Consider the following 72,089-nt stretch of genomic DNA (forward strand, 5'->3'; position numbering starts at 1 on the left):
AGCCACTGCTTTACTCCTCGACTAGGAAATGAATCACCTCGAGTCATTCTTGGCTTCAAAATACAGTATACATACCAACAACAACAACAAGTTAGATACTGAAAAGGATAAAAGACAGTCTCGTGCACTAACTGGATGCATATAAAATTAATCAAACAATGTTTTTTCAACCTAAAAAAGGGTTATCTGAAGGGTTATCTTACTTATTTGACTACCTCATCTTACTTGGCTGATAATAGATAGATAGATGTGCTCTTTGAAACACTGGACATTGTCTGCAGTGTTTCAAGACTGTTCCTAATTCTGCATTCATTCTGTGTGGGAGATACATTAGGGACAGGGTCGGCTCTAATCGTTATTGTCACGACTCTCTTTTCCATTAGTCAATGCTTACGTCCACACACACGCACCACATACACAGACACCAGGCAGCACAAGACTGATTGAAGCCGGGCGCAGTACTTTAATGAATGTATGCACAGAGAATACAAATAAGGTTCCTGCTAAAGTTGATCTAAACAACAAATAAACAGCATAGATATACAGCAGCACAACCAAGGAAAGATTTCAGCAGTTGTGAAATTGTTCTGATTTTCTCAAGGAAGCGACACTATGGTTGGAGACATGGTCTAGTGCCTTTATGGAAAGTTAAAATCGATCGTACTTTTGAATATCTTAATCAGAGATTTGAAAAATTGTTAAGCCCTGTTTTGAAAATCTACAATATCCGACATTCGATTCTGATACATTCTGGTATCTTGACAAATTAGAGCTTCGCAAACAGAGACAATTTTGTGATTACAGGGTGCTTGAAAATTGGAAATAACATATTTTTGAAAATCAATAAAACGGTGATTTCCAGGGAAATAGTTACATTAAATGTTTTAATTCATATAGAATTATCAGACTTTTGTATTTTGATAAATCCGAGCTTTGAAAATCCAGAGAAAACTGTTTTGTGATTACCGGGGTGTTTTTCTCAGGAGACAAATATGAGAAAATCCTGTCCCTCTAGAACTAATGCTGGCACCTTAAGCCACAGCACTCGTGCAGGCAATGTGGGTCCTAGCTATAATTCCCTGACCTCTCTATACTGCAGCCCAAAAAAAAAAGCAAAACCACATCAAAGTCCTCATGGAGAGGTGAGTTTGGAGTGATAATCTGATGGACAGTGACTCACTGCTACAGATGACCTGCTGCACGGGGCCAATGAGATGCTGTTTCAGGCCAAGAAAAACAGAGCCAATCTTGACACAGAAAGACTATCCTTGCCGACCTGTGAGCCGAACTCATCAACTCTCAGCTACCAGCCTTGGATGAATGAAATCAGACCCCTGCAGCCCTCAGCAGGAGTTTTATCAGCAGTTGGCCGAAGGTCCACACACGCGCACACGCACACATTCCGAGATCCAGCCTGCGCAAAGCTGCACATTATCTTCAACCATTTAGCTACGTCTTCTTTTTCATTGCCATTGTCTTTGACACCACTCTCTGTGGAAAAGAGACATTAATTTCAGCCTCACCTTTGTTCTTCCATTCCCCCGTCTCTTTCACTTTCTCCGGGTCTTCGTTCATTCCCGTGCCCTTCTCTTTTTACATCCCTCTGTCTGTTCTTTTTCACACCCCTTCCATTTTTTCCAGCACGTTGGTCTGGTTTGCATCGCGCTGTGTTATTTTGTGTTCCCATCGAGGGTAAAGTGTGTGTCAAAAGGGATGATTTTACCTCTGATAGCACAGGGGGAATAATTGTGGCAGGCAGAGGCAGAGAAAGAGAACAAGATCTGTAATCTGTTTTCCTTGGATCAGAACTTTATGAATACTCACAGGGCTTAGTGAGCTGGCGAGATGCATAGTGCAGATACTTCCTGCTGTCCCCCGACCGGACCGCCCGCAGGCTAACAAACCCTCTCTGATACACACACACATAGTACGCTGCAGTCCTGACAGACACACACACACACACAAGACACCAGCTCCACTTAAATTCCCCCGACTTCCGCATGCACAGATCAGCTCAGTGTTTGTTTAGCATCAGAGAAGAGAGCTCTGCCTGCTGACTAGCTTATGAAAATACACAACGCAAAGAATATTAAAAACCAAAGGATGTTTTACACTATACACCAAAACTTTCCATATAAACACAATGGATTTTTTTTTTTTTTAATATGCGTTTGCTATTAGATGCATATCATTTCAAACAAAAAGTATTTTCTCTGTATTTTTGAAATAATTATTTTAAATGATTCACTTTTGTAGTGAGTGGAAAATGTTTCTTGTGAAGCCAAGAATTCTCTTCTGTTTGGGTTGAAATATGAATAATAAGAATTTACTTATGTGGTTGTGATAAACGGCACATTCTTGTGACAGATTTGCTATCAATCAAATCCGTAAGCTTTCTAATTTCACATTGCAAATATTGTTGTGTGGAATGGTTATTATTATTATTATTATTATTATTATTATTATTATTATTATTATTATTATTATTATTATTATTATTATTATTATGTATTAATGTTGGTTATGTAAATGTAAAGTTTATATTTTAAAATCTGAATGTCTCATAAATGCTCTGATTTAGCCTGGTTTGAAAAAATCAAAATACATGCCGCACTGATGTTTAGATTTGACTAAGAAATTCAAAAAGTTTTTTTTTCCCCTTCTTACAGCATTTATTTTGATTATGCAATATGGAATATGGCCAAATCCAGCAACTGGGCTGCTGGATAGGTGGGTAGTTTTCTGGGCAGTTAACTCAGCTTTTGTTTAAAAACAGTCATCAGCAATAAATTAAAAGGTTAACATTTATTAAAAGAAAAAATTATCTTTTAATTTATTGAACATATTAATAAATGTTACATTGCAACATTTTTGGGGTTCATTTTAAACAATAAATATAATCACTTTTAATAAATAGCTGAGCTAAACTACCCAGAAGGCTGGAAACATTTAACCCAACCACTGTTGTTGTTGTTTTTAAATATTATATGCCATAGAATAAAGTAAATAAATAATTAAACAAACAAGCAAATAAATATTTTGCCAAGGTCAACTTTCAGCCTGCAGCTATTCTGTTTTACAGTCCAATCAATTTTCTATAGTCAAAACCAAATCATAACCTCCAATTTTCCATTTAATTTCCTTCTATTTAAAAATATGACACATTATGGAATTAAAACGGTTTCGTGTCAACCTTAAGCACACCTAGTCCAGCACTACTGGACTCTGAATCAGCGTATAACAAGCTGTTGTAGTGTGATGAGAATCCAAATTAAATTGCATTTTCAAGAAGTGAAATTATCCTTGTCTCTATTATGATGGTTGACCTTTTCGGGCCGTGTGGCCACTTTAAAAGATTTGAGGTTATGAAATTTGAATTGCATCGATCAAAGCAACATCACTCATCATGAAATCATTTTTTCTCTCCGTCTCCCTTCACACTCCCACTCTCCAACAGCTGATAACACGGGCGATGATTAGCCGTGGCGAGTGGCGGCAGAAGGTCACATGTCCGAGTGTGGCTTCCTGTTTCTCCCTCGCGCTCGCAGATGGCGGTGATTAGGGCGAGCAGGACCGTGTGTGACAGCGGAGATGGATCAGGGACAGAAGAGGAGATAAATAAACCGGGCTGTCTGCGTGCTGATGCTGTCAGCAAACCCACAACAACCGATCTATCAGCACACACAGAGAGAGAGAAACAGAGAGAAGTGAAGACAAATGCAGATAGGGAGAGAGAGGGAAAGTGTGAGAGACTGGTGGGTGGATGAGGAACAACAGAAACACTAAAAACCATTGGAAGGAAAGAAAATCACAAACGAGATCTCAATTGCATCTTCTAGACATTAATAAATGCAGAACAAATTGATACTTGGATACTGAAATCGAAACCTCTGCCGATGGGGTCACAAAAATTCTGTCACATGACAATATGTCTAATGCATTACATCTGTATTACATTTAACTGATCTTAGCATATGGAACATGCTGTTGTATGTTGTTGCGAAGCAATTAATTATTCAAAAGAAGCATCTACACAGAGAGTATGAAATTTCCGACGCAGACTATATTTGAGATTCGATAACTACAACTAGCTTACAAAGGTTATTCGCATGAGAATCTGACTTGGTTGGCCTTTACAGATTGTTAGTGGTTTACTAAAAAGAGCTGGCATATAAAAGCGATAGTTCAGGAGTCAGACTACGCTGGTAGAACTGAAAAATGTGTAGAATAGCTTCACTGTGTTCTAATATGGCGCTCGGTCTGCGTTGGAGGAAGATGCATGTAGGACCCATCAACATGAAAATCATTTAGTATTTTCTTCGTCTAAGCAATGACATTTTCTACTTGAAAAAAATATGTATGTATAATATAAATATGTGAGCAAATCATGCAGTAGAAACGTGAGCGGACTAAAAAAATATTTCTTAAATTCTGCCTTGCAGTACTGCAGTCAGTTAGTGGATCAAACTTGTTCGGTAGTTAGAGGGGAAGAACATGGGAGAACTAGGAGAGCATAGAGAAACCTCCGGCCACGAAGAAGGCTCAAAGAGCATAGAGATTAAATGCTGGGGATATTTATATCACATATTGGAGTTAGTCGGAGCCTGGGGGACGCTGACTGAAGAGCAGAAGTCTGGAGGAAAGCGGGAAAGACGAATGCGGGGGAGGGGTATGAACATACATTGCAAGATAGTAAATTTTAGAGGGAGATAACATTATTAGAAAATGGTCAGGGAAAATAATGGAGCAAGAAAAGCGCGAACACAAAGAAGCAGGCAGCCTTTAGGCTTCAGTCGTAGCTGGCGAAGGTTCATTCTGTCCTCATTTTGTATGCATAATCTGTTCCTGCTCTAAAATGGAGAGCAGTCCTCCTCAGCAACTTTCGTTTGATGATGGAAAGTAATAGAACTCTGCAGACTCAATTGGTCCATTCATCATTCAACAACACAACGCGTGCAGATTTCCCCCACCCAACCAAATTCAGCCTAGCTCAGTCAATGGGAGGTAGATTGGTATTCACTCACGGATGTTATCTTATCAGTAACCTTGAATGTGGAATCAATTTGTTTTGTGCGGGCAGGGCTGGTGAATATTTATGCCAGTTTTGGAGCGAGGCAATTGGCTCCATATTATCTCTGTTACTTGCACCGAATGGGAATGTCAATGATGTACTCCAAATAAAGCATCCTCCTTGTAAACAATGGCCTTATCTCTGCGTTTTCATGGACGATTGTGCAGTTGGGGCCATGTCATTTTGATACAGCTGACACGGTGACAGAACTGTGATACAGGCAGTTCTTTTTCCTGAAACAAATGACAAACCTTCTTAATGTTTAGTGTTTTACCTATATAAATAAGTAAAAAGTGGAGGTAATTAGTGGTCAAATGGATAACAGCAATTAGATTTTAAATTTGATGTGTTTATTCAATAAGAAAACCATTCTTTTTTTCTGCAGCAAAGAGATTAAATAGAGAGCAAATTGAGACTTCCTTTCAAATAAAATGTCTATAATACCTCAGCTGTTTCTCCAGTTTAAACTAAGCTTTTTTCAGACAAATGAGATTCCTTCACTATTATTTTATTTCTACTAATATTATTTCTACTATTATTTATTTCTAAAAACAATAATAGCAAATAGAGACCATTCCAAATCTCTTTTTAGAATCTCCATAATTTCTTTCGAGCAGCAATGACATTAGTGAATGGAGACTATTCTTTTTGCTAATTTTCAGTTAGTCAGAACATCAGTTTAGATAGTTGATGCTAGTTAGTGCTCAGTTGATGCTAGCCTAGTTTACTGACAAGCATAGCCAAGCTGTTCGCAAGCAAAACATTTCTAATTTTGCTGGTTGAGCAAGAAAGTCTTGCTGGTTAAAACTAATCATGTCATGATCCAAAAAGCCTTGATATATATATATATATATATATATATATATATATATATATATATATATATATATATATATATATATTATCAATGTATGTCAATGATAAGTCTCTCAGATTTTTTTTCCTTTAAAGCAATGCTTCTAAGAAACATTGATACTACAAAGAAACAATTCATCTCCAGAGCTTTAAAAGAGCAACCTTTCAGGAATGAAGTGTTCCTCTGGGATGCGGTCATCTTTCACTTTATGTGTGTGCGTGTACTGTTTTGGCTGCCGTTTTGTCACCTGCTCATAAATGTCTGGTAGCAGATTGAAGTCACTGTAGCAGAATACCGTGTGCATTTGTTTTAGTCCAACCTGGGTGAGATCATTACCTGAGGCGCTACGCTACCTCCTTCACCTCTCTCTCTCCTGCAGGTTGTTGTAATGCAGCAGATGGCTTCCCTCCACCGCTGAACGTTTCAACAGAACGGCTCACAGCATCCCTCTCCGTTCCACTCTCCCTCGTGCTCTTCGCCTCTCTCTCTCTCTCCCTCCATTTGCCCCCTGTCCCCGCAGTCAGAAATGGACAGCGGCCAGACCACTGCAGACCAGCGCAGCGTCCTCTCTCGCTCACTTTGGAAGACAGATTTCAACAAAAACACGGGATGGAAATACCATTTGATTGCAGCGTGTGTTTTTTGACCGAGCGATGTTTCGCATGCTAGAGATAATCAGGACGGTCTGTGGGTTGCTTCTTCCATGTTGTGCGTAATTCATACATATTTGTCCTTTTTGTATAGGGTTTGGCTATAAATCCTGTTTCATAAGCTCCAGAAGTTGACAAAGAAAGAGTTTTGTAGAAATACTTAAGCTCACCTCAGTATTGGTCTTGGACCACGGCAAACCTGAAAGCCTCGGAAAAGAAATGTGTTTGCGCTCAGTGCAGGGGACTTTTGGCATAACGGTCTGTATGAATTGTCCTGTGGTGCACATGCAAACCGAGGCACTAAGCTCATGGCCTTGTCCAAACATTTCCCTCACTCTCTTTGGCTCTTTGTATTTATCCCTCGCTCCATCACTATCTCTATCTCTCGTTTCTGATGAATCACACAAGTGTTCTCTATATCACACTTTGTGGTTGAAAAGGTTCCAGGGCTTTGTTGCATTATAAAGATGGATCTGTTGAACTTTTCCTAAGTTGAGAATTTCAAGATTGCTGGCACAAGCTAAACCCCCGCTTGCGTCTGATTTATACTGCTGGGTTTTTCTTACACAATCTCATAAATACTTATCACTGAACAGAGAAGAAATTAAGCGGACTGCTTTTTGGCTGCAGTGGTGTCTGCAGCATTTTAGCCTGATAGAAAACCAAACTCTGTTTGGAGTGTGGATGAGGATACTGTGTTGCCAACGCTTTAGAAAATAACTGCCTCAGAACGTCATTCTGGACTAACAGCAATTTTAGCGCAAGTGCATCTCAAATGCTTTTGAATCTGATGCTTGTGTAATAACTCAACACCTGTTCCTAGAAAGAAAGTCAACAGCCCTGTTCCAAACCTAGACCTCATTTTAGAAATTGTACGCAACTAGTCTAGAGTAGCCAGACCTTCAGACTGGTGGTTTACAATATCGCTAAAATAACAGACTAGTGGGTAAAATCCTGAAACATATTCTTAAGGATGCTATGCTGTGAACTTTAATTTAATTTAATATTTAACTTCAAAAAGTCCAGTGTTTAGTTGATCTTGATAAGTGTTCGTTGGCACAGTTGTAAACACGACAGGTTTCTTCTTTCGTGAGGGGGTTCGATGCATCTACTGGTAATCATAGACATTTTTTGCAGATTGTGATGAAACTTTCTCCCAAAAAATGTATGTAAATCTAGCAAAGGTTTTTATTTGTAATTAAAATACCTTTGTCTCACTACTGTATAGCCTGGTAAATTACAAAATGTAAACACTAAAACTTTTATAATAGGGTTTCTGAGGGAGTGATTTGACCTCTCTCCCTATATTTATTTTGGAAAATTTGTGGAAAAAATTGTTCACCCTGCATTGCATTACAAACACAGAAAAGTAAAAAAAATGTCTCTCATGTTTTAATATTGTGATGTGCAGAGTTGCTATGTAAGTGTTCCAAATCAGAGGTTCCATTACATTTAGTATGCTATGTGGAAGACAGACAGCTAAGCAGCTTACTAGGTTTTGAAACAGAGTTTGTATGTGTATTAAACCTAGAACAAGCTTGGTAAAATCAATCAAAAATCCTCAAGAGAGTGGCAAATGAAGAGTAGAAGTGCAGAAGAATGAGCAATGAAAAGACTCTACATACAACGCAATGACAGTGGAGAGACAGTGGGAAAGGAAAATAAATTGAAGATTTTAATTGCATTGAACCCCCTCTGCTCTCTCCATCTCTCTCTCCATTAGATGTGTGGTTCCGGTAAAAGCCTGTGGGTGAGTATGACACTGTTAAGCAAACCTCATTACCTTTGTCATCTCTTTCTCATTAATCATGCAGGGCTGTATGAAGCTCACCGCAGCATGTGCACACAGCCAAAGTCAATCACTCACTCTTATACACCTCACATATTAATAGGCATGAACTGTCGATAATGTATTGAACGCAATTCAGCATCAAGCGATAAGTTAAAAATCCCCTTCATGTATTTAGAAGCACGATGAGCACGATGATAGGTCACGTTTGAAATGTCTGCCTTCAAAATGGTTTTCTGTGAAAAAAAAAGTGGTCAAGAGAGCTCAAGAAAACACATGCAAATAGAAATAAAACACTAGCAATTTCAGAAAAAAGAAATTAGTTAAACAACACGTGCTGCAAGTACTCAGTGTAACCAAACACTGCATGCAGAAATGCATTTCAATAAGCACAGACCACAACAGAAATGTGTCAAGGCGACCCCTACAAGTTACATCACCCTTTAAAAGTTAATTCTGTATTCGGTCAGATTATTTTGCTAATGTAGCAAAATAATCTATTAGCAAATAAGGAATTATACATGTTAAATTAAACAAATAAACCTTACATTTCAGGTAAATGTATTTCTTAACTTATTGATAAATGTTTTAGCTGAGATTTGAATGATTAATCTGCAATTTATCACTCAAATGTGTCCTCAAATGCCATCTTGATCTAGAGTCTAGATCTTCAGTTAAAAGGGAGGTCAAGACAACCGTCTTCACACACACAAGCTGTTTATTTAGGGATTATTGGACCAGAGGTCTCCTACAACTTAAGCCTGATTATGGAAATCCAAAATGCAAAAGTTCCCACCAACCATTTGTCACAGAGCTGAGAGGATCAGTTTTGATCACTTATTTAACCTCAACAACAATGTCCAATATGGGTTATATTGCCTGGGTTGGGTTCCCTCAATCTTGAGTAATAAACATCAGTCAATCATTAAATAAATATAATGCTCATTTTATGCTCAAGTGAGAACATATCTGCCAGAGCCACAGTACGTTTTTTATACCTGAAAAATAAGACAAAGTTACTTGAATGTTTTTCCCCCATCTCACTTTTTTTTACTAACAAAAACTCAAGACATTTCCAATGCTTGTCTGGGATAGGACAAGATGAAAGAGAGGGAATGAGTTCATTTGCTGCTGCTGCTCCGAATTTCGATTGTTAATCTTTTCCTTGTTCAACTTTTTTTCTCCCTTCTCCTTTTTTTTTTTTTTTTTTTTTTTAAATCCATGTGCTGGAAGTCGCTGAAAAGACCTGATAAAGTGGCTATTGAAAAAGACTGATATCTAGCTGATAAAAGACGCCAGTACTACAATACACAGATCTCACAGAGGACAGACACTAGAAGAGATTCATATAAAATGTAAGGTCTGGCTCATGCCCTGATGGTCCAGGGCTTAAGGACTAAAACAAGGATTCATGGTTGGTTTTGTAGCATGACTCTCTCAGACTGCAGTTGTAAGCTGTTTCTGGATTCTCAGACACACTCTGTCCTTCACCACCCTCTTAGGGTCTAAGTCCTGGTCCACGCCGTTTCTGTTAAACCTCATCAAGAGCTATCAAAACACTCTAGTTCCTGTTCTCTCTCTCTGTTTCTGCTCTCATCCTGCTGGAATGCTGTTTCTTTTCCTCATTACATATCAACCAGATTCAGGCTGGTGAGTCTTTCCTGAGCAAAGTTTAAACTTTTTTCTTTTTCTCCATCCTTCTCTTTTTTTTGCAGGCTGACGGGCGTCTAAATACATGCATAATGAATGCATCTCTCATTAGAATGATTGTCAGAGGAAAAACATTGCTTGGCTCACGGCAGGGTTTTCTGGGATTCTAAAATTACGTTTTCTCTTCGTTTTTTCCCTCCCTCCTTTATTTATCAAAGGCTTTCCACAATCAGCCCTCATCGCGACTGGGACGGCTGTGGGAAACAGATGTTTACTGATTAAGCAGGCGTACCGTGCCAAAGCGGCTGTATTACAGCCCATTCAAAGTGCAGAAAGGACAGGAAAAAAGTTTAAAGAAAAAAAAAAGGAAGGGGAGAAAAAAAAAAAGGCTGACGAAATGCAGGCGCTCACTGGGCAGCCCCCTCTTCTGCTGCCGCTTCAACCATAATACGGTTTGATTGTTGAAATTGTTCTTCAGTGGAGAATTTTCTCATTTTTTTCTTTTTCTTATTTTTGATACGCTTTTAATGTGTTGGTTATCCCTGCCAAGCTGCTTTTACTCACAATCAGCATTTACACAAACACTTACTTCAAGCTCAGGCTAAAAGACGAGAAGAGGAATGATGGGTGAAAAGGAGAAGAGAAACTCAAAATAATCTGAATGCTACTGGCAAAGCCAACAAACCTGTTTATATCACCACATTCAAGCGTTTCAACTGTGGCCAGAATGCAATAAAAATATGTGACCAGCATTGGAGCCAACTGTCCGCTCTTACCCTCGGCTGCCACTTTATGTAGATCTGTTTCTCTCCATGTGAGAATACCTAATCAGACGGCCCATCCAAATACCTTTCCAGCAATCCGTTTCGGAGAATTAGCGGAATTAGCCACATAAATCACTTTAGACATTAATTACAATGCACTTGGCAATCATTTATTTCTCTCATAGCTCTATTTTACAATTTACAAACTAGATAAAAAAGACCATAAATAAATGACATGTTTCATGTACCTAATTTCATAAAATAAAAAATGGAAGAGAAGGAAAACGATGACACAATTATGCACAACATTAAACTTAAAATGTCTAGATCTGTTGGGAAAAATGCGACTTGTTAGTGTTCCTCCAGAATAAACTACATTAGGAGACTTGGCACGGTACATTCTATTGAATTTCTCTCCTCTCACATTCATTGCATATTCCAAACAGGTCCTAAACAGGTGAGGAGGGATTATCGAAAGATGAAATGGGAAGAAAGTCTCTCAGATTGGACGGATGGATATGGTTGACATGAAACAGAGCACACTTGAAATGTTAAAAGTTTTTTTTTTTCCCTTTTTATAAACATTCCTGTAATAAGTTTATTTTAGGTACAAAGAACGTGCTTCTTCTTGCAGTCCACATTCAGACTATTCGAATTAGCATTGAAATCTTTTCAGTTAAGAGTCAAACGACCCAAATAAATGTTGTGTTTTTTTAGTTACAACCTCCAGCATTGGTAAGAAGCGAAGAACAGCAGTGGCTTAGCGAATATAGCAAACAACTCCAGTATGTCGGTCTCCAGAGAGTAGCCACAAAGTTCTGCAGTCTTAGCACACATCATGTGCTTTTGTCCTTTGTGTACGCGCCTCAAAACAAACCGTCATCCTTCAAAGAAAACAGCAACACGCTGCACTGAGAATGGAGAGTTTTTCCTGTCAAAAGTGAGACCAAATGAAAATGTTCATTATATCTCTCATCCAATCTCCTAGGAGACAACCGAAGGGCCTTCAACCGCTCCTCGGGTTGTTTGTCATGTTTTCAGTCTGCTGTCGTGGAAGCGTTCAGCATTTGCTGGGAATCATGGGAATTGAAGTCCTTTGTCCCGGTGTCAAGTAAAAGTAGTTACTGAAACTGCAATGGATGCGAGTCTGCTCAGCAGATATCGCTGCGGAGCAGATGTGTGAAGGTGACTCTGTGGAGAGAGAGAGAGAGAGAGAGAGAAAATGATTATGATTCAGGCATTCAAAGCGCGTTCTGTAAACAGACCAGGACACACAAACGCAGCATTAATTGAAGTAATCCTCAGAGTATGGAAACTGAAATTGCTCTGTTTGCTCTGTTGCTGGGGAGCATGGGAAAAACACATTTCCCATTTTTGGCTCAGTTTTCATTTTGAGCTCATCTCATCAAATGGCACCAATATATATCCCTTGTATTCATCTGTACTGGTTCTAATCCCAACTAATGAGCGGATAAATAACTGCAGGGGACGGAGAGGAAGTAGAGCAGATCCCATAAACATTGGGTTGGACTTGTTACTTTGTGCTTACCTTAGCTCAGCTCTGATGGAACTTCCAGCAAGGGAGACATGTGTTGATTTCACGGCCCGCCGAAGGTCTCCGGAGAAAGAGAGGCGAGGAGAGAGAGGGCAAGGATGAAGCGGGGGAAAACCGTGGAAAGCGAGGTGGAGAGAGAAAGATGTAAACTGAGGACCGATTTTTCTATTCCAACACTGGCCAAGTGAAGCGGTGTGAAGAATTGTGGAGTGTAGAGAGATATTCCATTCTGAGGGTGGGAGACCTGGAGACCTTCCAAAGCTGGTCTTCCATTGTGGACGTTGGGAAGATGAATGCCTCTCCGAAATCTCCGGAACAAAAGCGTTAAAGAGTGCATAAAATCTTTATCTCTGACGCCTCCATTTCGAGCGTAAAAATTCCGCCAGGTGCCGCTCACTCAAGTAACCGTGAAATGGCAGGAGCAGACGAAAAAAATCCAGTACTATTTATACATTTACTTACAGGCACATACATACAAAAATCAAATAAACAAACAAAGAAACTCCTTTGTTGTTTCATTGAAATGAAAAGCTTCCTACAATCATATCCAGAGCATCAGTACAGCGCGGGACGATCCTCTTGACTGGACGGCGGGGATGGCATTATCGAGAAAAAAAAGTGCTGTATCGTTCCTCTGAAAACTGTTTTTTTTGTGTTTGTGTGTGAACTTTTCCCCAAAACTTAATTTAAAGTGCATGGATGAGGTAAATGGATTTTCTTAGAACCAAAATAAAAAAGGAAGTCCAAAGTATGTTTCGAGTTTGTGTGTTCTGATCCCATGGGTTCAGACAGGAACCATCCTGTCTTGCATTTGTTGCATCTGGGACAGCATTCCCTGCGCGCTGTTGAGGATCTTATCCTGATGTGCGGCAGAGGAGATCCCTATCCTCGCCATGTCTCTGTCCCAAAGAAACACAAAAGACAGACGTGATGAGAACATGTTTGATTTGGTCTAATTTGGTTTATTTTTTTTTATCCCTCTCTCCTCATTTGCTTTTAACATGAAATTTAAGAACTGGATCTTGGCTGAACATTTGAATGCCAAAGTAGAAGTTCTCAATGCTTTGTTGGCGTCTACAGGGGTTTTGCACGGAAATGTGACTACTGAAGTCATACGTCAGGACCGCCTATCCCAGAGCGCTGATTTAAGAACTCTTGTGTTAGTCAAAAGCTCTCTCAAAGCCAACATACACACATCACACGTTTCCTAACACCCTCAGAATGCCCAGTTTTTGTTCACGTGACTCACTCTTGTGTCATGTGGACCACAGCCTCTGGAGTGGTGTAGCCAGCAGCGGTGAAGTTGTCTCTGTAACGTTCCATGCTGATGGCCTGAAGCCAGTCGGCAACTGATCCCAGGGTAGATGTGAATTCCGGGCTGCTGGGCTCCAGGAGGGTGGTGTTGGGTCTACAAACAGAGTAAAGCCTTAGTTAGGAGCCCCAAGAGTTTGGGCTGGCTCTGTGTTGCCCACTTTGAACAACGTATAAAAGAACTATAAAAGATTTTATTGCCGTGAGCATCACTTCTTTGGAACACGTTTATATAACACTGCAAGCCATGCATGTAACATGCACTTATGTGCCACAGCTAAAAAAGCATTTACACCAATTTATCACCGGTAAAAAATTACACTGGAACCAAAAACATGACTTATACGAGAAGAGACATGCCCATTCGAGCTGAGCTAAGATTTTAAGGCAATTTTTAAGCTAAGTGGATAAATGTATATATACACCTACATGAAAAAATGTAATAAAAATATTTTAAAAAATAAATATTTGGAAATTGCATAAAAATTGCAGTAATACACACACATTTATTTATTTATTTATTTTATCTTATTAATGTATAAAATAATATAAAATAATATACTGAAAGGTATTAGAAAGCAGCAAAAATTGCACCAAAATTGTGATTGGTTTCCTGGCAAGATTGGCAAGATGCCACTTGGCTTATGTGAGATGTATTTTATTACCTGGCTATCTCTCCTCCTGTCCTTTTCAGACTGTTGGGGTTGCGGATGAGTTTGTCCAGCATGTTGACAATTTGACTGAACTTTGGCCTTTCGGCACGCTCTTTCTGCCAGCAGTCCAGCATCAGCTGGTGCAAAGAAACTGGACAGTCCATGGGAGGAGGCAGTCTATAGCCTTCCTCAATTGCCTTTATAACCTGAAACAAAGGAACATCCAAAACTGTTAAACAACAGCTGAAAATGTATACAGTGAAGCTCTGAATCCAATTTGTCCAACACTTACATCCTGGTTACTCATGTCCCAGTATGGCCGTTCTCCATATGACATCACTTCCCACATAACAATGCCGTAACTCCATACATCAGAGGCAGAGGTGAACTTCCTGTATGTAATAGCTTCTGGAGCGGTCCAGCGAATTGGTATCTTGCCTCCCTGTGATTGATAGGTTCCTGTTATTTCCTTTCAAAAGAGATAGCAAACACATGCATGGGGGTTAATCACACACACGCATGCACACACACACACACACACATACATACCACTCATTTTGGGGTTAGTAATTTCTATTACACTTAAATTAATAGCACTTCATATAAGCACATGCAGGTTAAACGCTGAAGATATTGGGTTAAAGCTTGAGTTAGGGCTGCAAACGCAAGGCTGCAAATAAATAATATGCATCAAACTTACCCTAGTAGTGTAAGCAGCATCTGGATCTTCCTCCAAAACTCGAGACATGCCAAAGTCAGACACTTTGCATACAAGGTTACTGTTCACCAGGATGTTGCGAGCTGCCAGGTCACGGTGAACGTAGCTCATGTCAGATAGATACTTCATCCCTGAAGCGATTCCACGAAGGATGCCCACCAGCTGAATTACAGTAAACCGACCGTCGTTCTTCTACAAAGGAGAAACATTTACAGTTAAATAATATTTAAGCCAATACAGTACACCAAAGCACTAAATGACTGCAGGGCCAAAAAGAGGTGCTTGAAACAAAACTCACCCTAAGAAAAGCATCAAGGGATCCATTCTCCATGTACTCAGTGATGATCATAACTGGCTTACCTAAACAGACAGAAAAAAAAATATGCATGTAAGAGAAAAGTGACAAAATGTTACAGAATAATCTTATAAATGCTGTTCTACATATAAAAATTGTGAAAAAAGAATGCATCATTGTTTCCACAAAAAAATTAAGCAGCACAACTGTTGCTCAAATACTGAGGACCAAATCAACATTTGATTGATTTCTGAAGGATCATGTGACACTAAAGACTGGAGCAATGGCTGCTGATATAAATAATATTCAGCTTTATGACTTTCAAAGAACAACAAAAATCCAACAAGTTTAAAAAGTTTGAATGCTAGTCTATATATATGTTGGAACTTTAACATATGAATGAATTTAATTTGCTTAAACTTAATTTTCACTTGAGTTCCAACTTCCATTGAACAGAACGAAGCAAGCCGATCCTTTGTAGCTGCATAATAGCACCTGATTGGCTGTAGTTTGTCCTATTTAGAACCAATCAGAGTCTGTAGATCTAGTTCCTGAACCAATTATCTGCTTCAATCATCTGTCTTCAAGAGTAAAAACAGTCAAATAGTGACTAAAAACATTAAGTGCATTGAAAAATGCAGAGATTTCATGTTTTTTTTTCTGCATGCACTCAAGGCACTCTGCACACATCAGCACATTTGAATGACACTTCCCAATCAAGCCTTAAAGTGTCAGTCTGCTAGCCCCTCCTCTTTTCTCACACTCCCCCCTCTCTTCCTCTTCGCTCCTATTTGCGAGTGGGATTTCTGTGTGGGTTTGTTTACTGAATGCAGCCGTTGCTGGAGGCTATCAGGGCTGGATTCCCACATTACCTGCCAGTCAGTACCGAGACAAGGAAATGCTATGGCAACGCAGGCCCCTCTCACAGAGCCGAAAGGGGCTTCACAAAAGAGGACAATGGCACACGCACACACACACCTACACAGAGCCGTTTACAAACGCATACACACATACGCGCTTCACCTCAGAGGAATCATTTCAGTGTTCAAGCGGTGCCTTCATTATGCAAATACAATCTTGCATTTAATGCCAGCGCATAAAAGACTGCGCCCACCAAGCCCGTCTGTGAATGCTTTCTGCGGAGACGGCTGGCATCCTGCTTCTCTCCCGCTCTCTAAGGCTTAGGGGCATTTTGTCTTTATTTATTTAGGACAATTTCTACATCATTAGTAATTTATTTAACAGGTTTAATTGGCCCGGTTGGAGGCGTAGGCTACGAGAGGGCTGCCATTGTCTGTTTGTAATAACAGTTATCCTGAAGACACTACTTCTGCCATGCTGAGGATTATGGGAGAAGAGCTGCTAATAACAAACAGCACTCCAACGCTTCAAACTAAGCCAACTATGAGACACCAGTACTGTTAAAGGAAAAGTTCTGATCACAATGGTTTCATACATTTTCTAATACCTTAAAATAAAACAAAATAGTCCCAATTCAGTTTGGTCTGGTTAACGGACATGTATAGCAAAAAGTCTATCAAAACGAACTAATGTTTCATGTTTGATGGCGTACTTCAATTTCCATTAATATTTTTCATGTATTTTTCCACGAGTGCTCTTTCTTTTGCTTCTTATGTCTCTGTCTTTGCTCTCTCTTTCACTCCTGTTCACTTTCTCTCTCTGTAACCCATCTGTTGGCATTGTCTTCACTAATACATCAGAGAGCATGGGGATTTGCCTGGGCTGTCTGGAGAAAAGATGTGACTCGTGGGATTGTGGGATTGTTACATGTCTGCAGAAGCCCCTGTATATGAACGCAGCTCTCTTCCATGCAGTCTACCAAAACAAACTCCAAAAAAATGCACACATCTTCATCTTTGTGTTTCTCCAGAGCTCCTGAGCTGCCAGACAGCACAAGAGCCATCAGCGTCAGAAGACACTAAGGGTGTTCTTCAGTCCAGCTGTCAAATGCAAAGCCATCTAATGCAAATTCCAGCTCCACGTTCACACACACCACACACACACAGACACACACCAGGTCCTCCTCATATTTGTTATGCACGGTGAGGTCTGGCCACAACTACACCCTGGAGGTTTCTTAAACACACATATGAGAGAGTCAACTTTCAATCAATAACAAGTTATTAAAAGGTTTGATGTCAGGTCTGCCAGCCGGCCAAGATTCCGTTCTGGTAATGGGAAGGGTGCGTTACAAAAGACAGGGTTGATTTTCATCAAATTAAGGAATGGAGAGTACGTCATTTCTTCAGCCTGGTTCCAAAATGCATTTAAGATGCAAACAGGAGGCAGACATCAATAGTAAAAAAATAAATAAAATAGAAGCAAAGCGGTCCAATTTTTAATAAACGGCTTTTGATGGTTAAAAGTCAAAGCAAAAGTCAAAAACCTAAAGAAATGAAAACCATCAGCTCTACAGCAGAGCTTCAATGGGTGGCCAAATAAGCTGGCAACATAGCAAACAATACTTTTCTTAATAAGTATTTCTGTCTTGTTTTCCAGTAAAATATGTAAACGTATTAGGTGCTTGGCACACAACGAAAGAGTTGTTAAAAGTTATGTAAGAAGCAAAACCGCATACGACTTTATTACTCATTATTTATTTTCAAGGTAATAAAAGTATTACTATAAATAATAAAGTCTTGCTTCTTGTTATAAAATATAAATCCTACCTGTTTAATGAGGTTCATGCTTTAAATAAGAAATAATAAACAATAAAAAAGAATGTAATTTAATTAAATGAAATGTAAAAAAAAATTATCATGCATCACTTTGTGAAAAGACTTTTCATGAAAGATGGCTATAGACATTGAAGCACACTGCTTGAATTGTGAGATCAACGAGGTCACGATTGGCAAATGATATGCAAAACCAGAACAAATCTGTTTGAAAGGATGTGGTCACAGTAGACGAGTAGCTTTTTCATATTAAAAACACTCAAAAGACTCACATTTAGTGACGACTCCCTCTAGTCGGATGATATTGGGGTGGTCGAACTGGCCCATGATGCTGGCCTCACTCAGAAAGTCTCTCCTTTGCTTGTCGGTGTATCCTGCTTTGAGGGTTTTTATGGCTACACAGATCTCGCGCTTTCCAGGCATTTTGAGACGACCACTGCACACCTCCCCGAATTCTCCTTTAAACGGAAAAAGAATCATAAATGTCTGTGGTACATAATGACCCATGAGATATCTCTGGAACGGTGGGCTAACATTTCACTGCAACAGTTGTGGTCTAGCTACACTCAGTCTGAGACAGACGGAAAGGAAAACAGCAGGTCTCTTGCTCACCAATGCCGATGACCTTTTCAATCTTGATGCAGGAGGCGTCGATTTCTTTAGCGAATTCACGGACTGCTTGGTTGGGGTCCTCATAGGTGAAGGGGTCCACATAGATCCGAACCCCTGTGGAGAGACGGAGAGAGGTGCCTACATGTTAGGAGGTTGAAAGAAAAGGAGGGGAGGATAGTTGGCAGACAGACAAAATGATGAATATACAACATCTGTTTTCCATTCTCCTCCCTTTCTTGTTGGCTTCTGTCTGTCTTCTACCACATTGAGAACAAACAAACTTCTCTTCTTAGTTACAACTTTAACTTAGATGATGCATACATATTTGAGAACGTGTCATTGTTTATATATGTTTACATGGCAGCAGAATTACCTGGATGTAAATGCCTCTCCTCATCAGAATCCTGTTTAGCCTTGCTGTATTTGCTTCTCCTGTTAACAGAGAGATGAGAGAGATTTTAAATCACACGAAAGATAAATCATAAATAAGATATCTATTTTTTATGTCTTTTTTAAAAAAAGACTGAAATTCTTTTACAATGTCAAAAAATATGATCGTTTTTGGATAACAAAGTGCAATTTAAAAGTCAGATGGGTAAAATAACTGTTTTGCATAAATGTTTGCATAAATGATTTGACTTTTAACTATTATTAAAAAAAATCCTAAAACAGACTTTTCACTTTCAAGGTTAGTGATGAATGTTATTTCAAATCTGACATTTACTTTTTACAAAACATACAAAAAAAGAGTAACTGGCACGTGTGAGAAATGGTGGGCCGGTACATTACGAAACATGCTGTTCTAAGTTATTAAACCAGGTCAAAGTATTGAATAACCCTTTAACCCTCTTTAAAAGTGGGGCTGTAAAAATCTGTAATGCTTAAAAAGCTGCACACAGAGAGAGTACACCATATCAAAGTAGAAAGAAGGTTTGCTCATGAACCATGTACACAGGCCTTTCATCTGAAATCATTTAGAGATTGACAGATAAAGAACAAACAGGAATGAGGTAAAGAGAATGACAGACGAGTAAACACACACTTATCAAGTGGCCAAAACGGCAACAAAATCCCATTTGAAACCACTCCACCCCTTCTCCTAAAAACATTTTGCCTCATCGGTCCACAATGACATAAAGGAGCTAGTATGCACCACCTTCAAAGTTACCATTTCACCCAGTCACCTGCTGACCCCTTAGGGCCAACCAGTGACCCCTCTGCATGGACGCAGGAAGCAGAAGAGAAGTAATGAAACAGATAATAACCCCACCCAGGATGCTGCCCTAGCTCAAGACTCCCTGCTAGGCATGGGGTCACCTGTCTGAATTTAGAGAGTGGGGGCTCGGCCGGGAATGCACAACTGCTGTTATTGTTTTTCTAGTGCGTTCTGGCGTTGACAAAGGCCCCCAAGGTTTGGGGCTAGTGAAGGAAGAAAAGGCTAGAGGGAGGGAGAGGGGCATATCCACAGGTAGAACAGGAGGAAAGGGCCAGGCTTTAACGCCTGAACGCTCTGCAGTAGCTGGAAATAGCTTTGCCTGCAGGGGGCCATGCCTTCGTAGGAGGAGGCCCTGCCATCAGCCCAAACGGTCGGTACACGTTTATTTTAGGAACAAGAAGATTATCAGGTGTGCTATCCAAATACCGAAGCGAGGAACCCAAGGCTTTGTGCAAGGCTGCAACCCCCTTCCTCATCTTCACAATCGAGCGGTTGGTGTCCCCTCAAGGTAGAGAAGAGCGGGCCAAAGGTGAGAGCTACTTGGGATGTGTAGTCTTGTCTCCCGTTGAAGGGCTCCACTGAGGAAGTGCTTAATGGCTGCTTGGCCAAAACAAAAGCCCCATTCATTAGCTAGGATTGTTATTTTCACCCTGAATGAGGGTGATGCTTATCTCAGCTGATAATGATACAATATCAACCACTGTAAGAATGGACACTCTCACCCTGGTCTTGGGAAACTACGATGGGACACAATAGGAGGAGGCCTTATGAAAGGGAAATGTAGCTGATGATAACCATAGTGGAGTAAGAGCATAGCTAGCTCAGAGTTTGGCAAGAAAAAGTTGTTTGATTAAGGCAAAGCAACCATGACGTTTTGCCCGTGGGAGTATGACAGTCGCTCTGATTGAGTACAGTACACAGACGTACACGTATGCGCACATACGCCGCCCTGCCGTGCGTCTCGGCTACCTTGGGAATGGTACGTGTTCCCTACGGATTTCGACACACACGGCACAGAGACCCGTAGCAGCACAGCGGAGACTAATCAGGCAGAGCTGCCAACGGCCTGTCACAATACCACTACCTACACCACAGGGAAAAAGAGAGCGAGAGAGCGGGGAAGAGAAGGAGGAAGTGCCGTGAGAACCAGACTGATGGACAGGTAGAGAGGGGGGAAGACAGCAGGAGCACAACAGATAGAAAGACTGATATAGGATGACAGACAGGGTGAGGGAGAGGTGACAGAGATGCCCACAGGGACAAGGGGAAAGACGGAGGAATGCTTCCAGATTCAGACAGTATCTGTGAGACGACTGACATCCAGTTGGGTATGGTGGCTTACCTGCGGCTGATGATGAAGACTCCGATGAAGATGAGCAACAGAATCACACTGCCAATCACAGACACCAACAGCACTGTAGAGTTAGCACCATCGCCGATGATAGGAGAGGGAACTGAAAGGAAAAACAACATTAAAGTTAATCCTAAATGCGTAATTCTTATTTAAAGTGTCAGATTAAATTTGTCAGGCATTCTGAATTTGTATAGAAGAGCCTTGTTTCATCAGTGAGGAACAAATCCTGTTTTTTTAAGTTGCTGAAATGACCAAGAATCAAAGCTCTGAAACATTCCACTCATTACAGAGTTTACTTTAAAGTGCTTTTAAAAATACCAGCGACTTTGTAGTGAGCAAACAAAGAAACTATCGTAAAGAAAAGGAAAACATACATAAAGGCTATAATTATGTTACTTTAGAGAAATAGTTTCCGGATGAATGGCTGATCCACCCTAAAACTCAACACGAGCCTCTAATTGTGGGAACAAAGAGTTGCCATTGTCGGTTCAGTAGCACACAGATGGAAACCTACCTGAATTGGTCATGAACTCGAAGGGGGCGCTGAAGTCTCCATAGCCGGCTGCGGTGCGGGCACGCACATGAAACACGTACGAGGTGAGTGGGCTCAGGCCTTTGATTTCGGCACTTCGGGACGAGGTCTTCATTATGCGATAGCTACGCTCATTTTGATCCTGATTGGATGAGAGGAACAGGAAATGTTGAACCAACTTGTGGAATTGGTCATTAGGATTGTTTTATTTGGAATCAAACACTGATAAAACAAAATGGAAGAGAGATTTGTTTAATGTCTGACACAGAAACTACAGCCAGGCTTTTGTAGGAAAAACCGCAACCTCGTTGTACAAAAACAAGGTTGCCATCTTTGTTTTCGCTTTCTCCCTTGGGTGTAACCTGATTTTGCTTGTTCAAAATTTCCTTGTTTCATCACTAGATCCAAACCACTTAAACGATGTCAAGTTTGAACCAAAATAAGCAAAAGAACTAAGTTTAATTGTTTTTTTTTTTCAATGTCCCCTAATGTTTGGCTTGTAATTGTTGGATCACGAAACAAGAACTTTTGTGTCTTGGTCTTGTGTGTGTGTCAGTGTGTGTTTGCAATGGAAAACCTCAGAGTGTAAGGGAAAAGAATCTGACCACTGCTGCAATCTGTAATCAGTCAGCCAGAGGAAGACACAGCGGGAGCAGAGAGTGGAGAATGCTGTTATCCTCTCTGTATCCCAACGGCCTGTATGCTTCACCCTAGATCTGTCCATCCACCCCATGCTGTTCTGACCCGCCGGTTCACCACACTCCTGCTGTGAATGTGAGTGAGTCTGGTCTGGCCATGAACTAAAATGCAGCTCTTTCCTTTTGATGTACCTGACATCATATGGCTCATGTTAAGGACTTAAGTGAAGGCTTCACCTTGATTGCAACATCTTAATCTGCAGTTTCAAAGAAGCATCTCTCTCATTTGTAGCTACCATTCATAAATGATGTCACTTGGCCTAATCCTGAATTATATTTAAAAAAATATATCTCTTATCTCATGCTGTCAGGATGAAGAACCTTACAAAACACACACAAAATTTTATGTTTCCAACGAGCAATGTCCTTTTGGTTAAGTAGGTTGACCAAGCTGGTTACGAATCCTCATGGGGCTGCACACCCATATTCAAAACATATGTTGGTGACCATCTCTGCTGGTCATTTTGACATGGATAATTTCACCAGGGCAAAATTTTGGAAACTGCTTTCCCATGAATCTTCTCACCTTCTCGTAGTACTTGACCTCGTACTCAAGAATGACTCCGTTGGGTCTCTCAGGCTGCTGCCATGCCAAAGACACAGCGTGTCTGGTGATGTCCTTGGCCTGGATGGTGGTAACTGGAGAGGGAGCTGGAGGAGGAGAAAAACACAAAGAGAAAAAGATTAGTATTTGCTAGGAGAACCCCGACCCCCCGTCTGTTTCAAAGAAATATAAACATGTTACTGCTATAAAGCAATGAGAAGGTATGATATGGGAGATATTTGTGCTGTTGTACCGAGAAAACCTGAAAAACAAATAAACGCTGGAAGCTACACAGGTTAGCATCTGAAAAAATGCAGTGATTACAGCTTCGTAACTCCCCAGAAAAACATCAAATCACTGAAGTGAAGTGCCCATTATATCATCATCCCAGTTCCACTGTGAGGATCACTCAAGTGCTTCTGATTCTTTTCCTTCTCTCATAATTCCACTTTGCTACTACAGAAGGTCCATTGATGTAGTCATCTAGGGAGCACATGCTGCTTATCTGTAATTTTTAGGGTTTTATCAATGACACTCTACAGTTGCCAAAGGGGAAGCCAGACCATGAAACAATCCTGGCTCAATTCCTCAGCGCAGACAAAAATTATAATTATAAACAGATCAGTGTTTCATATTTATATTAGCTTAATTTTTACATTCCCTGACAAAAATGAAGGCAACTTGCTGCTATGCAGTTTTAAATGTTTTCTAAGTGGCTGCAAAAACACCAATAGCTTGTTATTAGGGCTGCTGGTAGGACATTCTGGTGGTGGCTAGAAATAGCAAAAATATTATTACTATGGTTATGATATGATATGGTTATTAGCAAGCACCAATAGGTGATTCAGTGCTATAGGGCTGAACCCCAATATATGGGGTTATAAAAGCTAAGAACAGACGGTCAGGAGTGAAGGTCTGTTTGAAGAGTGTACAGACAGGTGTGATGTCTATTACTATCAGAGTTCAGCAAAAGACAAAGATGGTGAGAAAGACTCTTGGAAGACCCCACTCCTAGGGGCCCTACACACAAAATCCCCAAAGCCAGACAAAAAGGCACTTCCTGTCTCACGCTTTCTCAAGAACCCGAAATTAAACACCTTGTAAAAGTTAATAGTCCACTCAGCGCAAACAAATGTGAGCAGCCAACAAATGCACATATGCGCAATTTGACCCGACATGCGGTTTAATGTCATAAAAATCCATTCTGACAGAAACAGACAAGAAGTAATTAGAAATTTCTCTGTGGTGACATAAGACAGAGCACTTTCACAGACGGGAAGCTGATTACCAACTTGATGACTATGTTCTGTATCGGACTGTGGTGACAAATTCAAAACATCAGCCTGTGACCAGATCACATGACAACATCAGCTTGGTATTTAATGAAGTCATAATAAGAATAAGAATATCATGTCGAACAATAATTTGTAAACATAAACCACACACTTACCCGCTTGGTTCGTGGTAACCGTCACAGACACCGCCTGTTCTGGTCCGGGACTCTGCTTGGAGACCCCATTGACTGCCCAGATCTCAAAGGTGTAGTTGGTGTGGGCCTGCAGGTCGTTTATGGATACCCGGGTGGTGCGTAGGCCCAGCTGCTGAGGTGAAAAATGGATGCCGTTGCCACAGGGCTGACAGCGCTGGCCGTCAGAGCTGCACCTCTTGCATATGACGTTGTAAGCAAGGTCCTGTCTGCCGCCAGAGGATGCTGGAACAGTCCACTCCAGATTCACAGAGGTCTCGTTCACATTGGAAATAAGGTGCTGAGGAGCAGATGGGGGCTCTACGAAAAGGCAATTTTGGAAAAAGAAACACAGTTTAGAGACACTATGACAAAATATGCACATGATTTATGTTTCATTTCCGCCACAGTGATGTCTGGAAGTTTTGGAACAAACAAAACAGGATTATGACTGTGGCAGAGATTGATCTCAAAATACACCCTTGGCAAGGGAATCTTCAATGGCAAACAAATACACACACACACAAACATACACACCCTTTTATTGCCACTGCAGGCAGATGATGTTACAGCCTGTGACGGATACAAGTCTGTTTGTGTGCTTGTGTGTATTTGTGTACATTTGCGCTGTTTTTCTCCGTGGTGTTTTCGTAAACCAGGCGCTGCTGAATTTAAAGATAATTACATTTATGACAAACCAGCACCACAGGCGACGCAGTGCTAGCTGCGCAAAAAGGAAATACACTCAACCCGAGAGAGTGAGAGAAAGAGAGAGAGAATGATTACATCTCCATAATTGAGCAACTTGCTGATAGGGATCTCATAAATGCTAATTTGGTCGCCCTCATTGCCATTTTTGGTATAGCAATGACGTTCTCATCATAAATATGGTTCCCTAAATCAGGAATCCTAGGTTGACTTTCTCACAAAGCTTGCCCGGAGAAACATTTTATTGCTTAGAGTTTGCTCTTTTATTGCTCAGGAGTCTTAATTGTGTTGTTGGTTATGCTGTATTCATGTATGAACTTGAATATAATGTTTGTCCTAAAATTCCTGAGGATAAATTAACATGGAAAGAAGTGACAGAATTGTTAACATTCACTGTAGCATTTTTATACTATTCAAAATGAATCTGGATCTTATAGGGCAGATAATTTGTGAAAACTGGATGGGAAAGGTTGAAAATCAGACCGAAATCTCAAATCTTGACAGCCTAAGAAACTGTTGAGATCTCTTTTCAAACCCCAGATTATGTGAGGCTATTGTGACTCTTATTATATTGAAATCTGAGGAGCAAGAGATCCACTTTACATTTTTCAATGTGGAAGCAAGTTATTTCCTGTGACTGTGCGAGACTTCATATTCATTAGCTGCATTAAGTAAATAACTAAAGGAATAACTAAGCTCCGTAAACATTAACACTAATTATGTGTGTTTCTGATTATGATCATTAAAATAATAGCACACCAGTTTGCAATAACAAGAAGAATGACAAGACTGATTTTTGCACAGAAAACCTTGCACATTCGAATTTTACAAATGCTTTTACGTAAGTTTCCACAGGGGTCTCATTTGAATAATAATAAAAAAACTAATTAAATTTTACATCTGAAGTCTCCTCATCTCCTATTGGCCAATTAAGCAGGTAGTCTTGTTTCCAGATCACACAAATGACAAAGCCAAAGTTGTTATATTTAGCTGGTATGTTGCTAAAAATGACTCATTTTTCATTCCTATGGGTGGTCTCAAGTATGACACATCCAACATCAAACACAATGAAGTGAGTGAAGAGGACAAACATTCAAACAGGATATGTCCCCTTATCTCGCCTTGAGGTCTTTCATATGGCAAAAGCCATTTTCAAATATCTCCATATCCTCCAAATCATTTAAACACTTCAAACACATATCTGACCTAGGTCTGGATTAGATTGAATTCCTCCTGGCTGAGCTTTAAGTGTAAATGGTCTTTAAACTCTGTTTAACCTGTATTAAGTATGTGACTGCGGTACCCACCCGGCAGAGTGGGGTGAACCAAGCACACTCCCACGGTGGCTCGGTGCCACGCGCTCCGTGATTGACAGGAGCTGATTAAGTCTACTGGCTTCACTGCATTTTAATACGATAAGGTGAGAGAGAGAGGCTCAGCTCGGCAAGCGTAATGGGGTCGTTTCTCTCGCGAATCTTCGCTGTCTGTCTCCCCACTTTCTCGCATTTTGCCTTTTTCCTTCCCTTGCTACCTAGCGCCTTTTTATCTCGTTTTTTTGTGTGTGCGCCTTCAGCGAATTGGCTGTTGAGTATGTGACGGGTGCTTCTGGGTGAACGACAGACGGCGATATGAAAGAGAGCTCCAATTAAAGAGGAGATAGAAAGCGAGAAAGACAATCCGATACGTAAAATGCACGTCCAGACGGCGGATAGGTGCATAAGAGCCCTTTCCCCCCACCTGCCGCCCCTGATCGTTCAGATCTGGAAAACCTATTAAATCTGACACCGTGAACACATCTGGTCTGGGTGCCTCTCTGCCCTTTTCCCAGAGATCTTTAATAAATTTATCACGTAATTCTTTTTTGATCACACCGGCTTGAGTGCGTGTGTGTTTGAGTGATTCGTATTTGAGAAAGAGCGTGTCATGAACGACTTGACGCTTGTGTTCGCTTTTTACGATTAACCCTGTCGTCTTGGTTCAGAGCTATGGCGCGTCGACTGCTGCCGCTTCAATGCAGGTCTCTATTTAACAAGCAGAACACTGTTATCAAGTCTATGACTCACCTCAGGGTCTGACACACATATCTATCTTTACTCATCATGACAGGGCTCCTCCCAACTCACTGCTACACACACATTTTCAGTCAATCACGAAAGTTTTTGATTAGGCAACGTAGGAATAAAAGACCCAAAATAACATCAGCTGCAATTAAACGTCCGATAATTTGTCACTGTCAAGCACATTTTTTTGTTTTTAACTTTGGTGAGTATCCTTTAGGAAAACAGCTCCACTGTTGTGTGAAGTGAACAGCTGCAGTCTGATACAAGTCCAGGCAGTACTGGAGTGATATGTTCCTCCTCAGTTCAAAATCCCTGACCTGGTCTAATGATTACTCACGTCCAGGGTGGCTTGTTTACGTCTGTGTTTTTAGTCTCACATAGCCGACTTTTGACTACAAGCATAATCTGGTCCATATTACAGCTTTTTCTGGCCAAGAAAGGCACACTTAGGAAGAGACCATCTAACGTGTGTTTGAGGTTTTAAAAAAATGTATTATTAAGTGACATTTTATTTTCAATAAATGCTGTTCTATCATGTTTTCCACGAATCTATTTTAAAAACAGAAATGTTGATGATAAGATGAGATTTATGAGCACCAAATCTGCATATTATACTGATCTCCGAAGGTCACGTGATACTGAAGACTGGAGTAAATACATTCTGAAATATGTTAAAATAGAAAACTCAAAACCTAAAAATATGTTTTCTAAATACTACTATTTGTGCAGCATTTTTTGCATCAACCCCAAACTTCATAATGGCAGTGTAATTTAGACTACAAAAAAACATTTGGTCTCAAAGTTGTACACATGCTCCAAAACCCAGAGGTGCACAAAGTGTACATTCATCCATGGAGTCAGTGTGAACCCAGATAAAGTGTGTGAAGGTTAAATACACTTACGTGTGCATGGCATAGAAGCAGGGTCTGTCTCAGACCTGAAGAAGCCTTTGTCACAGGCACAGGAAGTGGATCCCTCCCTAATGGAGTAACTGTGCAGGGGACACTTAGAGCAGCTGTCGTCTGTAGCCAGCGCTCTGTAGTAACCGATCTTACAGGCTGCGAAGAGAAAGAAAGTGAGAGAAAATTGAGAAGTTAATGATCATGAACTATTTAACATATACTGCTACAATAGCTCGTCGTTTTGTGATAGAACTCTTAGTCTTTCACCTCCAGCTATCATAACGACACTCAGTGTGTGAATGTTTATGTCAGGCCTGTGAAACACTCTGTAAGGGAGTGGTGTGGAATGTCTGAATGACAGACAGCAGTGCGCGGCTTTATGACACGCTAATGAAGAGAGGAAGTGATACTAGAGGAATGCACTGTCATTAATCCCAACACCCAAGCCAAGCCCTTTCTCAGCATTTGTTCTCTAGCTGTTTTCTCTTTCATTCTCTTTTCAAGTTTGTCTGCTTTCTTTTATTTCTCGCCATTTTTGTCCTCCCTCTAGCTTTATTCTTTGCTTCCTTTGTTTGTTTGTCTTTCTACTTCCTTCTTTTTTTCTGTTGCTCCTTCTAATATGCCACACACATACAAACACACGGCATAATTTCCTATTTACGGTGACAGAGACAAAGGAATGCTTTGAGGTCTTTTATTGACTTTTTCTCTACAAAGCCATCGATACCCGCACAAGTACAGATAGCATTTGAACATGAATAAAGCCGCTACTTATGACATTTATCTAAGAGTTTATTGATCTGTAGATAGTTTACAGATGTGTTTCCCTAAAAGGTCCTATCAATATAAACGCTCCATGAGGAATATCACAAATCATAATAAAGCTCTTAGCGATAATCATACATGCTCTTAGCAAGGCATTATGGGAAAGAAACACAAGGCTTTTATATGACAAATAGGACAAACAAGTTTTCGTGTGTCGGGAGGACAGCCCTTAAAGGGCGGTCACACTGGGCTTTGTGTGTCATTCACTTACATTCACGTGAATGCGAACAAATGTGAAGAATATTTGTCTTTCACTACCTACAAAAGTTTGGGTTTGGTGAACTCTGACCTGCGAGTTCGCAAAGCAAAAGGATGTTATACCAACAGAAAATTCAAATGTCACAGATTAGCCTCTTGAAAGAAAATCAAACATGGGGGAAACTCTCATTTTAGTGGTTTTGCATCCATAATAATATGAACAAAAGGAAACTTCAATTAACAAGACTCTCATTGGTTTGTAGTATTGTAAAAAAAATAATAATAATAATTTGACAATCATTTGAAATACTGTACAGTAAATTTAGGCATCAAAATGTGCAACATGAAAGAAAAATGTGATAATGATCTCCTAAGCTACAACATTTAAGGGTATTATTAAATTATCATTATTTTTATTAGGATTAGAAAAGATTTTATTAGGATTAGAAAAAGTAGCATTACCAAAAAAATAAATAAGTACTATAAAATAGATTTAAATAAAATCCAAATGTTTTCTCCTATGTAAAATCTAGTGTTATTGCCCGTTCACACTGCTTATAACCACAGTGAAAAAATATAGTCCAATCCAAAATATAGATGCAAAATAAACATGTAATGCATGTTTGTGATATCTGTGCTTCACACATAATTTTCCCTTCAAATGATGACAGAAAAGTTCTTTCCATAAAGAATACTCAGGTAAATTAACCAGATAACACAATTAGTAACTTTTTTAATGGCGTAAAAATAATTTAACTATTTACTTTTAAAAGTAAACTTCTGCAACATTGGTCAAGAGAGGCACTACTTCAAACAAGTCCCTCATCACTCTCTCATTCTCTCGTATTTTCTGTCTTTGCTGGCCAATTCTTTTAATCTCACATAAGTGTTAGGAACCCTGGGGCCAGTTAGTACTCGCCCTCGGGAATCACCACCTTCCACTTTCCTCCATTTCTCTGTTTCATCTCTCCCTCCATCACATTCTGCCCAGGGGCCAATCACTCGCAATCAGCCACAATAGCACACTTGATCAGAGGAGAGAGTTAACGTACATCTTCTAAAATGAGATTAACACAGTTTTGTAATCTTCTAAACAAGATCCATAAAACAGCAGTAGGGGGTGAGGGATGGAAAGACAGAAAAAGCTCAGAGAGAAGAGATGCAGCTCAGGGTCGCGACCTCCACTGGATGGTGTGCTTTGTTGCCATGCGTTGGAGGGGAATGATGGGAATTAGAGCTGGAGGTTTCATCTGATCAGCTTTGGTACATCTTAATGCCGGCTAGAGGACAGAGTTAATTGAAGAGGATTCTTGGGAAGCTTAAAATCACGGTAGGAAACAGGAGGTGTGTTCGAGAGATCAAGAGTTTCGGTCTTGTTTATAACCGAATGCACTCGTTGACTTGGAGCACTTTTCTCGAGCACTTAGGATATCTAACACCCTCCACCTGCTTAAGAGCCTGAGTGTTTTCTCAGTCCCAGACCCTTACGGAAGACGACCAGCTGTCCCCTCCCTTCCTAAGTCCTCCATCCTAGGTCCCTCATGAGACCCCTAACAGCTCCTGGTTTCAATTCCACACACAGCTCTCATCCCCCCCACAGATCTGACCTTTCCACTCTCTCTCCATGAAGCCTATGACCACTGGGCTGAACAATAGCAGGACAATGACGGTCTCATTGTCCACTCTGGTGGACGATTGAAGAGATGAGCTTACCGCCTGTGACATAATAGGGTCGTAATTATCAGCCCATGCCCCAATATTCAGGGTCAGCGATCTCGTCCCACCATCCACCATGAGGACAATGTCGATCTCAATGAAGACACTATCTCAGACTGAGCTCTGAATGCTTTCTGAGGGCTTTAGACCTTAAAACAGTCACCTGTTGTCCTGCATAAAAAGACAAAACGCAGGGTGGAGTTGAGGACAAAAGCGGATCAGGGCATTGTGTTGGAAAGCGAATGAATTATGGAATTCTACAAGGTATGTGCAGCGGTTTTTGAGCATTGAAAGATGTTCCAGGCGGGACAAAAGGACTTCAATTAGATGCATGTAATCTGAGGACGTTCGGTTAGACACGTAAAGAGGTCTGATGATACTTGCGTCAACATCAGTGGCTTCTATTCGGATGACTGCAAATAAATAAATAGCGGACAAAGAGGTAAAACTGCAGGAAAAATAAATAGAAACGTGAGGAGAAGTGGAAAGAAAAGAACGAGGCAACAGGGGAACAGGAAAATGAGAGGGAATGAAGCTTCAGCACTGGGTGGTCTTCAGAGTGTGTGTGTCCTCTCGGAAATTTAACACTGACTTAACTCTGCCAGGTTATATTTCTCTCCTCACACACACAAGTGAAGTGAGACGCTTTCCATCTATATCTCTTTCAGTTTCTGTCCATTTTTTTCTCCATCACATCCTTTCAGTTATTAATTTATGCAAAAAAAAAAAACAACAACAACAATCTGTGATTAAATTTTCAAACTTGTGTTCAAGAGAACAAAATTCAATTGGAAATTGTAGGGGAATAGAAATGAAAAAAAAATGGGAAAAAGGGAAAAATGTATTCAGTAAATGTGCTTTCATAGTGTAGGTCTTAAACAAATATTATTTTTTGCACATTTTGGTACGTTACATTTTTTTGTTTATATCCAGCATTTTTTTATTAAAATATCTTTAAACCCAGCCAGCGCTGCTCATAAACAATTTCACATATTAGAAAATTATTAGAATTTGAGCATATTGGACAATTTGGCTGCCTCTCGGAAGAAGAAGAAAAAAGAGCACTCACTTTTGAGCACTCACATACAGGCGCGCACACACACATACACACACACACCCACATACACACAGAGACTCACTTGCCGAAGGCAGCGAAAGTGAAGTCAAGACCTGTGGGTTTGTGTGAGCTAATGGCTAACATATTTATGACACTTTTATGATGTTGGCTTATCTCTGAAGCTGCTGCTCAGGAGGATCAACATGGGCTAATCCACCTCAACGCACACACACACACACTCACATTATCTCACGAGTTACCAGGTTCATGTCAGAATATCAGGGACTTTTCATGACATTTATGCGGTTTACAGACTTTAGTTTTTTGCACTTGACAGGATTATTATTTAATCACTAATTGCACCCAAAATAAAGGTTTTGTTTACATGATATATATGTGTGTACTATGTATATTTATTACATATATATAAATACGCGTACATGCATGTATTTATTTAAGAAAAATATGTTGTTTATATATTAAATATATTTATAATATAAATTATATTAATGTAAATATATACATGTAAATACATTTACATATTTTCAAAATATATACTGTATGTGTGTTCATTTATTTATATTAATTACACACAGTACACACACATGTATCATGTGAACAAAAACTGTTATGTCAGATGCGTTCAATCGCGATTGGTTTGACAACAGACTGTTAATTCTTCATTTTTATCTACATTTAAGAATGTATTTTTATTGACATATTCTCACTTCAACAAATGTCCTTCTCATATGCTGTGTATATACATTACTTCAAAATTCCCCAAGTCTTTTCAAACACTGCTTTCACTCTTATCTGATGCTACGCCTGAATGAGCTGAGAAAGAAGTACAGCGAAAAACAGAACGATAAAAAGAAAGACGATTATCATCTCTGCCCTCCAGCATGAACACACCAATTCCCTCATTGATTGGTTCCCGCCTTCTTCTTCTTATTAATTACATCTGCAGTGACTGATATACCTTGATCCACTCGCTGCATGCAAACATTTCTCATCGCCGCAGCGTGAGTGTGTGAGATGATGCCGTGATTGATGTGGCTCTAACCCCTGAGAAGCTCGTTTGTCAGCAAGGGGCCAAGCTGCGTCAAAGCTTACTGACTTTAATCTCCATATATTCGCCTAGGTTTTATTTATCGCTCTTCTGTCTGTCTCTGCTTCGACGTACCCTTCCCTTGCCCTCTCTCGCTCTCTGATCCCCACAAACCTGTCAAAAGTTTCCTCTAACTTTTCTAAAGGCAGTCCCAAGGTCTTACCAAAGTAAGGTATGGAGGTACAGCTAGAGGCGTAACGTACACAAAGGACGTGTGTTAACCTTTAAGTGCGAGAGCTCCGCTCTGAGGTAAATTATTATGTGGCCATCTGCTGTACAGAAGTGTGTGTGTGTATCGCTGGGTTTTATATAGAGAGCTGCGTAAAGCTTTGAAGGAAAGGCAGAAGGGGGCAAAGCAGCATAGACAACAACTCCAGGGTAGGTCTTTCTGAATCATATCAAGATCCCAGCCAGTGGTTCGGATCTGATAGACAGGAACTCCACCTACACACACACTCGCGGCATTTCAGGAAGTCCTTTATGAAGGGTTGGCTCAGGCAGGTGACAAGAAAACACTCTTTTCTCCGCTCAGTCCACGGTGGGGGTAGGGACAGTGCAGCAGCAGGGATGTAGAGGTGAAGTCTCTCTGAAATGCAGCTCATTGTCTTGTCTACTGTCCTTTGAGGAGAACGGGCAGCTGAGAGAGGCAGGGGGCCAAACGTCTCACATTCTTAACAATTCCTGCATAGCAAACAAGGAGGAGCTGCTTTGCAATGTGTGTGTATGCGAAGGGTAGATCATCTGACAGATGCAAATACAATCATTACTCATCCTCATGTCGCTAAAACGCAGGGTTAGGCATCTACGAACGTTACGTAGTAAAATGAGGTATAGACTACAATTTTAACAATTAAACAATTGAGGCATTTTCTTCAGACAATGGTACTGTATCAGACATCCTCAAAAGACTATGAATATAATGTAGTAGTGGTATGACAGTCCCTCCAGGATTTTGTGATTTTTTTTGTGTGATTTTTGTGATCAAAATGACAGATTTTGTGGTAATTTTCATTCATGTGTGACAAAATTGCAATTTATATTTTTTTATTATAAATTAAAAGCACTTTTAACAATATAGATTGTGAACAACATCTGAATCCACGTAGCATAAAATAATAGGTGCGTTCGACTTGAAGCGGAGCTGTGGCGACTGTTCAGTGTATGACAAGTATTTTCTGCAGCATCACTTTAAGTCAAACACACTTAATTCATTGCAACTTTAAATTAGAGATAATTTAGTTTGATGATTATAATTTAATGTTATATTCATGTTTTGGGGTTAAATGACGAATTAAGACTTTAAAATTAAGACTTTTTTTCCATCTAATATTGTCACTTTATTTTACTTTAATTCAGTAAGCTACGAATACAAATCCTTTTAGTTAACAATAGCAACACTGTTTGCATTGTACTCCAACCCTGACAAAAAATTGCTATGGTGGAACAATTTTACAGTGATGCCATCAGACGGTGATACTAATGTATTTTAAACTATGCTGTGGTACTGATATGGAATTTACATGATAATTTGTGGTATTTGGCACTATGGCAGTAGTAGCAGTTGTAGTACTTTTCTTTTAGAGCATAGCATATATAGATACTTCCAAAAATATGGTACTACTAAGGTAAAAATCATAGCTGTATCATTTTACATCCCCAGTCCAAAAATGATTTTCTCTTCACTTCTCTACATTCTCCTTGACTTTATTCAGGTTTCTCTCACTTTCTCAAGCTCTTGTTCTTTTTTCATCACTTTTGCTTTTTTCTCTGTTTGTGTCTTTTTCCACTACTCACTTGTGGTCATAATTGCCTCGCTTCTGAGGGCGCAGAATCATTGTCCCCTCATTGCAAAGCCAACATTTTTCCCTTCACTGCAAATGCTCTGGCCTGCAATTGCTTTTCTGGCACTCCATAAACCACCCCCTTCAGCCCTGTCTGTCTCTTTCAACACATCTCACAGGCAGGATTACTCTTACAATCATTAGCAAATAGCACTCGCTTCAAGCAGGCTTGGCAATGTGCTCTCTCTGGACCGCTATATTAAATTCTGCGGAAGGGGTCGGGGCGGTGCATTCGGCGTGAACCTTGGCTAAGTGGTGCTCTCTTGAAGAGCCGGTGCTGCCGAGAACAGGTCATGTCCCGTCCACTTGTTTTGTTCAGCAGCCAGACTGCAGAGACTGTAAAGGGCTACTCTCAACTGGGTCTCAGCCAGTAGCGGCGGGTCATGCTTTGACAGCTCATGGTGAAGACAAAAAGACATTCTTCAAGACAAACTCCGTTAAGAAATGTTTTTTTTAAAATAGAAACTAGCGACGCTCATGTGGAAAACGTGTCTCTTCCTGATCACTTCCACTTCCCAACGAAAAATCTAAATTTGGTAAGTTCTAGCATCAGCTTTCCAGACAGCACCTACGCTAAATTTAGTGAGCATGGACAAATGAAGTGAAGGTCTGTACGGTGCTGGTTGATGCCAGAAAGGGTCATGGCCTCTGGGTAGAGATATAGCAGGAGAAAGAGAGAGACAGAAAATGAGAGGGAAAAAGAGAGATAGAAAAAGGCCCTTATTGATTCTAGGAGCTTTTGACATGCTAATGTTCTCGCTGTCGGCTTCAGTCCCCCACCTCCTCTTAGCCAAGGGCCTTCAAAGGGAGGCTGCCACACAAAGACAGGGAGAATGCACTGTGCTGCCCGTTGAATGGCCGCTCTTGCTTAGCGAACAATCTTTGCTTGAAAAAAACTACCAAGAACAGCTCATGACATGGAGAACATTGCAGTGGAGAAACAGGCAGACTCCTTAAATCTCAAACGGAATGGATAAAATCTAACTGTTTGATTACATGCATCAAATCAGAGCCAAAGAAAGCAGTAACAACTTACAGTGAAAATAAGCAACATAAAGACTAGAATTTTTCCCCCTCTCAAGTGAGCCAAAATTTGACACAGTGCAAGAATTCCTCAGACATACTGAGTGCACATGCAAAGGGTTATGGGTTGTGGTTACTGTGAGTGTGCGGCCACAAGCTCGTGCCTCGGAGCAGAGGTGTGTGCGGACGAGGTGGTGAGCGAGCAGAAAACCTTTCTGGGTTCTCGGATTAATGTCCAGGAGAGGATATTAAAGGGTAAATGTGTCAACACTACAGCAACGATGAGTGAATTACGCTTCGCAACAGTCTCTTTTTCAAGTTTCTGCTTTGTTTTCAGTCACGTGTGTTCGTTTTTAGAGTTTGGGGAGTTCAAATATAGATGAGAGAAATGCTTGTGTGGTTAGATTGGGAAAGTCTACATAAATGCACTGGGAGTCTGTTGAGAGTAACATACTCAGCTTATTTAAGTAAGCCACATGTGTTAGAGGAGGCCCACAACATTGTAATCCTGTTAAAGGTCGTTCACACGCCAAGAGGAGTGTGTGCGTGCTAATTATAAAATGCATGAGTTTGGTTCCTTCCTAGCTGATCGGTTTAAACATTGTGTTTTATTAATCTTCTCCAGTAGTGGGTGTTTAATGTTGTATGATGTATAAATGAAAGGTCACTTTATCTGAATGAAAAAAGAACTTCTCAGATTACAGTCTTCATTCTAGTGAACACTTGGAAAAATACACAGTTTTCATCTCGTATCACCTGCTTTGAACATGACAGGACATTGGTATTATTACTGTGCAATGTTGAGGAAGCCATCTGAAACTTTATCTTGTCATGGTGCAGGTTACGCATGATTTAAAAGAGGTAGAATTACAGTCAAGCTACCCTTAAACAGAGAGTGAGAGAAAAGAAGTTTGCTACACAACAAGCTACTAACAAAAATTACACTGAAGCTATTAAAGAATATGCTTAAATTACAATATATTTTTAGGTAAAATACTTCATAATTATAGTCTGATTCTAAAACCTATGCAAAATAACAATAATAAAAGATAATGCCATTTATAAGGAAATTAATACACCCATAAATATTCACAAATAAATTAATTTAGCTAAAACATTACTTTGTAGATTAGCATTATTTTGATACAAAACCAAATAAAATATCCATGCTGTGACTTTTCAAAAAAATTAATGAACCTTTTTGTTTTGTGAATTGCTTCAGTTTGTGATTCAGTGTGACAACAGTACAGCATTTTTTCAAGCTAAACTGCTACCTGTTGAAAAAGTTAATGAAAATTTGCCACCGCAAAAGCTGCAGTTTTGAAAACCGTTGAGCTACTATATTATACTATACTAATATACTATACTAATATAGCTAAGACATTTTTTCTTTAAAGACACTGAATTACTGAGATTTCGCAGTTACATTTTTAGTGAGAAAAACTTCTAAGCAACAACATGTCGCTGCATTTTTGTGTTTCTATATAAGGCTTCCATTCCTATGTTTTGAAATTCCTTGGTGAGATTTACCTCTACAGAAGTGCTTCAGCAAATGCTCTTTATCTTTCCCTCCCACTTTCCCGTGTCTTTCCCTCAGCGCTAACAAAGACATAAAGTCAAAACTAATTGCGTTCAGTAACAAACCAAGTGGCTTTTTCCACAGCAGCTGGTCTGAGAGAGACCAATCCACTCTAACGAAAACCCCAGGAATGGAATAAACCCTCAAGTCTAATGGCGAGCATTAGATTCAGCCATGCTTCAACCCCTCCAAATAATTACCAGTATTAATGTGCATTGTGAAGTCGCCGCTCTGACCCCTCCGGGCTAATCACTAGTGTTGCCTTGCATTGTGGAAACAGGTCTGCCGACCCCCAAAATAATCCCATTACTAGGTCTGTCCTTTCTCCAGCTCCCGTTCTCATAGACACGCTCTCAGCTAATTGACATCTGTTAACTGACGTCCTATCTAGAAGTGCCGAGAGAGTGTTTTGCGAAGAGCACTTCAGTCAGGAATCCCTGAGTATGCTGCCGAGTATGCATGTTTGTGCAATGAAGAGTTCAAAAAGTGCTTTTGTGCACATCTATGAATAACATTTCTTTCATTCACGTTTGCATATTTACCTAAGTGAGAAAACACTGAGTCACTTCAGTTCTTGTCATTCATAGTGTGGAGAAAAGGTTTGTCATTTATTTCGAGTTGCTTGCAAGAAGATTAATTTGTGACATCAATCATCATGAATCAAACCATTCATATTAGGCCTTCATAAACACTTCATTAGTAGAAAAGAACAACTGCATTCATGGGCTCCATCTGGTGCATTTGTACAGAGTAAATTTTGGCAGCGTCCTAATCAAACCCGTAGACAAAGACGCGCAGCAGCCGCGCTGACTGTAAAGTTAACCGTGCCCCTCTTGCATAAAACAGGTCAGCAGTTTCAACGACTCTTTCAGAAGAAAATGATGGCTTGGGCCTTCCTGCCTCTGACACAGGCTCAGGCTGACCTATGACCCTTTCTGGGTGGAAGCCAACTAAAAGGCTTCATGTATGGAGTGGGAAAAGAAAAGGGCCAGGCACTAACTAACGGGGAGGATCACATAAAGTAGCTGGGTTGGGCGCTCATGTCCGCCGTTGATGGACATCTTGTCAAATGAACACAAACCTTTTGGCATGAAGCATGTGTGGAGAGCAGAGTCTAAATGGATGCTGGGTTAATCAGGGAGAATGGGAGGACAGACCCTCGAGCAGTGAGTCAATAAGGCTCATCCACTCGAAAAGATATTTACCCTGGCATGCGGACGCTGAGACAGCGCTGTCCACACCGCTGTACCGGTGATGCTAAAGGAGATCTGTGCTCAGCTCAGCTCTTCTGATCTAACGGATCCAGACCGCCGGTAATGAATGTGTGCCAGACAGCGTAATTAAAATATAATTAAACACCAGAGAGATGAGACTAGCGCTATCAGAATTTCTCAAAAGGGAACAGGGGCTAGATCGCATTAGCAAAAAATGCTTAGTGTGTACTTTCAAAACACTTTCTTGGGAAATGCTGTGAATTTATCAAGCCCACTGGATAGTTTCTAAATAATCTGGGTATTTCCAGATATTTTGCATTGATGGTTGATATATACCATGGCATTGGGCAATTTGAATAAAGTAGGGACAGCCATAGGAACAAACAGTTTGGCTAGTTCCCATTAATGTGTAACGATAAAATATCAAGATTAAGTGAAAATATCCAGAAATGTTACCTCAGAAAAATGTACAATGATGTATACTATTGTCCTGAAAGATTTGTGTAGTCAAAACGCAACTTGAAGAGGACAATTCTAAGGACAGGTTCCTAAAAAACAGCATCTGGTCTCCCTGATTTACAAGGTACTTTGAAACGTACCATGGTAATACCACATTTTCCTTCATAATCTGTACATTTGTCTCCTCATGTCCTAAAATAGCTTTAGCATGGGTACAAACACTTTGGCTAATCTGCATTAGCAAAACAGTCACAACAATCTCTGCAGAAATGTTGCGAGTTTATCTGTTACATTATAATACAAAAATTAATCTAAAAATATAACACAGAAATTATTTTTCAAAGGTACAGCTACTGCATCAGAAGGTAAAACCATGGTACTTTAAATGCTGTGATATCAAACAACATTTAAACGAATGCTAAAAAGGGCATTTGTCACCTCATATTTGACCTTAACTTTATTAGCATGAATGCTAACAGACTGTTAGAGAGGGACAGTCACCTCTATCTCTCACCCTTCCCACCAGTTCTGTCCTTCAGGCCGTTTTCCGCCCCCGGTGCATCCATCACAACATGACAACTGAAGGACTGCGAGCTGTCAGGGGAGCTTCCGTATGGGAGCACCGGATGATGATAGACAGGAAGAGGTCAAGGAGAACAACACACACATGAGCAAGCAATTGCACACATACAGACAGCAAGAGAGCGACGCATATAGACCGGAGAGTCTGAACTCTGAATGCGAAATGCGAACCTCAGACTCGGCCAATTCAAAAGATTTGGATTTAATCACGCGGATCATATTATCCAAATGATTTCAAACATATACAGCACGCTGCCATGATCACAGAGCGAAGAGGATGGACCCAACCTTCTCTCGCTCCTGCTGAAAGGACGAGCCGCCCATTGTCTTCGAGAGACAAGTTTGCTGGCTTTGCATTTCACGGACGAAATATGCTAATAACGTATTTGTTTGATATCAAAGGGCACCTCTCTCCATCTCTCTCTCTATCTCTCTTTCCCGGGACAGCTGACAGTCCATTCAGGGGACGATGGAGGGGCTCATAGGGGAGAACTGAGGAGGATCGTGACAGGAATCAACATATGTGCTTGCCATCAAAAGGAAAAAGGAAGTGATGAATATTCATAGGTAGGAGCATTTTGGCAGGCGGCGACTATTGTTTAACAAAGAAAAGAGCAAAAACGACTCACAGCTGAGGATGATGAGTCTCATACACCTGCTCATAATTATGACAGCAATGAGATACACATGCAAGCTTTTTCTAATTAGGCACACAAAAAACTGCATACAGGTGCTAAGGTGCAAAGTTTACATGGGGAAAAAAGCTGTACCTCAACAATAACACATGGAAACCAGATCAATAGCTCTCCTCAAGTATGCCAATTTGCCTAATGTGTGATTAAAGCTAAAATGTACTTTTGCTCGGTAAAGTCGATGCAAACGCCGTTCTCTTGAGAGTCTATCTCAGTGTACATACATAAATAATGTCTTGTCAAGCATTGTTTTTTCTTTCCAGTTACACAAGCCGCTGTCTGTTCTGATTCAAAGAACAGTGTTTCATATTATCACACCTTCCCATCATGCTCTAGTTATCAAACCCTTTCTAATTACTTAAATATGCGTGAGCTGTTTTACATTAGCACCCATTAAAAAATAATGTGGCATCACTGGGGTTGAATGATGTATCAGATGGAAATTTGATATACATTATAGCACTTGTATAGCATGGTACATCACAAACACCATAGTATCACTTACCAAAAAGTATCATCGTAGTGCCAAAATATATTAGACATGCTATAACCATGTTTTACCACATTTACCACTTTTACCATTTGTTACTGTGGTGGTACTACTGTGGCATGGTGGCTTTGACATAGTACCAAAGTACTACTATGTTTACAAGATACTATCCAAGATACTATTCCATAGTTCTTTTTTGTTAGGGTGTATTAGTCAAAAGAGCTAAAATCTCACTTGAGTTGGTTGGATTTTTCTCCATGTTGTGCCGTTTTACTTAACTATGTCTACAGTGTAGTGAAACACTGAGAGTGGGCCGTCATTCTCCATTGCAGCCTAGCACCTCAGCGGGCTTTTACACGTCTCCAGCTCGCCGGACGCCCACTAACAAGCGGAGATTTCCTCTCTGTCCTCACCTCCTACTCAACACAGCAGATGAGCAGTGAGAAAACAACAAACTCTTATAAAGAAGAAAAGACACCAAATCCACTGGCCAAGTCTCCACTCCATTCACCAACCGAACGACGGCTGTTTTGTGGCCGTCTCTCGTTCTTCTGTTCTTGGACCTGTCCATCTAGGCTGCAGCTGTCAAAATTTTGACGTCTTAATAAATCTCGGCCATGACCCCCGTCTCTCGGGGAGGAGAGAAGGATAAAGCCAGGGGTCACCCCTGACCCCGTCTAGTGTTCCTCCCCTCTCGGCCCCATCCCCAATCACGACATCCTAACAATTGGGAAGAGGTTCCCATTGAGGCCTTCTGGGGTATGGGGGCTTGTATCCCTTATCTTCAATGGGCTTTTTTCACAAGGTCCTCGGGACACCCCATTGAGAAAGTTCTCGCCCTCTTCTACACCCTCACATTGAAGGTGAACCTCTGCATCCCTCCCCTGGCCTGGGCTGCACACACAAACTTATTAAACTGACAGTGACTTGCATCTGCATGCTGGGAGAGAAAGCCACCTTTTGAACCCGCTTCAATGAGGAAACAACTGCCTGTTGCCTTGCTGAAGACAGCATGTGATGACTTAATCAGCTATTGATGACAGTTCTCAAGCTTCAAAAAGACAGATATAAAGAAGATGGTCTGAGGATATATATATATATATATATATATATATATATATATATATATATATATATATATAAATTCAAATTCAAATTTTATTTATCACATACACAGACATACGTAGTACGACATGTAGTGAAATGCTTTTGGGCATATATATAATTTTTTCAGCAATGCAATCTTTGTTTTCTATACATTTTTTCATTACATTCTAAACAGACATGCAAAAGCTATAAAGATAAAAATGGCCTGAAAGAGCAAGAAGTGATGGTTTTGTTAAACTAACCTGAAACTCTTGGCCAGAAGGCTATCCTTATATTCAGTTCTGCGCAGACAAGTACCCAAAAATTAAACAAATTATCCTCTACATAACAGCTTTTGGGACATGAAGGTTTTTTGTTTAATTGATGTATGAGATGGGAAATAAAACCTGAAAACCCTTGCCGATGCCAAACAACTGCAATAAAAAAAAACCCTTTACCAAATATCTCAGAATAATGAAATCATCATTGCAAGCCCTGAAGTGATTTAAGTAAAACGTTCCACCAAATGTCTGTGTGGAAACGCAGTTCTGCTCTCTGTAAATTACAGCCTCTTTCCTTCATTTCAACATATCTGAACGGCAAAGCAGAGGGAGAGAGAAGGAAAGCTAAGGAGCGAGTGGGGAACCCGACTGCTGCCAGCGAGCTCCGCTAATAAAAGAGTGGCCAAGAAAAACGGCCAGATCTCTGAGAATGGCCTTTCCCAGTGTACCCCCTTCAACCACCCACACAAGCACATCCACTGAGAGAGATCGCCCGCGGTGAATGCCGACTGCCCCCCTTGAGCCCGCAGGAGCCCTAAATTACAGCCCGTATTTGTCATGCAATTAGCCCTCTGAGATAGCGCTCATAAATAAAGGCCGTTAGACTGGCCAGTCGGCCGTTTATCACCCTGCTCAAGCGATGACCCTCTTCTGGACCAGACAGAAAAGAAAGAAAGGGCGTGCTCAAACTGTCTACATGTCCTCTGGCTCTTCCTTTTTGCCTGCACTGACCTCAGCATTACCCCAAACAGTATATCACCGCTTTTTCCATGCCGTATGGCCTGACTACGGACACTGGGAATCAAAGCCGGCATGGAGAAAGAGAAACGGCCCTCTGGTGACAGAAGCAATCTATCTGATCCTTTCCTTTTCTTCTTTTATCTCTCCTGCTTTTTCACTGTTTTGCCAATCACATCTATTCCCTTTAATGTGAACTGAAAACCATCGCACATGCTCTTGAGAGATAGCAAAGGAGAACAAGAGCGAAAAGGGTACGAGAGCCTTGGCCCATGATCTAATTAAGCAGATTCTGCTCATAAACCACAAGGCTGTTGCTCCAACAAAATAATTAGCGCCAATGTTTCACATGCACAAATCCACAGGGAGGTGTTTTGATATCAAACAGGGAGATTCATAATCATAACCAGACCTCTCGGATAGCAACACTGGCTTAATCCACAGTGATCCGCCGAGTACCCAGCTGTCTACATCTGAGTAAACTCTCACATCCCTGAGGGGGAAGAAGTTCATCCGGGTCAGCCTCTCTTATAATGATCTCATCTTAAATTATACAATGTAACACTGATGGGCGATCATGTATTTTTTTTATCTTCCATGTGGGAGGTGCGTAAATCTCAACTGGTGAAATGCTATGTTGGAAAAAATTGAGCGAGGGAGTTGAGTTCTTACCTTGGCATGTTCCTCCGTGTTCCTCATAGCCAGGGTTACACAAACAGTTTCCTATAGGCACCAGCCATTCTCCATCTGCTCCACAGTACATTTTAGGGACCTCGCGTTCCTCCGAATTGTCCACACAGGATCCACGTACCTCCACTAGCGATGAGGTGTCTGCCCCGGTGGTGGTGTCTGGAAACTGGGCCAGGTTGCGTACGGTGAGGGGGCATTTCTTATAGAAGATCCGTACGGATACCAGAGCGATGCAGGCTCCCACATCCTGGAACGCCAGATAGAAGCCCTTCCGTGTCAAAATTCCAACATCCCGCACTTCCGTGTTCAACTTCATGATGCGGTCTCCTATGTCCACCTGCGTGAAGCTTTCGTCGGCCGCAATGGTGTCGATTTTAGTGAACTGGTTCTCTCGAATGTACCGCTCTTTGTCATTGTTGGACTCGTAGTAGTAGAGGTTAAAGGTCTCCTTGCAGGTTCCCATGACTCCTGGCAAGCTGTTGCAGTCACGCAGAGTGAATTTGATCTCGATGTAGACGCGCTGCGCTCCGCCACGGGGGATCCAGTCTGTACGGAGCCAGTTGTTCTGGTTGGGTTCCATTACGTTGCATACCTGGTAAGTCCTGATTGGCGTATTCTTCTCATCCATGATGCTCACTTCTTCCCACTGTGAGAGAGACGGGGGGAAAGACAGAGAGGTAAGTAGGCCTATAGAAATTCTACTGGGGACACTTTTGTCACAGCAGGTGCACACAATTCCAGTCCCAGCGCTGGAGATGTTCCACAGACCAACAGCTGCAATGATGCAATGATTTCATTGATTACGATATGATAATGAGAATTTAATCACACATCTGCCAGATTCTGTGCACTTATGTGCATGTGTTGCTCCATAAATTAAAGAAACAGAGCTGTCATGTTGTAGCAAACCCTTATGACTACCTTTCTTCTGCAGAACAGAAAACAAAATATTTCAAAGAATATTTCAATTGCATTTATCTTTTAGTGTTTGACAGAAATAGAAAAGTCATACTGGTTTAGAAAGGACATGAGGGTGAGTATACGGTGACAGAAATTAAATTTTTGTTTGAACAATCTCTTTTAGACAAACTCAATAATACTTGAGCATTCTACATTTTTCAAAATCAGCCATTTTGGGAAGTAGTTGTGGCAAAGTGTAAAATAATTGATCACTAGGAGTGGGGGAAATATGTTAGCTTAAAAATCTTGAAACTAAGGCCAAAATATGGTTTTCACTAATAATACACCAGTACAACCACCCTAGCACATAAATTGAACAAATGCAGTATCCAGAAACATTACAAGAAAACCCTGCCTTCCTATTAATCCCATATTAGGCCATTGTAAAACTACCAGGCCTAGCATTTGACGCTTCCTGCTGGTAAGAGTTTCGAATAAGACATTTGCAATGAAGGAGAGTTTTGAAAAGGTCTGTCACGATCTGTGACGCTGTTCTTTCTTCTCACTTTTTTACTCTTTGTAAGTCATAAGTGTAGAAATCCCAGCTGTCACACCAATAAAGCTGTACATTCGGTCAGTTTGCGTGAGGGAGGAGGCCCTGTCGGGACCCTGTCAATCAAATGGGTCGAAGAGATAAAGCAGCAGAGGGTGGGGGGGGAACACATTTCCTCAAATGCCAAGTTCACCATTAAACTTGAAACCAACCAAAGTGGTACAGATACGAGAAGGAAGCCTAATTGAGGCATAATCAGTCAAATCACTGATAAATAAATTCATGCATGCTCAAGCAGATTGATTTAGATATTTCAAAAGAAACATTTAAAAAAAACAACTACGTAACATTTTGGTTAATGCGATATATTGATGTATGTTATTTTTGACAAATACTTTTAAAAATGTTGGTTAGAACAACATTTTACACCTACTACATAATATAATTAATCACACTAACACTAGCAATAATACTGACTAAATACAAGTGCTTAAGCTAATTACACATTTAATTGCTTTAACTGCATAATAATTATAATCAGGTATGAATATTAGTGTCAAGTGTGGCCAAAATGTTAAACAAAACCTTTTCATATAAATCACATAATGTGTGTGCAATTAACTTAATTACACTGTCCTTTCCAAAGGAAAATAAACAAATATATATATATATATATATATATATATATATATATATATATATATATATATATTCAATTCTTAAACATCAGCATATAGCCTAATACTGCACACAGCCTATCTGTGACAAGCTTCTTTATTGTATATGTAAAGTACAGTAGAAGCACTAGAAAAATCTTGAATTTTAAGATGCCAACTCATAAATGATGTACAGAAAGGAACATTATAATTACGAAGCATAAAATTTCTAAATGAATTACTCTAAGCACAAGCACTTAAACTCAAGTCGTTTCTCAGTCTGTATGAAACATCAAATTATAAGAACAAAGCCATTTCAACTGTCAGGATTTATAATTACGGATGTTTGTATAGGTTTCATTAGTCTTGTGTGCTTCATCTATGCACTAATGCAGAAAATACTGATTGCATACAGTGCGATGCCTCTTAAGCCGTTTTCCATCATTTTTGGTGTGGTTTGGCACAACATGAGGCCTTAGCTAGATCCTGTACCTTCTTTTATGCAATGTGGAACAGTTATTCTGCTGTGCTCGAAAAAAGGTTCTTTAATTTCTCTACTCCGATGTGATTTTCAAGACAATAAACCCACCGAAGAGGCGCATCCACACAAATATCAAAGTAAAAGCAACATTGTCTGTTTCTCTGTAGACTCACCCCTCCTTCCGTCGGACTCGCAACCCATTTCAATTCTCCTTGCACAGTTCTCGAGTCCAGCAGCGTCACTGCAGAAAGACAAAATGCCGTGAGTCTCTTCAGCTGGATCATCAACCTCCTTATGACTAGATCACACTACCTCTTAAGTCACAACTTGTTTCTGTTGACAGGTTTTTGTTCCAAGCTGCACAAAGTTATTACACTCTCCATTTTCTCGATGCACACTGATTCACACTCATAAGCCTATTTACTGGATTTAGTTAAATAACGCAAATGAATATTTGGCCAAAATACGTATTTTATCATTTTTGATTGGAGCATGATTATGTATTGTTTTAATCAGTATTCTAGGTTGGCTATTGTCCAAGGAAAATTGGGTCCTTTGAGAGAGGAAAGTAATCAGTGCAATGAACATGCAAAGAATATTAAAGGCTTTTGGTCACATTTTTTTAAGGGATTCAGAATTTTAAAAGAGCAGACGGCAGACGCAATAATTGAAAATCGGGCTATATATTTAATATATATATTCGAATTTGCGTTTGTAGAATAATAATACAAGCGTGCAGTGTAATGTGACATTTCCGAGAATTCGATATAAATCTTAAAAATCTTAAAATATATTATACTGTATAGCTTTCTTGTGCGCGTCTCTGAATGTCGCTTGTAAAACACTCCAAGGAAATAATAAGTCGCGAACTATTTATATTTTCTTTTCTGGCCATCCAGGGACATTTAATGGAATATAAATAAATAAATATGTGCGAGAAAAATAATACGTTCCAACAAAATTAGAAATAGGCCGAACCAGAGTGTTTACTCCCAACAGAGTCCGAGTTTAAACTTCGTTTGATGAAAAAAAAACACCTCCGTCTTCCATTAGGTCTGCGGATTTGGGAACCACAGACACTTGGAGATCCCCAAAGGGACTTTCGGAGAAAAAATGTTATAATTCCATTTCGCTGACGGGATGAAGTCTTAAAATAAAATAATAATAAAAAAAAAACTGATGGCAGTCATACACTGTGCCACTTTATACCGTCCCGTGTCGTAACCCAAAACAACAAAAAAATAACTCTTGGAGATATTTTCCCTGGGTTTTGCAAATCCTTACCTTCATTAGGAGGGTAGACCCGTGCGGTTAATGCGAAAGACGGTATCCGGATTATTAGCGCAAAAGTCGCTGTGAACACAAGCGCAGCCATTGGTGTCATTTCGTGTGCGTCTCCTCCGCTCCGCGCACGGACCGAAGTTGCGTCTGTCCCGGTGGAATTAGCGTTTGAGAGCGATGCACAGAGCGCAGCTGAACACCGCCGAGGGGCGGATCTTTACTGCCTGACGCGTCTGTCACAGCGAGACGCCAAAAGTCAACAGCCTGTCCATTCAGGTAAACAGCCTGCCCATTTCAGGTGCATAGTAAATTAAAGAATTGAATAAGTATAAAAAAAGTCCTTCTTCTTTTAGTCTTGCGCGTTTAACATAAACCCACGCTCGCGTGCGTGAGATGCAGCGCGTGTGTAAAAGAGAACGCAGGAGAAAGGAGACAGAAAGATCGTCTGTCGTTAAAATGCTGCTTTTACGTACAGAACGCGGTCCATGCTATATTTGAAATACCGCGATCAAAATTATTATAGCCGTATACGTCACACATAAGTCTGTGCGGAGCGTGCAAGTCATTAAAGTTAAGCGAAACAGCGAAATAGTGGGAAGAGCAAGTGCGCCGTCTAGCGTTTGCAATTTAATCTATATCTCATGCACAACTCTCCATCAATAGCCAAGTTTCTGAACTCGCGTATAAATACTTCCCTTACAACTAACAGACGGTTTGTTCAGGGATAACTCAAATGGTTATTATTCGAACATTAACAATCATAAAATATAAGAGAATGGGAAACCGCTTTTGCGTCCTGATTTAAACGGCAGCGCTTAGTGCTACAGTTTCAGTAGTGTAGTAAGATAAAAGTCCGAGTCATTTTTGCTAATTTTATTATTTTTAATAGGAAAATAAATAAGTAAATAAAACTATCCAGCCATGATTTAAAGGTCTTGGCACAACTGCGGTATCCTGGAGTGACACACTACATAAATTCATAAGCTATATTGCTGTTTTTTTTTTCTTGACGTAGGCCTATAACTATAGCTAACGATTACCGCTTGGGCCGATTAAGATTCGATATTATAACTGTTCCGATCGGTTTTGTGAACAGGGTCACTTAACTTTAGGCTAAAAAAGAGATTCGTTCGCAAATCGGGCGTCGCTATTCAGAAGTATGCGTTGCTGCAAAGACTAAAAGTTATTAAATGTTAGGGTGAGACCCTTTAAGCTTTTATCAACTGGACGCCTACACTTCATGACCTCTCCTGCCCCTGTCAATCAATCGTTTCACGACGCCCACAGCCAGAGTCGCGCACCAAACGCGTCCTTTCCACCGTTGAATTCCATCAATAGCGGCAGATGCGTCGATTTCGCTTCACGCTTCGCCCTGACTTATTGCATGCGCCCACCTGATGAGCCAATCCACATCCTGTAACGAGGAGCGGGGCTCACTGTGTGCTGACAACTTTGACAACAGCGTGTTTGCATATGGATGGGCTGCAAGGGAGAGTAACCGGCTTGAGTTATTGGATCCCGCCCTCAAGGCTGACGGATCTGAAAAAGACAAGGCAATGTTTATACTTGAACATTAACATTTGTAGCAACACTTCATTGTTGTGTCTCTAAATTTAAATGTTCGTGGCTATAATAAAGCTATAGTGTTTTACTTAACGAATATTTATTGCATGATAGAACCACAGCGACTTACACATTTGTTTAATTTTTATATTTATTAAATGTTTATTGTGATTGTATGATTTATTGTTACTATAGTTAAACTACGGTTACCACAAATTAACCATGGTTGTGCTACACCAACCATAGTTTAACAGTGGCATTTGCAGTAAAACTGGTTATACAAATGGTAATCAATACGCCAAAATATAAAATAAAATGGTTAATTTTTGTAAGGGTTGTAAGGATTGGTTGGTTTGTAGTCTCTGGTAGAAGGAGTCAGCTTACTAAATGTTTCTAAACACAAAATCTACAGGTCAGTGTTCAACATTTTCTGAGAAACATCCTTCACTTAACATTTGTTGAGAAAGAAACTTAACTTTTCAGTTTCACGCCCCGTTTTATACCCTATTCATGGACAGTGCCAGATGGTCAAAAAATGCACTTTAGTCAAGTGCTCACAGCAAAGAATGTGTCTGGTTTAAAGCTAATGGTTGAAAGTAGACCTCAGTGGATTGGATGAAGACTTGAAACATGTTCTGTCGCCTTCTCAGACTTTAAGATTCAAGATTCGTCCGACCACAGCTAGCGTTTCCTGTTTATGTATAGGCCAGAGGAGCTACGTTTTTGTTCTTCTCCATATACATTTGGGGCCTCTCTGGGATCTCTCGTTTTTAATAGCATTAGGTTGAGGAGCAGGTGACGTCCGAGACTTTGTCTCTAGGGCCACGATCGAAGCGCTTTGTGGCGACGCCGTTGCTCCGGCGAAACCATCTCGGCTAGCATAATGAAGTCGGGAGGAGCATCTGGCGTTCTGAGATGGGCGCCCAACATCGATTGTCACTCAGCTTGACGAAGAGAATGGCGTTTTATTTTCTCGATCTGCACGAAAGACCGCGCAATCATAAAGGCGCAATTAGCCGAGGAGGAGGCGGTTCGCTTTTAGCGGTCTCGGCCAATCGCTTGTGCTCATATTGGCGAAGGCCTATTGATCGCATTATAGCCGGTGGCCGGGGAGTCGCCACAGGCAAGGGTGTGTTTGTGCAAGGCTTTGCTCTGGGCCGTTGTGTTTGGTCATTTGTGTCACAGTTTTTTTGATTGATTACCGTCAGATCATTTTCCATTCTCTTTCTGGATTCTCAGGTCTCCTGACTGAATTCCCTGAACGGCGCCCCCACACTCGGTTTTGTTCTCCGAACCCCAGATGGCATCTGCCCACACATCTGTATTGTGCGACTCTAACACAGGCCTCCAGACAGAGTGCACCCGGGACCCCCAAGGGACACTGTGCGGTCTGTAATTGCCAACTTCGAGCAAGACAACGCTCTTCTACTTTCTGTACGCCCCTGATTCTGGCCTCTCTCAGAACCTTCTAAACAACGTACGCTCATATCCGACGGAACTCAGCGCTAATGCGTACATCCTGTGCACATGCAAACATTGTATGTGTGATGGATTGGTTAAAATGTAGTAGAGGGAATGAATGCAGGCAGGCCAAATTAAAAGGACGGGCTCAGCAGTCTGAAGAAGCGTGTGGGTGTTCGTGATTGAAACAAAGAACCGAAGGAGAGCTTTGGGCTCTTCACAGTTCTTTCTGTATCCCGTTAGCTCTTAAATTCAGCACAGGCGGTTGTTTCACCTCAGCTCGATTGAGATGTGATTGAGCCTAGTAAAATGGGAGATTGATTGGTTTTCCAATCTCCAATAAAGATGTACGCTTAGGAGATGTTTCTATAGCCTTTCAGAGGAACCAAATGAGGAGAGAAGTTTCTTTGTTGGAACGTGCCTGTCTTTTAGCAAATCCGAAAAGACCTTGCTGAGGTTTTTGCATAAAATCCTTTTTCTTCTTCTGATAAAGATGAGGAATGACTCATGGTCTTCCTTTCTCTGTCTCTATACATGATTTTCCCGAAGACCTTTTTGTTTGAGATAGAGTCCTGTTCCCTCTCGAGTATGTGAATGGATTCCAGACTCTGCAAATCAAACACAAAGCTATCAGCCCTGCTCTGTGTTCTCAACCGTTCATCCCCGGGTAGAGGAGAAATCAATGGATAGCGTAAGAGCTCCTAATCATCAGCAGCGGAGAGTCCCTGATGTTTTCCCAACTACAGCACCAGATACCCAACAATCAATGTATCGGACACTCGAATGGAGTTTGGGCAGTTTTTATGTAAATGTTACTTACACAGTAAATGACACACTTACACAGTCTCTACTGCTATTTGTTGAATTTGTTCTGAAGAGCAAGTCCCACGTGTCCACTTCTTTTCCTTGGGTTCGCAGTAGTGGTCGATAGATATGGGTTTTGGTCGATTTCAGTATCTAGAAAGCAGAAGTAGAAATTTGTTCTGTCATTACTCGCCTTTATGTTTTTCCAAACCTGAAAACATTTTCTCTGCTGAACAAAAAAAGAAGATAATTTGCAGAATGTTTGGTAAACGTACAGTTGACAGTCTCTATTTATTTAGAGTTTTTTCACAGATACTGTGAAGATCAATCTACCAGTAACTGTTTTGTTACCAACATTTTTTTAAATATCTTTTTTAGTTCTCAGCAGAAGAAAGAAATGTACACACGTTTGCATTAACTCGTATTAAATTATAGCAGAATTGACATTTTTTGGTGAACTGTCCCTTTAGCTAATACTCACTTCTACTCCCACCCACATACTATCCTTCAATGTATCTCTCTGTGAAAATTTCAAAAAAGGCTTTGTCAAGCCAACAATCAAAGTTGTCTTATACTGCTTTACACTTACAAACATAATACAATCAAATAACAGCAAATTATAAAAAATTATAAAAAAAATATATGCTTTATGTTTAAAGCTTATTCTATACAGTATTTACTTAAGATTCAAAATAGTTATATATAGCAATGCTTAATAAAAACAAAACAAAACAATGAACATATACATTAAATAAATGAATAAAGTGAATAATAAATAAGTGAACAAAGTATTTGCACCCTACTGATAAAGCTGTCAAGACAATGTGAATGTGGTTTGTTTGGTGATTGGATCATCTCAGAGCACCGTAGACCTTTCAAACCCTATAGGCGCAAACAAACGCAGAAATCACCAATCCTAAAGTGTGACCACTTTTAAAACGAAGGAAACTCTTGCACACTCTTTATTTTTCCAGACCTCCATTGGCAAACATCCCACAGTGGTGTGGACCGAGTGCCACACATCTTCGAGCATGGTTTCTATTTGCTAATTCTTCTCCTCTTAAGAGTTTTAAATAACAGCCTAGTGCCAGCCACAACCCCGCAGCAGTAAAGCAGGCTTTAGATGTGGCGGAGTGGCTGTTTGGTGAAGACGGATAGACTGTGTAATGGTGCAGGGTGTCCTATACGGCACTTCAAAAATAAGTAGAGTCATTAGAATGGTGAAGGCATCACTGTCGGTCCCATCGCACCAGGCAGCTGTCACGACCGTACGGAGCAAAACTCAGGATGAATGAGGGACGAAAGGGAAAGAGAGAGTCATCCGTGACTGTAAAACACATTACAATATTCGAATACTCTAGAAAGCTCCATAACCTCTACCTCTCTGACTTATGTGTACCATTGCTCAAAGACTGAGACATCTGATCTGTCATGCAAGACTGCACTCTGCCTTTTGTCAACTGCCATGACTGTTTGTAACTCTAACCTTGAATTATTTCAGTGCAGCCTTATATTGCTTTGTTTAAATGTCCTCTGCCATTTGTCTGAGAGTCGGCTCCACGCTCAATGGCGCTGAGAGGTAAAGTTTGACATACAAGCAGAGCCTCACAGCGGCAGCAGGTGCTGGCAGAAAGGCAGGAAGACAGCGAGATGTTTTGTTGTTTCAAACAAACTGCTGTGCCAGTTTCAGTTCCGGCATACATAAACTTTGTTCAGATATACCCAGTTACATTAGTATTCACAGGTATTTGTATGTAGCTTTTACACATATATACTGCATTTTTAGTCTTCTCTTTGCTCTGTCGTTGGAAAACAACAGCTAACTTGCAATATCAACATATTGACAACACCACGGTTAATGCTTTGATATATGAAAAACATTGGAGATTTATACATTTTTAATAAGCACTCAGAACAAGTTCAGCATGTTAAATACTAAGAGTCAATATAGCAGGACACTCATTTAGCACTGAAAGAGACTGAGAGAGACCCTTTTAAAAATCATTTCGCATAAATGAATTCCAGATGGGAGTAATAAAATTCAAGTCACTTGTTCTCTTTGTATGGACTAAAGTAGTTATAATAAAACCAAAACAACTATGAAATATAAGTGAACCTCTGTAACATTAACTTATTGCACTCATTAAGCTGTTTTAGTCATTTACCAATGTGTGTGTCCTGTCAGAATTGTTCCAAGTAGATTTTAAAAATCACATCGAACAGAATGAAATGTCATAATGTCTAATTAGGTAAATGCATTAACTGTGTTAAATAAATGTTATAACGTTAAGCATTCTCTATTAGTCTAATTTATTATAAATAAGATAAAACCAACCTATTTATTCTCTGAATTCAATCATTTTTGAGCCTCAAAGGATACATCTGTATGCCTATGAAGTTGTTTATGCTTAATGAGCTTATGTGGAAAAAAAATAAAGAAATAAACAATAAATAATAATAATTTATTATTAATACATTCAATTACATAATTGCATCTTATTAAAAATACATTGATGTAGTGTTTCAGTGTCCATACAAACGTACAAAAATTTATGCTTATAGAGCCACACACAAAAAAAACAACTTCAAATATACAACAGACATATGCGCTAACACATAGGATCCCAGACAAGCAAACACAGGCATATGGAACCGAACACACATGCCAAGCAGCAAACTGACACACACAAAAAACACACATGCACCCGCCACACACACCCGCAGAGAAGGGCGGAAGACAGCCAGGTAGTGCGTTTCGCCAGTGCCAGAAGCCTAATAAATCATCAGACGTGAGGCTTGAGGTCTTGAGACAGCAGTTGACTGGATCTTGGAGCGTCAGTCGCCTAGTTAGATATGTAAATATCGCGTAAAGAATTCCGTCCACAATGCCTTCTCCCATCTGTTCCTCTTGGCATATTGATTTTTAAAGCAGCGCTTGGAACATGGCAAGGCCTCGGCCTTCCAAGTCACTGCTTTAATTTGCCAGAAATTACAATAGCTACACTGCAAACCTTTCATATATCATTCTATCATTACGAGTTTTTTTACGAGCTCTTTTCCTATAGAACAAGCTGATAGCAGCCCTATAACACAGCTCACAGGCGAAAACACAGCTTCAGGTTTAGCAGCTTAAATTATCGAATCCACTGTTGTAGAAAAACAGGGAGGCAGAAAGAGAGAGAGGGTATTTTTCCCCACTATTTTACTTAGTTTTAACACGGTTCAGTGGCAGTGGAGGTGAGCTGCCCGTGCCTGGTCTACTGAGATGAATGAGAAATCTATGATCTGTCTGAGCGATTTCATTAAGAAAGGGAGAGATGGGGCAGCAGTGTTAATTACTGACAGTACGGCAGCTCTAAGCTGCCACTGATACGTGCGATCAGAGCCGTTTTTAATTACTGCTGTCGTAAAGTGAGCCGCGTTTACAGTAATAACATGATTATGGAATGAATATTACAGCGTGAGAGGAGGCATCGCCTCACACTTGGTAATATTTTACGCACTGACTGCAGTAATTAGTGCGGTAATTGTGTTGGCACGCTTACTGATAAACAAGCAAATTATTTTGAGTATTACTGTGAGCTTCAGAAAGGCCTGTGATACATTTAACTAGGGTCAAATTGAGAGCATATGTGTGTTTTTATGAGAATGCATCACTGAGTAGTTTTACAGTAAGAAGACAAGTCATTTTTTGATGATAAAGGTGTGTTCGTGTGTTCAAGTGTGTGTGACAGGAGGAAAGGTACTGGTGAAAATAGACTTGTTGGTGGTCTTGGTTTTGTCTGACTGTCAGCGGGCCGCCCAGTCGTACTGTGAGGTCACCCCTCGACCCTTTTGGCTCCACCGCCCGGGCGGTTCCCAGGATGCCCGCTGATTCCCTTTTCAGCACCTGACCCGACAAGGTGAAGGACTGAGTTTCAGTCCTCCGGGAGTTCAGATAAGACCGGCTCTAAAAATACCTCTCAACAGCCCTGGAGAGCCATGTGTCCCCTGCGACCAAGAAATATCGTTCATTTAAAGAACACGGTCCAAAATCAGTGCAATGCAGCTTATTTATGCTATTAATTTGATTCCTCACTAAAAGTGCAAATTCAGCACAGCCAATCAGAACATTTTTGTTGAACCAACAAAACATATCTGCATGGCTGGACAAAAACTCAGATTTTTAGTAGTAGTAGTCGTATTTAGTGGATATAGATGGTTGGTATCATTTTTATTTTATTCTTGTGAAAGAGATCTCCCACCAAGGCTGAATTTATTTAAACAAAATACAATAAAAATTAAATAATTCAACAAAATAAATATTGTTGTGAAATGTTGTGCAAATTTCATATATACTTTTAAAACAATATTTATTCCCGTGATTGTAATTATTATTTCTTTTAGCAATAAATGAATAGCAAATCATTGTAATATATAGATTTTCTGCTTATAGATAAATATATTTAAATGTTGGTATCAACTTGATATCTCATTTTCGAGACATTCTAACTTGCTTATATTGTGTCGGGTAAAATATAACATTTCTAACAAACAACAAATAACACAACTCCTGCTTAACCAACAATAACAAAAAAAAAAAAAAAAACTTCCCAAAACGGACAGCTCTGGTATGACAGCAGTCTAAGATGATTATATATCAGATGCTTATAAATTCTAGAATAGCACAAGAGTTTGATTTATTGTTCGTCTGTAACTCTAAAGTCTGACTGACAATTCTTGCGTCGTCTTTATTCCCCACCAGCAATTTACTGCAGGAATGCTGTTTCCTCTGCTTGGACTTCAAATTCCACTGTTTCTCATACGCTCTTTCCCTTTGGCTCTCTTAAAGTTCGGTTTCCATTTAATTGCTATAGCGTCTATCCTTCTCAGCGTGCTTCTCTGAAACATGAGTCTTTCTACAGTCCATTTGTTTCCCTCCACCTATCCTTACCTCGACTTCGCTCCAATTAGCTCCCATTTGCCGGAGTCCATTAAAATTCTTTAGTCCAATTTTGGGTGAGCGGTCCACTGTGAAAGGCTTTCTTTGCCCGCTCCAGGTACTCGGACACACTTCTGTGGAGACGTGGGTTTGGCTGTATTTCATTAACATTTCTGTCCTTACGGTACTTCAGTACACTCACTTACAAACAAGTGACTATACCATAGTTTGGTCCCGTGACTGTGCACCTATTTTCTTTAATAATGCACCTTGAAGGAAATACCATGCATGAATGCAGTATTAAGTACCATATTAAATGAACAACTTTTTCCAAGAAAATCTGTTAAAAACACACTCTAAGCACTTTTGCTAACGTGAACCACAACTGCTAGCACCCTTGCTACTGTTATGACAGACAGTAACAAATGTGCCATTTCCATAATTGCCATAATTGCAAAACTGTGGTATTCTTTAAATAAATACAGTATCATGACATATCACAGTATCATGGTATTAATTTTTTAAGTTTTTAAGCATGTTTAGTCTAAGCTTCATAAACACATTAGCATTTTGCTGTAGCAAACTAGCCACAGTGTTGTTAGCGCTCATGCTAATGTAGATTAAGTGACGGTACTTGTTTGTAATGATGAAGAAAACATGAAATTGCAGTAAGCAGGTAAAATAGCAGTTACTAAATGTTAGCTATACAGTACTAATTCAGTGGCTAATGCCATCATTGTGTTGAATTTGGTGCAAAAGTTATATTATCGTAGAATGCACCCTATTTTGTTGTAAACACACCTTTAAAAGACCGTAAACTTGAATTTTAAAAGCAAATATAAGAAAAAATCCAAACACTAATTAGATGTCTTGGCACTGTGCAGTGCTCTAGGAAAGGTTCCAAAAGGGTGTTTTTATAGCAATAATAATAGAACTTTAAGTTATTTTAAGAACTCTTCAATGAAAGTTCTTAGAGGAACCCAAAATGGCTCTTCTATGGGATCACTGTCAAAAACAACTCTCAAAGTCACTAAATATCTGAATTACTAAAGACAGTTTTATGCAATGTAAATGTCCTATGTATGTTCAGTTTTCTCCATGAAACCAGATGCCAAAGAACCTTTATTTTACTTGCACTAAAATAGGCTTCCTAGATGTGCAAAAAGCCCAACTGTACACCCTTCACTGAATCAATCAAAGATGCAGCATGAAGTGATGCCTTAAGGGTTGTTACAGACCTTTAGGGTTCTCGAGAGGCAAATAAACCAGGTAGTGATAGGCTATTTGTAACCTATATATTCAAACGCTATGCTCTCCACTAGCAGTGTGTTTGCACTCTCTGCGTACTCTTGAAGTCAAACATTTCACTTTTCCCCCTCCCGTTACACATCTCCCTTCCAAGTTTACACACTGCGCATTCATCCCCACTGGCTAAAAGAATGTACTTTAATACTCATCTGTCTAGCTTGTTTGAATTGTGCCGGTGATGAATGATATTTATTCTGCTCAGGACCTTGAGGTAGCCACATTTTAGCAGCCATTAATAACGTTGATGGCATGCCCTGGCCGCAGAGGGGCTTGTAATCTGCGGATGGGTGTGGGGAGTTGCGGTCTAGGGGTCAGTGTGTGTTTTCCAGTTCGTACTTCCATTCCAATCCGCACCGTAGTCTGATACCTTGATCTCCCATTGGATAGAGGCTCCTACGGAGTCAGAAAGAGTGAAGGAGCCAGATATAGAGGGATCACGGCAGGGTTGTTTTGTTCTGGACAGAGAGTGTTTAAAGCTTTACCCAGCACCAAAAAGGGGAATAGAGGGGTTTTTCAGCTGTCCTCCCACTCCCTGTCCCGGCTCTTCCTGAAGGGAGGGGGGTAACAAAGAACGGCCTCCCCCCCTGCGGTTCTCTTCGGAGGACGTGGGAGTACCTGCGAGAGGCAACGCTTGGCTCAGCACAGAACTGTGCTTTCAGATCTACAGACCAATTTTCCACAGTTGTGTCATGACATCTGAGTAAATATCTCCATATGGAGACCCAAACACAGTCACACACACTCACACACACACACACACACACACACACACACGCTCAAACACCCGGACCAGAGCACATGCAGTCGTATAGCTGAATTATAAGCATGCCGTACACTGGTGCCACTAGGCTTTTTGTGTGTTCAGCCAAAACATACACACATGTACACAAACGCAGGCCTGGTCTGTGCTCCATATTTCTACTCAGACCAAGAACCACTTCCATCTCGACTAGAGCTGGCAAGCGGTCGAAAAATTGGAATGTGGTCTGAGGGGAACACACAAACCACAGCAACACTGATCCAAAATAAACTCAAAAGTGTTACACACTCACACACACACACACACACACACACACACACACACACACAAATGGACTTGGGAACACAGAGACATTATAAATGTACATTTACAAGCGCTGTTCTAAGAGAGAGAGAGAGAGAAAACTTTACTCTTATTCAGTATTTTTGTCTTGGCTCCCAGTAAAAAAACATAGTTAGATGCGAAATTGCCATAAGACCTGTTTCTAAAGAATATGTCAGAATTATTCTCTGGAATAACTTGCCCCTTTACATTAAACAGACTCAAACACTTGCGGTTTTTAAATCTAGCCTAAAAACTTATTTTTATAGTTTGGCATTTGACACTATGTGGGAGCTGCTTATTTTATTGTTTTATTGCTCATTATTGTTTTCCTGTGTATTATTTTATGCATGTACAGCACGTTGGTAGACACTTGCTTTTAAAAAAGTGCTTTATAAATACATTTTACATAAAGATGTGATGTGATACGATACTTAACATTAATAATAATAATAATAATAATAATAATAATAATAATAATAATAATAATAATAAACTGCTTTAAAGCATTTTTTAAACAGTATTTTTAAGCAAATGTATGACATCACAAAATTCTGTATTATAAATTATACCAAACAAAATTATAAATGGAAATGTAACAATATTTAAACATAAATTTAAATATAAAATTATGACCTCACAATAATTGGCAGAAAACATTCTTTTTTTATACTTTCACTTGTAACATAAGAGTAATATTTTGTACAGAAGCTCTTATAAAAAGGCCCCCCAAAAATGTGTGCGTTTTCCTTTCTTTCTTTCTTTCTTTCTTTCTTTTTCATTCAGAAACGTTGATATTAACCCAAAATCATGTTTCCACGAAAATGCATTGAAATACATTTATTTAATTCAAAGTATAATACAAATACATTTGCATATTTATGTTCTTAATAGAAAATACCCTGCAGTTGTACTTAGTATGCTAAACTGGTGTACTTAAAAGTCTGCCAAATCCAGGCTAGTCTTCCCTCAGCCTGAAATGCGAAGTGAAATGTTTCTGAGTGTGTTCAACAGACGTGAACACGCACACACTGTCAGTCTCTCATTTGCACGTTTCTCAGACCATTAATCCACTGTAATCTCTCATTTCATTTAAGATGATTGTCATGCGCTCTCAAATGCAGGGTGGTCTCTCAGCTCGGTCGTCATTCATGACAATGGCTGCACATCTGCGCTGAGCAAACACGAGTTACGAGCAGATTACAATCCCTATTCAAACCCTGCGTGATCTTGGGTAATCAGCATCAGGCTACTGCACAGTCCATCCACTTACCATAAAGCATATCATTAAGGTTTAGGGTTTATGGCTCGGTGCTTGTTCAGAGGATGACCTTTTGACAAACAGACAGATTGCATGGCAACTACAGCATCTCGATGTCATTTCCTGTCTCTGTGCAGAAGAGGTTTACTGTCTGTAAATGAATACGTTTAAATGTTTGTTTAATTATCTATCGTAACTATTAATAAAATATTATTATTAAACATCAAATAATAATTAATGTTTACTTTTACATAAAATATTATTAAAATATAATATTATCAAAATCTTTATTATAATGGCACTTAACATTTGCTGTTGTTTTTTATTTTAATAACAATTTAATCTGCATTAAAGAGACATTAAAGTTAAATAAGTGAAAAGTAGCATTTGGATTAATATTCAAAAATATATTTTATTGGGAATAAAAACAAATGTTTTTATGACAAGAGTCCTTTATCAATGTGGTATTGACAAAAAACTAAAAGTGGAACTAAAATGCTCAAACAGTGGCGTTTAATAAATCCAAATGCTTGTCACGTGTTTGGACTGCTAGTTGTTGTTTTTTCATGTACTACGTGCTCTGTGTGCCCTACTTTCGGTCTTCTGTTGATTGTTGTATGGTGTTCAGGTGTGTCTTGTTAATTAAGTCATTTCCTGTGTGCTATAAGTTCCTGTTTGTTTCGGTTCGAGTCGTCTATGTATGTGTGTGGTTCCTGTCCGTTGACCTGCTTGCCTGTCCGTATTAGTATTTACCTTTTTGTGGAAGATTGAAAACTGTTTAGAGTTATATTCTCGTCGAGTGCTCCTTCCCACAACCACACCGTGATAATATTATTTATAAATGCAAATTTTTTTCATTATTATTTTGTGTGCGCGTATACAATCATCATCTGTTCACAAATTGAAAAAAAAGTGAATTTAATTATTTATTTATTCGTCCATTCATTCATTTATTCAGTTTGTTTGTGCATGAACTATAATCATTTTTATAAAGAAAACATTAAAATACATACATAAATAACCTGTAGTATTTGGATGAATCTTGCCAAAAACTAAAATGTGTTGATCTAAAATGCACAAATTTGAAATTTAATTAGTTTATGTGATTAATTTAGTTTTAGCATCTTTTTTTCATGAATATAAACCAACAAACAAACAAACAAAAAAAACTAATGCTTTAATTAATACATATTTGGACTTGTTCTCTATTAAATCCACTGGGGTTGATTTTTTTTTTATTCTTATTTGTTTTATTTTTCTGGCAAGTAAAACGAGTAAAGCATTAAACTGGAATGCAGAAAAAAAAATTAATTTAATGAGTATAATTCCAATACCGTAGACATTTCTTAATGAATTCTTTTTTGTTTATTCTTTTCTTTGTGGACCATCATCCTGTTTTCATAAATGAATAATATATGCATTTCCTTTATAAAAAAAAAAATACCATTTGCAGTTTGTTTTTGTTTTGTTTTGTTGGTTCCCTCTTTGATTTTAAGCAGAAATACAACCCGGACATGTTTTCGTGACATTCAACCAAGCACAGCTTGCTAATGCGCTGGTTTTCATAGAACCTATAAACACACTTCAGCTTGCAAACACACCAGAGAGACATTCTCTATTTATACAGGGCTCTCTGACTGTCTCTTTCTCTCAGCTTCACTGACACAAACTCATGATCGAGCGGCATCAAAGAATATACATTCTGTCATGGTCTTTCATACGCAAACAAAACGGCTTTCCTGCATACATAAGCAATACATCCAAACACACACACACACACACAACATACACACAGATCTCGAGCTGCCGCCCACACTCTGAGCAGAAGGGGGAGGAAGTGACAGTTAGCTGTGGAATTCCTGCTGTGTGTCTCTCACTTAGCATGCACTTTTTGTTTCTTTGCCATACACACACAATGACAAACACCCGTGGACTTTTACAGAGTGACAGGACCCTCAGAAGTTTCCAGCATGTATTCTGGAGGAGAAAACCGTACTGTAATGTGGTATATCCTCCTTATGTGGAGGCCCTCAGAAAACTCTGAAGAGTTCAAGCGCCTGTCATTCACAAACTTAAATGTTAATTTATTCAATATTTTGGCTTCTGCTACTTGCTTGATTGGCCAATTTTGTATGTGTTTTGAATAATGATGACTAAGCTTTAAACTAGATTTTTTTTACTGTCATTTTTTTACTCCAGGTCCACCTCTGATAATACACTCTAAAGCAATAAATTCAACTTTGATTGTTTTCTTCTTTTCAAATCAGTATTTCCTGTCCATTTATTTGCTTATTTACCAAGTATGATACCTAAAAAAAATAATCATAATAATTGGCCCTGTTTTATGTTGGCCAGTTATACATTAGTCACATAAAAACTTAAAACAATATTATTTTTATAAGTAAAATATGAGTACTGATAAACTACTTTTTTTTGTCTCTTATGCTCACTAAGCTTGAATTTATTGAAAAAAAAAGACCAGTAATATTGTGAAATATTATTACAATTTAAAATTTTGATGCCTAATTTTTTTATTTGTTTTTATTTATTTACTTTTTAAATCATGAAAAAATTATTATTTTTTAAATATTATTATTATTTTTTTTTTAGTAGTGGTAGTATTTTTACTATTCCAAACTTTCAACAGGTAGTCTCTATGTACTACCTGTATTGTTCATATGTTCATATAGGTTGCAGTGCTTAATATTTTAAATAATTCAAATTCTTCAGCGATTTAAAGCAGATTTTAGTGTGAGTGAATAATCTCTGTCTTCCAATAACTCTTTTGTTATTCAGCAGATTTGACACAAAATCAAAACAGGAATTGGAAAGCCCACAAAATACCACCAGACCCATCCATGGGAAATGTTCCCGTGAGTTAATATAAATCGGTCGTAAATTCGCTCCAACATAAAGTCATAGCGCATTAACACGTATGCTGAGAGCTTTAAGCAATAAAACACCAAGATAGCCAAAGAAATATGTAAACGACCTCCAGGCATATATCTAGTTTATGGATTTCATAATTGCCCAAAGACACACCAGTGATGTGAAAACGAAGGAGCATTAACATTAACGCACGCATTTAGAGGAGGATAATATACAATCACATCATTTTTGGCCTCTCTGACCATCTCCCAAACCGCTGCTCATGTTTCTAGCTCTTTGGACAAAATGTCCCATTCATCAGACGCACCATCTTCCCCCTCCCACTGCTAAAAAACGCTTGCGCGAATGCTATCGAGAGCGTGTGCGCTATATACTAGCAAAACGATTATCATAATCATAGTTCATACTCTCCTCTAGTATTCCATCGCTAACACATTTCTGCCTCTCTCTCTTTGTCTAACCCGCCCCACGCGGCTTCATTCCCGTTCTTTCTGGCGGTCTTCTCAGAAGCTTATGTCTGTGATAAAGCTAAAGGTGACATGATAAGCTGTGCAATCATCTAGGTCTGAGGTGCCCTAATCCCTGCCTAAGCCCTGTCATAAATCCATCTGTTATCTGTGTTACTCCTCTGCTCCTGACACCAAAACACAAAGCACCCGCGCCGAGAAGCCTCTTGTCAAGATGCATTCTGCCTACAGATTGTGTGTGTGTGTGTGTGTGTGTGTGTGTTGGAGCTGGCACTTTGATTTATTGTGGCGCTCTGGCCCGTGCTCCTCTGGGCCAGCAGCGTGTGTTTGTTTTCTGTTGCACAGGAGGACAGTGTTGAGCAAATGTTAGCATGCTGCACAGAGCCCTAAAGTGTTTGCATAAGCAACTCTACAGTAGCAGCTACACACACAGTCCGTGCGTGTTTGTGTTGACGAGTGCAAGCATGTCCTTCGTTAGAATTCCTAGGCTTTTTATTATTGTCACGATTTATGGACGTTTAAATGGACATCTCGAACAGAAATATCAAATATGTCTTTAATTATTCACCCTCAGGTTGTTCTAAAGCTGTATGACCGAAAAATATCATTCGAAGAAGTTTTTGTCCAGCCGGTGAAAGACAACACTGAACCCTTTTCACAGACTGATGGTGATTCATTGCCAACATCATACATCCAGTAGTTATTTTTACCCTTTTTAATTACCCTTTTCTTAATTAATGTACATTTATAATGCTGTACTTTGTAATGCTATGGAAAAAACTAGTTAACGCTGCAGTGTGAGTGTTTCTAAAACGCCTGAGGGAGTGAAGGCAAACTTGACATCCTTCTCTTAACTAACCAATGTAATCAATCTTTCATTTTTTTCCTCTCTTTTAAAAGTCTTTTGTTGTACTTTCTGTTCACTATATATAAGTTTTTTTTTTTTCTATCCTGTTCTGAGAATTTAAAGTTTCCCCCTATTATGGGTTTTTGAAAAATGACCTTTTATGCGGCGTGCATCACAAGTGAATGAAAACATTTCGCAATGTTTTACATCTTAACGTGCACAATATATAGAAATGGTCGACTCTGAATTATTGAAAGGAGTCGTTTTTAAAAAAACAATCCCAAGCAGTTTCATGTTGACCATATTGTCCGCCCACTTGTTGATTTTTTCCGTGTTGGTCTGAATTAAAATGCAAATTCATTTTTTTTATGAATGAATGAGTGTCATTTTTAGAGTTTTTGGGTTTGGAGAAATGAATAGTTAAATTAATCATTGGATGGGAGTCGTCGAGCAAAAATGGTAAAAATAAATATTACATTTGCATACTACAAGACTATAAATAGTGTTTTTTTTTTTTTTTTTTACTTGCATGTCAACTTGTTATTGGGGACTCTCAAAGCCAAAATAGTTCATTAGCTAAAACAGGGGCACTTTAAGAAATGTTAAAATTACTTGTTTGTCTCATGCTGTAATATTTCCTTATTATGAAATAAAATATAGAAATGATGGGATACTAAGTCATAAAAAAATCTAATTAATAAGAAAAAGTTTTTTATGGTTTTATGGAAATGCATTGCTTGCTGTGTGGGAAAAAGAAATAGTTTTGGAAAATCAAAACGAAGTCATAATTATGGAACAAAAAGTAAACATTCTGAGATATTAGGTACAAAAAAATCTAAATAATGGCAAAGTTAAATAAAAAAAATGATCAAGCAAAAAAAGTCAAGCAGGTTTGAGTAAATGAACTTAAAATGTTCTTTTTTGGGGGGTGAACAATCGCTTCATTCAAACCCCCAAATATGATTATCAGACTTTAAAATCGGAAGGAAATTAAATGCTGGTAAAAATGTGACACAATCGTGACACGCAGACAATACGATCACTTAGTAGCCTGCGTCAGAAAAAAAGTGCACGCTGAGGAAACACAGCAGCTGCTAAAAAGGTAGGCAGAAACCCACGATCGCCCGCATAAAACCTAAAATGACAAATGGGACACCCTATGGTCTCACATACAACAAGTTTGCCATTTGGGACGGGGCCTGCTAGTACCTATTCAGATGCACAAACCTGCTCACTCTCGAGTCTCTTATATTCATCGCAAACGCAGGATTGCAAAGGACTCCGAAACTTTTACACTGACACTTTTATAGAGTTAGAACTGTGCTGTCTCTGGCACAGGGCCCTCGCTGCAGGAAGTGAGGCCTTAAATAATCATTCTTTCTTTTCTGTGTCCTTTACATCCTTCATAGCTGTCATCTCGTCTGCTTTATTGGCCACAATTTATCACAAACTACAAAAATCTCCCCTAGAATGAGAAATATTTGATTACTTTAAAGTTGGAGCGTGGCCCAAATTTGAGGGAGCGGAGGAGGTATATGTTGTGTCACTGACAGCGTTATGCCAGCTCCGATATTCATCCTCAATTTATGGCTGTGTGTCCACTCTGTCTGTCCTCCGTGACAAATCTTCTACTTAAGCAGACAGTTTTTTGGCCAATGCCTTTGAGGTGATTTTAATGTTAAAAGCATTTTCGTTTTACATGAGACGACAAAACTGAACAAATGCCTCCAGGAAATGCCTAAAACAGCTTTATTCAGTCTGGTAAGAAAAAAAAAATGGCCCAAGTAAGTAGAACACCGAACATTTTCTGAAAACAACAAAAATCGTGTTAGAGATATCCTCAATCTTAATTCAAAGCGAGACAAGAAAAAAAAAAAAAAATCCATCTCGATATCCTCTGGCGCCCCCTGAAGGGAAATAAAGACATTATTAAAAAAACTTCAATAAAATGAGCGTATCTGGAGTTTAGAAAAAGACGATAAGATTAAGCCTTATATTATGTTGATTTGTTCTTCGAATTGAAAATTTGTAACTGTAAATTATTTTTTGTTATATATTGTTTGTATGCATAAATGTTGAAAGTCATAATAAATAGAATCAGATAAAAACAGATTAAATTTAGATGTTTCAGATAAAGTTTTAAGTAATTTTTGTAATAATTATTTTCTGACTTGATATTACAAAATTAACACTTAACACACATTTTTAAAGAATGATTTGGGCTGACATGGTGATAGAAAATATATAAATGATTGGTGAATGTGAACGTTTAAATGCACCTATATTGCACAACAAAATTAAATAAAAGTATAAAATTAAATAAATTATTTGAAAAGTTACCATGTTCCAATTAAAAGAAAAACACTCTTAAAAACATTTATTTAAATTTTAGAACATGTATAATCTAATAAAAGGAAATAAACCATTTCATTAGCAAAGTGTGAAACCTTAAAAACACCTACAAATATATTTGTTTTAATTGCAAAACAAGAACAGAATTTTACTTACATATAATTTTCAGGCTAGATAAAAAGGAATGCAAATCAAATGTCCAACACGCGCGCGCACACACAAACAAAGTGAAATGCGGTGGAAAAACTGATGCAGATGTGCCTTTTAAAAAAGAAATACATAAATAAACATCCAAGATATATGGCTGTCTCACCTCTGACCTCAAGGTCAAACTAGGTCAAATGCGTATCAGTGATTGTGCCCCGTAATTTCACAGTCATTTCAAATGAACGTACGGGAGGCGTAGCCTGAATGTACCCCCTTTGACAGGTGATCTATCGGTCTGTCTTCAGGCTTCAGGGGACCCAGGTGTAACATTTACTCCATGAATTTTAATCTCAGAATCAAATATTTATCATCAGAGAGCAATGAATGAGAGAGCTGGTGACCTGACATGTCTTCTATCGGTTTCTCTCTCTCTCTGTCTCTCCAGATTCATCATTTGAAGTATTAATTTGTTAACCTCCCACTGGGTCATTATAAAGGAATCAAAATGAGAGAAGCTTACAACCACCCACATACGGTAATTATTCAGACTGAGAGCAAACATGTGAAAAGATTGAAGTGCACGAGCAGAAAGTCCCACTCGCTCTGGCACAGACAAGAGGAGGCGTACAATATGATTCACGTGTGTTGCAGAGCAGAGTGCGGGGGAGCGCAGAGACAGAGACGGAGACAGAAAGAAAGGTCTCGATAAAAAGAGAAAAGTGGAGAGATATTGAGAAGGAGAGCGAGGTGTCGCAGTCATGATTAATTCAGCTGTGCTGTACGTACAGAGAGAGCCAGACTGCACTTTAGACGGTAGACAGTAGGGAATAAATGTGTTTACTCCGAATCAGTTTGTATACTAATGCAGCACACTTCAGCATTCACTGGAGAGCAACATCATCTTCACACGCTTTTATCAAGTGAATGCTCTAATCAAGTTAAATGTTATCTACTGTAATATCTATCTATGTCTATCTGGCCAACAAGCCCAGCCAACCAATCCAACTATTTATCATCCATTTATCTACCCATTTACCTAAATATTTAACCATATTACCATTTATCTACTCATTTTTGTACCCATTAAACAATTTATCTACCCATCTGTCATGGGTCTACCTATCCAATTACACTATATTGGCAAAAGTATTTGCTCACCCATCCAAAAAATCGGAATCGGGTGTTCCAGTCACTTCCATTGCCACAGGTGTATAAAATCAAGCACCTAGGCATGCAGACATGTTTTTACAAACATTTGTGAAAGAATGGGACGCGCTCAGGAGTTCAGTGAATTTCAGCATCGAACTGTGATAGGATGCCACCTGTGCAACAAATCCAGTTGTGAAATTTCCTTGATCCTTCATATTGCACAGTCAACTGTCAACTGTCAGAACGTGGAAGCGTTTGGGAATGACAGCAACTGAGCGACGAAGTGGTAGTACATGTAAACTGACGGAGCGGATGCTGAGGCGCATAGTGCGAAGAGGTCACCAACTTTATGCAGAGTCAATCACTACAGACCTCCAAACTTCATGTGACCTTCAGATTAGCTCAAGAACAGTGTGCAGAGACCTTCATGGAATGGGTTTCCATGGCCGAGCAGCTGCATTCAAGCCATACATCACCAAATGCAATGCAAGGCGTCGAATGCAGTGGTGTAAAGTACACCGCCACTGGACTCTAGAGCAGTGGAGACACGTTCTCTGGAGTGACAAATCACACTTCTCCATCTGGCAATCTGATGGACAAGTCTGGGTTTGGCGGTTGCCAGGAGAACGGTACTTTTCTGACTGCATTGTGCCAAGTGTACAGTTTGGTGGAAGGGGGATTACGGTGTGGGGTTGTTTTTCAGGAGCTGGGCCTGGCTCCTTAGTTCCAGTGAAATTAACTCTGAATGCTTCAGCATACCAAGACATTTTGGAAAATTCCATGCTCCCAACTTTGTGGGAACAGTTTGGAGCTGGCCCCTTCCTCTTCCAACATGATTGTGCACAAGTGCACAAAGAAAGGTCCATAAAGACATAGATGACAGAGTCTGGTGTAGATGAATTTGACTGGCCTGCACAGAACACGTTTGGGATGAATTAGAGCGGAGACTGAGAGCCAGGCCTTCGCATCCAACATCAGTGTGTGATCTCACAAATGCGCTTCTGGAAAAATGGTCAAAAATTCCCATGAACACACTCCTAAACCTTGTGGACAGCCTTCACAGAAGAGTTGAAGCTGTTATAGCTGCAAAGGGATGGTTTAGTAATGGGATGTCACAAGTTCATATGCGAGTCAAGGCAGGTGAGGTAATACTTTTGACAATATAGTGTATGTCATATTTAGCTGCCCATCTATCTACTTACATCCATCCATCTATGTCTGTATGTTTTTCTTTCTAGCATCTACCCTCCTAACTAACCATTTATTTACACACTTACCTATATAACCATTTAGCTACACAGTTATCCACGTAACCATTTATCTACCCATCAATCTACTTATCATCCATCCATGCCTATGTTTGTCTGTCTACCCACCTATCAATCTATCTAAAAATATAATAACTTATCTAACCATTTAGACACCCATAGCCGCTTATCAATCATCTATCTACCTACCATCCATTCATGTCAGCCTGTTTGTCTGTCTATCCACCTAACCATTTATCTACCTATCTACCATATAGTAGATTATCTACCCATCAAGCCATTTAACTACTCATCTACCCAAAACCACTTCTATACATTCATTTCTGTATGTTTGTCTGTCTACCCATCTACCCACCTACCTAACCATTTATCTTCCCATCTACCCATAACCGCTTATCTACCTATCCATGTAAGCATGTTTATGTGTCTACCCAACCATTTATCTACCCATAAACTCATATACTAGTTTATCTACTCATTCATGTTTGTCTGTCTACCCACCTACCTTACATTTATAAACCCATATAATAGTTTATCTACCCATCTTATCATTTAGCTGCATGTCTACCCTCTTATTTAACATCTATCTACCTACCATACACTCATCTTAGCATGTTTGTCTGTTTACCCATTTACCTAACCATTTATCTACTGAATTATCCATATAATAGTTCATCTACCCATTTAACCATTTAGCTACCCATCTACTTATAGCTGTTTTATCCACCATCTATCTACCATCAGTTAATGTCAGCATGATTGTTTGTCTACCCATCTACCCACCTACGTCATTTATCTTGCCATTTACCAATATAACCATTTATCTACCCATCTAACCATTTAGCTATCTACCTACCTAACCACCCATCTATGTCCGTACTGTATGTTTGTCTGTCTAACCATCCACTCACCTACCTAACCACACATTTACCTATCCATCCATGAAAACATCTCCTAAATAGAGAATGCTAACAAAAAATCACTGTGTCATGCTATTGAGAGTGCAGTTAGGTAATATATGATAAAATACAGTCAGAAAAAAAAGCCACAGGGTTGCTTGGATATTAAGCCTGGTTGCAATTTCCTGGAAAAACTGTATAAATGATTTATTAGTCGACAGAAATAGAACTTGCTCACAACAGACAGCTTGCACCTTCCATGAGATGTTTTCTATATTTACACATTCCATATCTCACAATTTTATCAGATATGCAGCATTTAGACAGAAATGAAGCCAGAGGCAGTATAGCATCACAAGACAAGACCTCTATCTAAATCCCAATCAATAGCATGTTTCACTTAGAGACACACATATTAGCTAGATTAGCCAAATATATGATCTTTACATTAACTCTCCCCCTTGACGTTTAGATTCCTGTATTGAGATGTTTTCTAGGTCACGGAAGCTGTGCATGTTAATTTGTTCTTTTGCTCAGAGGGGAAAATTGTCATTCTCACCACTAAATGGGTCATGGTAAAGAAGAGGTTTAGCTAATCCTCACATTGCACAATAAACAACTTCCCCTATAAACATATTTGGTAGCTTGAGATAAGGCGCAAATTCGTGTCGACAATCTTAAATTGTCTAAATCATACCTGTAATCATGTAATGCCATCAGACAAAACAATTGATCTGAAATATCTGACAAGTCCTGACATGCACCAGCTTATAAATATTAGTCATAAAGGGAAAGAAACATAAATTTCATAGCAAAGAAGCGTAAAGTAACACTTTTTAATTTAACACGTGTTTTTTTCATTGATGCTATGTTGATTTACCCCATTAACAACAACGAGTTATACCTGAGGCAAAATGTACACAAAAATGTATACAAATGCTATCATGGGACGTGCATAATTGCTCAAGATACTAGGAAACAGTCTTAGATCTGCATCACATCTGTGGTTGAGATTTGCTATGTAAGCATCGTATTATAGACAACATTGGTTTTCCTGTCCTCTTTTTTTCATGGTTACTGTCCCCATTTTAGTTTCTGCATTTGATTTGTGATTCTACAATGCATGTGCAACTGATCTCATCGCTCACTAGTATATAAGGCCTCGCGCTGCTATAGCAAACATCTATGACTGACTGAAATGCGCTGCATAATGTCTCTGTTCACCATCTCTCTCATCAGCAGCGTTCTTCTGATCCTGTTTCCTCATACTCCAGCTGCATGTAAGTTTCTTGTGTAGATCTTATTGCTTTTGTGCAGTTTGGGTCATTGCTGTGAATTTAGTTGACATTTTTTCGATGTTGTTTTAATGGGCAGTGTGGGTCGATGACTATGATTATGAAAAAGTGTTGTTTGTTGTGTCAGATGGTCCGCTGAACTATGCCTGTTGTGTGAAATACACTCAAAATCCTCTGCCCTTTGGTGTGATCAAGGGATTCATGGAGCAGAAGTCCACTGAGGTGTGTCGCATAGACGCCATCATGTGAGTCACTGTAACCTGACCGCAGGAATGAGTCAGGGTTCACACATTTACCCACACAATGTGGTTGCACAAAAATAGACACATTTAACCATACATTGAAATATGAGGGCACACTGCCGGTACGAAAATCCCACAGCATTAACACAAGACATACAGTGGGGTATAAAAGTCTGATACTACATATCCGTGACTTCATCTTATAATAATAATAATAATAACTATTATAATTTAAAAAAATAAAAAAGGATACTATTTGAGAGGATAATGAGAGGAAAATTATTATTACTAGGTCACAAATTTTATATAAATGAATTTGTACAAATTTTCAGTGTCACATGATTCTTCAGATACTTCCATTATTATTATTATTATTATTATTATTATAAAATGTTTCATGGAATATTTTTCAAACATTTTTTCTGGATTCTTTGATGAATAGACAGTTTGAAGAGCCTTTTTTATTATTGTACTGTTAAATTTTTCATAAATTTAATGCATCCTTGCTGTATAAAAATATTAATTTCTTCTTGTTATTTTTTTAAATTTCACATGCCCCATACTTTTGAATGGCACTTTGTATTAT

At 39.5% G+C, this 72,089-nt stretch overlaps 2 protein-coding genes across 4 annotated transcripts in view; one reads left to right on the forward strand and one right to left on the reverse strand.

Annotated features, from left to right (window-relative positions):
- Positions 1-10,928: 10,928 nt before the first annotated feature.
- epha4a (eph receptor A4a) lies at positions 10,929-48,023 on the reverse strand. Of its 3 annotated transcripts, none has more exons than XM_043218972.1 (18): positions 47,553-48,022; positions 46,442-46,509; positions 43,661-44,324; positions 28,100-28,255; positions 24,415-24,750; positions 22,947-23,071; positions 21,705-21,864; positions 21,179-21,290; positions 18,994-19,052; positions 18,621-18,734; positions 18,281-18,466; positions 15,316-15,377; positions 15,000-15,209; positions 14,592-14,741; positions 14,312-14,505; positions 13,585-13,743; positions 12,330-13,234; positions 10,929-11,971 (listed from the first exon to the last, which is right to left on the reverse strand). In XM_043218972.1, the coding sequence occupies exons 1-17, from the start codon at positions 47,650-47,652 to the stop codon at positions 13,120-13,122; spliced, it is 2,970 nt and encodes a 989-aa protein (XP_043074907.1). In that variant the 5' UTR covers positions 47,653-48,022; the 3' UTR covers positions 10,929-11,971; positions 12,330-13,119. The 3 variants fall into 3 exon arrangements, with proteins under 3 accessions (XP_043074907.1, XP_043074897.1, XP_043074917.1); XM_043218962.1 differs by having other exon boundaries at positions 14,592-14,768; XM_043218982.1 differs by lacking the exon at positions 12,330-13,234 and having other exon boundaries at positions 14,592-14,768; positions 47,553-48,023.
- A 23,062-nt stretch (positions 48,024-71,085) lies between these two features.
- ccl20l (C-C motif chemokine 20-like) overlaps positions 71,086-72,089 on the forward strand; it is a 1,848-nt gene continuing 844 nt past the window's right edge. Inside the window, exons 1-2 of the mRNA XM_043255220.1 lie at positions 71,086-71,246; positions 71,389-71,506. Of these exons, the coding sequence (XP_043111155.1) occupies positions 71,165-71,246; positions 71,389-71,506 (200 nt within the window). The 5' untranslated portion in view covers positions 71,086-71,164. The remainder of the gene's footprint in view (positions 71,247-71,388; positions 71,507-72,089) is intronic.

The sequence above is a fragment of the Puntigrus tetrazona genome, chromosome 2 (genome assembly GCF_018831695.1).
Source record: "Puntigrus tetrazona isolate hp1 chromosome 2, ASM1883169v1, whole genome shotgun sequence".
Lineage (NCBI taxonomy): Eukaryota > Metazoa > Chordata > Actinopteri > Cypriniformes > Cyprinidae > Puntigrus > Puntigrus tetrazona.

Bases quoted from the DNA above. Each gene is read 5' to 3' on its own strand.
- epha4a (XM_043218962.1), bottom strand. From the start codon at position 47,652: ATGACACCAATGGCTGCGCTTGTGTTCACAGCGACTTTTGCGCTAATA. The intron at 18,467-18,620 runs GTGAGCAAGAGA...TTCCGTTTAAAG, and splicing joins TGAAAAGGTCATCGGCATTG to GAGAATTCGGGGAGGTGTGC. The intron at 15,378-18,280 runs GTGAGTCTTTTG...CTGTCTGTTTAG, and splicing joins AGAGGGAGTCGTCACTAAAT to GTAAGCCAGTTATGATCATC.